The 70,805-nt window shown below is 52.0% G+C and overlaps 1 protein-coding gene across 2 annotated transcripts; it reads right to left on the bottom strand.

The window, feature by feature from the left end:
• Positions 1-41,387: 41,387 nt before the first annotated feature.
• OCRL (OCRL inositol polyphosphate-5-phosphatase) lies at positions 41,388-66,256 on the bottom strand. 2 transcript variants are annotated; one of them, XM_030574625.1, is made up of 19 exons: positions 66,175-66,256; positions 65,513-65,630; positions 65,263-65,424; positions 64,438-64,539; positions 63,793-63,907; positions 62,088-62,204; positions 61,654-61,841; positions 60,110-60,221; positions 58,953-59,062; positions 57,414-57,549; positions 56,322-56,432; positions 54,485-54,650; positions 54,010-54,245; positions 51,821-51,844; positions 46,479-46,598; positions 46,125-46,209; positions 44,001-44,128; positions 43,406-43,517; positions 41,388-43,308 (listed from the first exon to the last, which is right to left on the bottom strand). In XM_030574625.1, exons 2-19 carry the CDS (start codon positions 65,560-65,562, stop codon positions 43,184-43,186), a joined length of 2,199 nt encoding a protein of 732 aa, XP_030430485.1. In that variant the 5' UTR covers positions 65,563-65,630; positions 66,175-66,256; the 3' UTR covers positions 41,388-43,183. The 2 variants fall into 2 exon arrangements, with proteins under 2 accessions (XP_030430485.1, XP_030430486.1); XM_030574626.1 differs by lacking the exon at positions 51,821-51,844.
• Positions 66,257-70,805: the final 4,549 nt, after the last annotated feature.

The following is a 70,805-nucleotide window of genomic DNA, read 5'->3' as shown; positions in this document are numbered from 1 at the left end:
CTTCCTTGCCCGGAGGGTGCAGCCAGCCCATAGGGGCAGGGATGGGCAGAGTCCCAGCAGGAATTCTGAGCATTGCAGTCAGACAGGAGAAGGAGGGAGGTTGCCAAAGCAAACCCCTCCCAGCTACACTCTGCTCCCTCAACTCAACCCCCACTCCGCCCCTAGGAAATAGTCCCAGGGCGCTGCATGGGCCTGAGAAGGAAACTGAGCCAGTGCTGCTAGAGTGGGCACAGCTCTTGCAGCTCCACCCAGAGCCATGTGCCAAGGGGCTGATGGGCAATGGGGCTGGGGCTGCCACAGGGATGAGCAGTGGCTGGAAGGGTGGGTGGGCAATCTCATGGCCGGAGCCGGGCCGGAGCCGGAGGCATGGAGCTCAGGCTCTCGGGTTCCCATGGTGATGACACCACAGTGTAGTTACCTTGGGATGCACACAGATCCAGAACTGCCCTGATGCTGGCACCCCACAGCGAGACCCTCCCTCCAATACCAACACCCGTCCCCAAGCCCCCCTGTACCTGACTCACCCAACCCCCTGTGGCAAAGGCACCATCCTCAACCACCCCACGCCCCAGTGCAAATGCCCCTCAGCCTGCACTCTACTCCAGAGCAATGCCAGCCCCAGCCTTTCCCTGCTTCCAGCACTGCCCATGGCCACAGGGGGGAGGGGAGCAGGATAAGGTTCAGGGCAGGCCCACAGGACATCACTGGTGCCATGAGCAGTATTGTCAACCCCAAAATGGTCAAAAATCATGCGTCAGGCTCCCCCAAAATCATGAGATTGTGTAAAACTCACAGCTGTGGTGGGCTTGTATTTCCCTTCTGCTATTTGAGCCCTAGGGTGCCATGGGGTCACATCTGAAAGCTTTCTCCACAGCCACGAAGGCTAGAAACTTATTTTTTCTTTAAGAGTGAAGGCTGAAATCATCAGATCCACTTGGCTCCAGGAGCTGTGGCTTTAAGGAAAACAAGAATTATCATGAGACTCATGACACAATCATGAAAGTTGGCAACACTGAGGAAATTCATAAGAAAAGGCAGATGTGTACCAGGCCTTTCAGTCACAGGGCCAAGGCCCGTCTGCCCCACGGCTTCCGCCAGACCCCCCCAGGGTCTGCTCCCCTGGACCATGGCTCCTGCCAGATCCTCCAGGGTCTGCCCTTCTGCCCCACAGCTCTCCCCAGATCCTCCAGGGTCTGTTCCATCGCTCCCTCTGGGCACTCCGAGGGTCTGCCCCTCTGCCCCAAGGCTCCCGCCAGGCCCCCAGGGTCTGTCCCTCTGCCCCAAGGCTCCCACCAGGCCCCCCAGGGTCTGCACCTCTGCCCCATGGCTCCTGCCAGGTGCCCCAGGGGTCTGCCCCTCTGCCCCACAGCACCTGCTGGATCCCCCAGGGTCTGCCCATCTGCCCCACAGCTCCCCCCAGGCACTATCCCATGGCTCTTGCTGGGCCCCCAGGGCCTGCCCCTCTGCCAGTGAGAGGGCTGGAAATAGCAGCTCCAAGTCTGGCTAAGAGTCAGAGACCAGGCCCAGGGTTTTCCCTTTGCAGGGCCTTCTGGGCTCTGCCTTCCTGCTGAGCAGGATCAGCCTGCCTGATCCCCATTTGACCCACTCCCGTCTCTGCACTCCCACCTGCAGCTGGTCTGCCCCAAGCACCATGCAGCCGAGGGCCAGCCAGCAAGGCCTTGCCCTGCAGTGGAGGCTCAGCAGGAGGTGGGAGGCATTCACCCTGGAGGGAGCTTGCACCAGCTCTGCACTGGTGCTAGAACACTTCGCTGTCCCAGTCCCTGGCAGGGCCCTGGGTTTACAGGTGGCATGTTTCGGGGTGGTGGTGGCAGGGCTTGTATGCTTGGCACCCTGAAGGCTTAGACTGGGAGAGGCTGAAGGGAGCTGCTCTCAGCTCGCTGAGGTTTCTCTAGTCGGGAGCACTTGTGTTACAGTTGCCATAAGGTGGCAGCACAGTCTGGTGTTTAGAGCATGGGAGAGGAACGCAGGACCTCTGGCTCCTATTCCCAGCTCAGCTAGCAGCATCCTCTGAGATCTACTCCTGAGGGAATTCTGTGCCACTGCACAATGCAGAATTTTGCAGAAATTAACATTGTGTGTGAAGAATTTTCTGTCCCCCACACAAATAGATAGAAGACACTGCCAGGGGGGCGGCGAGGGGTGGGGGGGAGAGCGGGAAGTGGAGCTAGAGGGTTCCTGGCAGCTGCAGTTCCCCGCATGCCCTGAGGGAAGAAGACAGCGAGCAGGAAACTCCAAGGGGTAACTAGTGGTGTAGAGGGATAACTAGTGGTGTTCCCCAAGGGTCAGTCCTCGGACCAATCCTATTCAACTGATTCATAAATGATCTGGAGAAAGGGGTAAACAGTGAGGTGGCAAAGTTTGCAGATGATACTAAACTGCTCAAGATAGTTAAGACCAAAGCAGACTGTGACGAACTTCAAAAAGATCTCAAAAAACTAAGTGATTGGGCAACAAAATGGCAAATGAAATTTAATGTGGATAAATGTAAAGTAATTGCACATTGGAAAAAATAACCCCAACTATACATACAATATGATGGGGGCTAATTTAGCTACAACAAGTCAGGAAAAAAATCTTGGAGTCATCGTGGATAGTTCTCTGAAGGTGTCCATTCACTGTGCAGAGGCGGTCAAAAAAGCAAACAGGATGTTAGGAATCATTAAAAAAAGGATAGAGAATAAGACTGAGAATATATTATTGCCCTTATATAAATCGATGGTACACCCACATCTCGAATACTGTGTACAGATGTGGTCTCCTCATCTCAAAAAGATATACTGGCACTAGAAAAGGTTCAGAAAAGGGCAACTAAAATGATTAGGGGTTTGGAACGGGTCCCATATGAGAAGAGATTAAAGAAGCTAGGACTCTTCAGCTTGGAAAAGAGGAGACTAAGGGGGGATATGATAGAGCAGGGGCAGGCAACCTTTGGCACGGGTGCCGAAGGCGGCTCGTGAGCTGATTTTCAGTGGCACTCAGACTGCCCGGGTCCTGGCCACTGGTCCGGGGGGCTCTGCATTTTAATTTAATTTTAAATGAAGCTTTTTAAAAAATTTTTAAAACCTTATTTACATTACATACAACAATAATTTAGTTATATCTTATAGACATAGAAAGAAACCTTCTAAAACTATTAAAATGCATTACTGGCACGTGAAACCTTAAATCAGAGTGAATAAATGAAGATTCGGCACACCACTTCTGAAAGGTTGCCAACCCCTGTGATAGAGGTATATAAAATCATGAGTGATGTGGAGAAAGTGGATAAGGAAAAGTTATTTACTTATTCCCATAATACAAGAACTAGGGGTCACGAAATGAAATTAATAGGCAGCAGGTTTAAAACAAATAAAAAGAAGTTCTTCTTCACGCAGCGCACAGTCAACTTGTGGAACTCCTTACCTGAGGAGGTTGTGAAGGCTAGGACTGTAACAGTGTTTAAAAGAGAACTGGATAAATTCATGGTGGTTAAGTCCATTAGTGGCTATTAGCCAGGATGGGTAAGGAATGGTGTCCCTAGCCTCTGTTGATCAGAGGGTGGAGATGGATGGCAGGAGAGAAATCACTTGATCATTGCCTGTTAGGTCCACTCCCTCTGGGGCACCTGGCATTGGCCACTGTTGGTAGATAGGATACTGAGCTAGATGGACCTTAGGTCTGACCCGGTACAGCCGTTCTTATGTTCTAAGCTTGGGCCCCGGCATCAGGCTGTTTCTCCCTCTGGATCCCTGGGCTCTGAAGGGGGTGGGGGGCAGTGGCTGTCTGGGTGAGGGAGGGATAGTTCAGTGGTTTGAGCATTGGTCTACTAAACCCAGGGTTGTGAGCTCAGTCCTTGAGGAGGGCCACTTAGGGATGTGGGGCAAAAATCAATACTTGGTCCTGCTAGTGAAGGCAGGGGGCTGGACTCAATGACCTTTTGAGGTCCCTTCCAGTTCTAGGAGATTGGTATATCTCCCATTATCATTATATCATCATCATCATTAGGGGGAGCGTGGCTGAGCTCTGAGGTGTGTGTGTGTGTGTGTATCTGGGCCAGGAAGCCCCCATGGCTGGGCTCTGGGGAGGTAGGGGGGTGGATGGCTGAACGGGGGCAGGGGGCAAGGCTGGGCTCTGGAGGTTAGGGGGGCACGTGGCTGGGATGGGGGACCCCACAGCTGGGCTCTGGAGAGCGAGAGATTGTACATGTCTGATTCCCAGGGTGGGCTCTGAAGGCAGGGAACCACCTTCCCCAGCAATGGTGCGTCCATGCACCCTTCCCCAAACTTAACATGTCCAGCCACCCTCTCCAGATGATGGCGCCCCCTCCCCCAAACTAGACTTGTCCCACTCTCCTCCCCAGATGACAGCACCCCCACTCCCTCCCCCAGACTGGACCCATCCCTCTCCCCTACACAGAGAACTGTGCTCCCCGCCCCAAACAGGATCCATTCTGCCCCATCTCCAGGTGACGACACCCCCCACTCCCTCCCACAAAATTGGACCTGTCCTGCCCCGCTTCCCAAACTATGGTGCCTGCCCATCCCATCCCCCAAACAGGACCTGTCCGGCCTCCCTCCCCTGATGGTAAAACCCCTGACCCCAAACTGCTCCTGTCCTGCTCCCTCCCCAGACTACAGCCCCCCCATGCCCTCCCCCCATCCCAGATGATGGCCCCTGTCATTAACAAATAGTTAAGGGTTAATGTCTCTTTTACTTGTAAAGGGTTAAGAAGTTCAGTAAACCTGGCTGACACCTGACCAGAGGACCAATAGGGGGACAAGATACTTTCAAATCTTGGTGGAGGGAAGTCTTTGTTTGTGCTTTTTGTTTTTTGTTATTCGCTCTTGGGACTAAGAGGGACCAGACGTACATCCAGGCTCTCCAAATCTTTCTGAATCAGTCTTTCATGTATCAAAATTGTAAGTAATAGCCAGGCAAGGCGGATTAGTCTTATGTTTGTTTTCTCAACTTGTGAATGTTTCTTTTTGCTGGAAGGATTTTTACCTCTGTTTGCTGTAACTTTGAATCTAAGGCTGCGGGGGGGGGGGTCCCTCTGGTCTATATGAATCTGAGTACCCTGTAAAGCATTTTCCATCCTGATTTTATAGAGATAATTCTTACTTTTTTTCTTTCTTTAAATTAAAAGCTTTCTTTTTAAGAATCTGATTAATTTTCCTTGTTTTAAGATCCAAGGGGATTGGGTCTGAACTCACCAGGGATTGGTTGGGGGAAAGGGGAGGGATGGTTAATTCCTCCTTGTTTTAAGATCCAAGGAGTTTAAATCTGTTTTCACCAGGGAATTGGTGAAGCCTCCCAAGGCAACCCAGGGAGGGAAAAGTCTGGGAGGAGGGGACAGGGAGTGCACCAGACACTGAATTTCTGGCTGGTGGCAGTGTTACCAGATCTAAGCTAGTAATTAAGTTTAGAAGTGTTAATGCAGGTCCCCACCTTTGTACTCTAAAGTTCAAAGTGGGGAAAGAAACCTTGACACGGTGAGCAGCGGTGTGGGATTTTTAGGAACCAAAAGCCAGTAGGATTTTTTTTCTCTCCTTTCTAGCTGCTTGGAAAGCAGCCTGAGGGCAGAGGTGTTAAGTTTTTTAACAAGGGTCTTTGTTAAGAGGAGGCTTCACGCTGCGAGCAAACAGACAGCAAAAAGGAATTTACAAGTTGAATTGTTTTCTTTCTTTCTACCTTTCGGGTATAGCTAGTTAGAAAATCTCTGTTAACCAAGCAGCTCTGAGCGGAGTGCATCCCAGGTTTCAGTGAGCTGCAGAGGGGGGTGTGGCCAGCACAAGAAAGCAGGAAAATGAGTACCAATGCAACAGTTAACAAACTAGAAATGGCTAGGCTGGACGCAGAAGAGAAAGCCAAAGAGGCTGACCACAGGAGAGCTATGGAAATGAAACAAAAAGAGATAGAGATGAAACAAAAAGAGATAGAGATGAAAGAAAAAGAGATGGAGATGAAAGAAAGAGAAGAAAAAGCCAAAGAGGCTGACCACCAGAGGGCTTTGGAGCTCCAGAGGGAGGCCCACCAGCAGGCCCTGGAATTAGAAAAGGCTAAGCAGGATGGAACAGCCAACCCTAACAACCCTTCTCCAGGTACTGTTCCCCATCCCAGGAAATTCCCCACCAACAAGGCAGGTGATATACTGAGGCCTTCTTAGAAAATTTTGAAAGGCCTGACTTGGGTACAACATCTCTACAGACCAGTACATGATAGAGCTGAGGCCACAGCTCAGTGGACCCTTAGCAGAGGTGGCGGCTGAAATGCCTAAGAAACGCATGAACGATTATGATCTTTTTCAAACCAAGGCCAGAATCAGAATGGGGCTAACACTGAGCAGGCCCACCGGTGGTTCAGAGCCCTAAGATGGAAACCAGATGTGTCATTTACCCGACACGCCTACCACATTGGAAAGAATTGGGATGCCTGGATATCAGCAGCAAATGCTAAATCTCTGGAAGAGCTGTCCTTCCTAATGCAAATGGAGCAGTTCTTAGAGAGTGTTCCTGAGGAAATAGAAAGGTACATCCTACATGGGAAGCCCAAAATTGTAACCGAGGCGGGGGAGATTGGAGCCAGATGGGTGGAAGTGGCAGAAAAGAAAAAAGCTACTAGCAAGGGGAGCGAATATCAGAGGGGGCAAACCGAAAATAAACCCTATCACCGGGGACAACCCAAGACCCCACCTACAACCCAAGGAAAGCCCCAGACACCCTATTGTCCCATCTCACCAGTCTCCAGCAACCCACCTCGGCCCAGTGACCAGTCAGCTGGGCGATGTTTTAAATGTAATGAATTGGGACATATAAAGGCCAACTGCCCCAAGAACCCCAACTGAGTACAGTTTATTACACCACCATCACATCAAAGATCCCCAGGCCCAGATGCCTCTCAAATACCCTCGGAGAGAAGGGAAACCTTGAGAGTGGGCGGAAAGAAGTTTATTGCGTGGAGAGACACCGGGGCACAAGTGTCAGCTATCCACCAATCCTTAGTGAACCCCAAATTCATCAACCCAGAGGCCCAAGTGACAATTCACCCATTCATGTCAAAATCTTTAAACTTGCCTATGGCTGAATTGCCTGTCCAGTACAAGGGCTGGTCAGGAATGTGGACTTTTGCAGTCTATGACGATTATCCCATCCCCATGCTACTGGGGGAAGACTTGGCCAACCAGGTGAAGCTGGCCAAGAGGGTGGGGATGGTCACACGCAGCCAAGCCAAGCAAGCATCCACATCCACCATCCCTGTTCCTGAGCCGTCCACAAGGGCCCTGTCTATGTTACCAGAGACTCAGACAGAGGTGGAGGAACCGGATCCCCTGCCAACGACTGCAACGGCCATAGTGCATCCAGTCCCAGAACTGGAACTAGAAAAGCAACCAGCACCAGAACCGTTGCCAGCACTGACGCCAGCGCTTGCAAACCCATCTACCACTCCAACGCCAGAGGGCACCAGTGGGCCTGAACTGGCAGAAGCAGCAGACAACCTTACCCAAGAGGCTCAGCCAGAGCCTGAAATATCACCTAGTGCACCAGCGGACAGCGGTTCACAATCAACGAAAACAAACCCATCACCTACATCGCTTCCAGAGGGACCAAGCCCAAGTCCACAGTCTAAGGAGGAACTGACATCTCCAGCCTCAAGGGAACAGTTCCAGACTGAGCAGGAAGCAGATGACAGCCTTCAGAAAGCTTGGGCAGCGGCACGGAGCACCCCACCGCCTCTCAGCTCCTCTAACCGATCCTGGTTTGTTGTAGAACAAGGACTTTTATACAAGGAGACTCTTTCTGGTGGACACCAGGAAGACTGGAGTCCTCAAAAACAGTTGGTAGTTCCAACTAAGTACTGGGTAAAGCTCTTGAGCTTAGCTCATGATCATCCCAGTGGCCATTCTGGGGTGAAAAGAACCAAGGACCAGTTGGGGAAGTCTTTCAACTGGGAGGAAATAGGCAAGGACATTGCTAATTATGTCTGGTCTTGTGAGGTGTGCCAACGAGTGGGGAAGCCCCAAGACCAGGTCAAAGCCCCTCTCCAGCCACTCCCCATAACTGAGGTCCCATTTCAGCGAGTAGCTGTGGATATTCTGGGTCCTTTCCCAAAAAAGACCCCCAGGGGAAAGCAGTACATACTGACTTTCATGGATTTTGCTACCCGATGGCCGGAAGCAGTAGCTCTAAGCAACACCAGGGCTAAAACTGTGTGCCAGGCCGTAGCAGACATTTCTGCCAGGGTAGGTTGGCCCTCTGACATCCTTACAGATTCAGGAACTAATTTCCTGGCAGGGACCATGAAAAATCTGTGGGAAGCTCATGGGGTGAATCACTTGGTTGCTACCCCTTACCACCATCAAACCAATGGCCTGATGGAGAGGTTTAATGGAACTTTGGGGACCATGATATGTAAATTCGTAAATGAACACTCCAATGATTGGGATCTAGTGTTGCAGCAGTTGCTTTTTGCCTACAGGGCTGTACCACATCCCAGTTTGAGGTTTTCACCATTCAAACTTGTGTATGGCCACAAAGTTAAGGGGCCATTACAGTTGGTGAAGCAGCAATGGGAGGGGTTTACGCCTTCTCCAGGAACTAACATTCTGGACTTTGTAAGCAACCTACAAAGCACCCTCCGACACTCTTTAGCCCTTGCTAAAGAAGACCTAAAGGATGCTCAGGAAGAGCAAAAGGCCTGGTATGATAAACATACCAGACAGCTTTCCGTCAAAGTAGGGGACCAGGTTATGGTCTTGAAGGCGCAACAGGCCCATAAGATGGAAGCATCATGGGAAGGGCCATTCATGGTCCAAGAGCGCCTAGGAGCTGTTAATTATCTCATAGCCTTTCCCATCTCAACACTAAAGCCTAAAGTGTGCCATGTTAATTCTCTCAAGCTCTTTTATGCCAGAGACTTCAAGGTTTGTCAGTTTACAGCCCAGGAAGAAGATGACGCTGAGTGGCCTGAAGGTGTCTACTACGAAGGAAAAAGTGACGGTGGCGTAGAAGAGGTGAACCTCTCCACAGCCCTGGAACATCTGCAGTGGCAACGGATCAAGGAGCTGTGCACGAGCTTCGCCCCAATGTTCTCAACCACCCCAGGACAGACTGAACAGACATACACTCCATTGACACAGGTAATGCTCACCCAGTTAGAACCCCACCCTACTGGGCGTCTTCTCGTGCTCAAGCTGCTATAGAACGAGAGATCCAAAACATGCTACATATGGGTATAATCTGCCCCTCTAACAGTGCCTGGGCATCTCCAGTGGTTCTAGTTCCCAAACCAGATGGGGAAATACGCTTTTGCGTGGACTACCGTAAGCTAAATGCTGTAATTCATCCCGACAATTATCCAATGCCACGCACCGATGAGCTATTGGAGAAGTTGGGACAGGCCCAGTTCATCTCTACAATAGACTTAACCAAGGGGTACTGGCAAGTACTGCTAGATAAACCCACCAATGTACTTCTTTTCGGGCAGCGAAATGCACCCGCCACCTTCCAGAGACTTGTAGATGGTCTCCTAGCAGGATTGGGAGAATATGCAGTTGCCTACCTCGATGATGTGGCCATTTTTTCTGATTCATGGGCAGAACACCTGGAAAAAGTCTTTGAGCGCATCAGGCAGGCAGGACTAACTGTTAAGGCTAAAAAGTGTCAAATAGGCCAAAACAGAGTGACTTACCTTGGACACCAGGTAAGTCAAGGAACAATAAACCCCTACAGGCCAAGGTGGGTGCTATCCAAAAGTGGCCTGTCCCAAAGTCAAAGAAACAGGTCCAATCCTTCTTAGGCTTGGCTGGATATTATAGGCGATTTGTACCACACTACAGCCAAATCGCTGCCCCGCTAACAGACCTGACCAAAAAGACCCAGCCAAATGCAGTTAAGTGGACTGATGAGTGTCAGAAGGCCTTTACCCAGCTTAAGGCAACACTCATGTCTGACCCTGTGCTAAGGGCCCCAAACTTTGACAAACCATTCCTAGTAACCACAGATGCATCTGAGTGTGGTGTAGGAGCAGTTTTAATGCAGGAAGGACAGGATCAAGAATTTCATCCTGTCGCGTTTCTCAGCAAGAAACTGTCTGAGAGGGAAAGCCACTGGACAATCAGTGAAAAAGAATGCTAGGTCATTGTGTATGCCCTGGAAAAGCTACACCCATACGTTCGGGGACAGTGTTTCCAGCTACAAACCGACCATGCTGCGCTAAAGTGGCTTCATACTGCCAAGGGAAACAACAAAAAACTGCTTTGATGGAGTTTAGGTAGCCAAGATTTTGATTTTAAAATTCAACACATTTCAGGAGCTTCTAACAAAGTAGCTGATGCACTCTCCCGTGAAAGTTTCCCAGAATCAACTGGTTAAAAATTGTCCTTGAAATGTGAAAAGTCTTGTAGTTTTACATAATTAGTAGTATATGTAAAGGTGCATGTGTTTGATTAATCTGTTTATTCTAAAGTTCTAGGAAGAAATCACCGCCAGTGTGGTTCCACACTGTCTGAGATTTGGGGTGTGTGTCATAAACAGATAGTTAAGGGTTAATGTCTCTTCTACCTGTAAAGAGTTAAGAAGTTCAGTAAACCTGGCTGACACCTGACTAGAGGACCAATAGGGAGACAAGATACTTTCAAATCTTGGTGGAGGGAAGTCTTTGTTTGTGCTTTTTGTTTTTTTGTTGTTCACTCTTGGGACTAAGAGAGACCAGATGTACATCCAGGCTCTCCAAATCTTTCTGAATCAGTCTTTCATATGTCAAAATTGTAAGTAATAGCCAGGCAAGGCGGATTAGTCTTATGTTTGTTTTCTCAACTTGTGAATGTTTCTTTTTGCTGGGAGGATTTTTACCTCTGTTTGCTATAACTTTGAATCTAAGGCTGTGGGGGGGGGGGTCCCTCTGGTCAATATGAATCTGAGTACCCTGTAAAGCATTTTCCATCCTGATTTTATAGAGATAATTCTTACTTTTTTTCTTTCTTTAAATTAAAAGCTTTCTTTTTAAGAATCTGATTAATTTTCCTTGTTTTAAGATGCAAGGGGATTGGGTCTGAACTCACCAGGGATTGGTGGGGGAAAATGGGAGGGGGATGGTTAATTCCTCCTTGTTTTAAGATCCAAGGAGTTTAAATCTGTGCTCACCAGGGAACTGGTGAAGCCTCCCAAGGCAACCCAGGGAGGGAAAAGTCTTGGGGTCAGGGACAGGGAGTGCACCAGACACTGAATTTCTGGCTGGTGGCAGTGTTACCAGATCTAAGCTAGTAATTAAGCTTAGAAGTGTTCATGCAGGTCCCCACTTTTGTACTCTAAAGTTCAAAGTGGGGAAACCTTGACAGCCCCCCAGCCCCTCGCCCAAACTGGACAAGTCCAGCCCATCTCACCAAACAATGGCACCCACCTGCCCCCCTCCCCAGATGAAGACACCCCCCATGCCCTCCCTCAAATTGGACATGTTCTGCCCCACTCCCCAGATGGCGGCACCCCCTGGCCCCAAACAAGATACATCCCACCCCCCACCCCAGGCAACAGCGCTCCCCTGCCTCCCTCCCTAGAGGACGGCAACCTCCCTCACCCCAAACTGGATCCATCCCACCCCCTTCCCCAGCTAACAGCACCCCCTGCCAGCCCCCAAACTGGAGCCATCCCACCCCCCTTCCCAGATGATGCCCCCACCCCTCTCCCGAGATGACTACCCCTCACTCACCTCCCCCAAACTGGATTCATCCCACCCCCATCCCCTGTGCATGCAGCACCCCCTGCCAGCTCCCAAACTGGACCTATCCTGCCCCCTCCCCAGACAACTACTCCCCACCTTCCTCTCCCAAAGTGGATCCATCCCACCCCCCTCCCCAGACGATGACGCCCCCGCCCCCCGGCGTCACCTGGCGGGGGGACGGAGGCACTGAATCCCCTCTCCCCCCTGGGCACCCTTACCCTTGACCCAATCAGGGTGCCTGCCAGGGGAAGCTAGCGTATATGCTTCCTAGCTTCTGCATTAGAATAATGGTGGGGCCAGGGCAGGCATGTGGGGCGGGGGAGCTGCATGCACAGGACCCTCCCACCAGCACTGCTCCAGGCCCAGCAGGAGCCTGAGAGCCCAGGAAGGAGGTAGGGGCCGCATGATCTGTGCGCAGATGTGACGAAGTGGGGATTTTCCCTTGTTATGTTCTATTTGAGCCTATGTGAGTCTTACTCTTTTACCCTAGCAGACATTGATGATATTTGTGTCCTTAGCCAGACCTGGGAGCACCATGTGTCTCAGGTGAAGACGGGGCTGAGTCACCTCCAGGATTCAGGGCTGACTGCAAAATCTGGCAAGTGCAAGGTGAGGATGGCAGAGGTGTCGTACCTGGGCCACAAGGTGGGGAGCCACTGCCTAAAGCCAAAGCCGGCCAAGGGGGAGGCAATCAGAGATTGGCCTGCTCTCCAGACTAAGAAACAGGCCCAGTCCTTTACTGGGATGGCGGGGCACTAACCGAGGTTTGTGTCCCACTTTAACTCTGTGTCAGCTCCCATCACTGAGTTATGCAAGAAGGGTGAGCCAGACAAGCAGGTCTGGACTGGGCAGTGCCAGAGGGCACTCTGCAGACTGAAGGAGGATCTGGTCAAGAGCCTGGTGCTGGAAAACCCAGACTTTGACAAGCCTTTATGGTGTTTGTGATGTTATTGACATGAACTGGAACCGTATAGATCATTGTTGCAACCAAAGTCCTTTAGTGGCACCAAATCTTGTATAAAGGGGGTCAAATAAGGTGTCTAGATCAAGGTTATGGTTTGCTGGTTATGGTTATGCTGTCTGTATATGCGTATCATTTTTGTAGTTGAAGTTATTAATATTGGCTCTATATTGTCTGTATTTCAAACTTCTGCTGTGCTTCTGGGTGACACCCCAGACAAGTTGGTGTCAGCTCTGCCTAGCCTGCTTAATGGCCCTTTAAGGACTATCAGCTATACAGTTGACCCATTGAGAGAAGGAAGATATGCCTTGAGACTCACCAAAGTATGCAAGACTTGCCCATGTGACTCCAGACTCCATTTTGCTGTAATTTCCCACAGTAAGAACAAAGAGGTGTCCCTACACCTGGAAAAGACTATAAATGGCTGATGCCTCATCTCCATCTTGTCTTCAATCCTGCTTCTCACCTGTGGAGGGACTTTGCTACAAATGGAATCTCCAAACAAAGGACTGATGACCCATTCCAGCTGGGGATGTACACCAGAGACTTGATTTGAACCTGCAGTTTATTCTATCACTGCTACAAGCCTGTATGTAATTTATTCCATTTAACCAATTCTAGCTCTCATCTAGATCTTTTTCCTTTTATGAATAAACCTTTAGATTTTAGATTCTAAAGGACTGGCAACAGCGTGATTTGTGGGTAAGATCTGACTTGTATATTGACCTGGGTCTGGGGCTTGGTCCTTTGGGATCGAGAGAACCATTTTTCTTTTACTGGGGTATTGGTTTTCATAACCATTCATCCCCATAATGAGTGGCACTGGTGGTGATACTGAGAAACTGGAGTGTCTACGGGAATTGTGTGACTTGTGGTTAGCCAGTGGGGTAAAACCAAAGTCTTCTCTGGCTGGTTTGGTTTGCCTTAGAGGTGGAAAAACCCCAGCCTTGGGCTCTAACTGCCCTGCTTGAAGCAATTTGTCCTGAATTGGCACTCTCAGTTGGGTCCCACCAGAACCAGCATCGTTACAGTGTTCACCAATGCCCCAGACACAGGGCTGGGTGTGGTGCCGATGCACACTGATGCAACGGGGGAGAAACACCCATCATGTATCTGAGCAGGAAGCTGCTGCCTCGGAAGCAGAGCTATACAGCCATAGAGAAGGAATGCCTGGCCCTGGGGCAGGCTCTTAAAAGGCTGCAGATAGATCTCTTTGGGCACCACTTCATTGTGTACACTGACCACTCGCCCTGCCATGGCTGCACCAGATTAAAGGGGCAATACCAAGTTTCTGAGGTGGACTCCATCTCTCCAAGAGTATGACATGGAGGTGGCCCATGTTAAGGGGAGTGCAAATGTTATAGCTGATGCTTTGTCTCAACAGAGCTGATTAACTTTTTGTGGGCCTGGTGCCAAACATATTTGTGGGCCCCCCTGGGGAACGAAGGGGCCAGTGGCAAGAGCATAGCGGGCAGGGTGGATTTGATTTAAATCACTAGTCAGGAAGACTCGATTTAATCATGGTTTTCTACATAAAAGTGCATTCTTGTTGGTTGTTATAACCTTAATACATATTCTTCACAACTCAGAGATAGATGTGGGTTTCATTTTTAGAAGGTAAACACTATACATTTTTAGTGATTTATTTTGAAAACTTCAGATTCGTTTTACAGCTATATCAGAAAATGAATGATTGGTTATTTCATTTACCGAAAGTAATTTAAATTGTTTTATTTAACTAAAACAACAATGTTAAGTATTCTGGATTTTTTTCTTCAACAGCAAACATAATATTTTAACAAAAAAGCATATGTCCCTCACTCCTCACATTTATCTCCAGACTTCTTCTTCTTGTCCAGATCTATTCCGCCCCCAACAATCTTCTATTCATTGAACTTTTTGAAACTTTTCACTTTTAGAGAGAGAGGTAAGGGATTAACTCTGTGCACATACATTTGCAGAGGAACAATAGAGTTGAGGTCTGTTATTTCGCAACTCTCTCTATTATTTATTTATTTAAAAACATTTTTGCTGTTAACAAGCATGTTACCTCTGGAGACACAAATGCACAGTCTGAGAACTGCAAAACTAATCATCTCTGATGGTATCTTCTAGACTGAGCTCTGAGTCCCATTGGGCAGGTAGAAAGATTAACCTAAATAATCTATTCAGAAGCCTGTGGAACCCCAATAGACTGAGTCCCTAATCCATGAACTATTAGAACTCATTTACAAAATTTTTCTTAAACATTACATGAACATATTGTCTCATACTACAGAATTAGAATTTATAATCCCTATTCCATGATGAGATATCTTTGCGCTATAATGTATCTTAATTAAAACTATCTTTAGATAGGCTTTTCCTCAAAAAGCATTTTATCAAAAAAATCCAATTTAAATTAAAAAAAAATCATTGATTTTTATCCACCCTGACAGCAACGCATGAAGCCAGGGAAGGATTGGTCCTCAGCTGAAGCGAGGCAGGGGCAAGATGAGTACAGTGGGGCATGGGGGGAGGATTAGTCCCTGCTGGCTGGAGCAAGGCAGGGGCCGGGGGCAAAAGCACAGCAGGGCAAGAGTTAGGGTTGGTCCCTGGAACAAGGGAGAGGCCAGGGGTAAACTGCAAGCACAGCAGGGCGGGGGAGGGGGTAAACAAGATGCCCACTGCTCACATAGAGTGGGTACCTACCTTCTCCCTGGTTCTAGCGCATTCGCTTCATCTCTTTCTGCACTGAGCCACCCCTCCTCTAGTGTGACGAAGTGGGAATGTTCTTAATGTTTTCTCTGAATACTGTGTTTCTCCTATGTCTCAGTTTCCCCTATATATTTCTTAAGTATCTAGGTGGTGGGATAAGGGTGTGTGATTGTTGCAGAACCCTAGGCAGGTGTGATGTTGTTTGCACAGAGAATGCCTGACACCCTGTCTCCTAGCAACTGATGGCCTGGGACCCTCCCCTGCAAGGTGCGTGCTGAAGGTGTTGGAAACAAAGAGATCATTTCTGAAAGTGAGAGGGCTAAGCCTTAAGTGGTGGGAGGGGGGAAGCAAGTGGTGGGTGGGTTAAGGAGTGGAGAGGAACTAGTGGGCAGAGCCAGGTCTGCTGTACTGCCCAGGTAGGTTGGAGACTGGAGAATCAGTTGACACAGTATCCCCAGCCCAGGTGAGGTGATAATCAGTGGTGGATTTCAGCTTCATTTTTGGGGCCCCTCTTTGGGACCCAACCAAGAAAAAGAACATTCTCTCTTTTCTTTTTTTCTTCATCCTCCTCCTATAGGTAATAGCAAGTAAATGAAAATAAAGTGAGGTACCTTGATTGTTTTTGTAGTCTAACTTATTTTTCCACAGACCATCTGAAAATCGCAGAGGGTCACGACAGACCACTTAATGATCTTTCCAAATATTGTTTGTACCTTTAGCTAACTATTGTAAAGCACTTTGGATAAGAGTGCTTTGTAAAAAAAAATATAAAAAAATGTTGGGGAGGGGGGTCTGGCCAGGTCTTAGGATGTGGAAGGGGGCTCAGGGCTGGGAGTGCAGGGTCTTGGAGGGAGTTAGGGTGCAGGAGCAGGCTGGAGGTTGGGGTGCAGGGTCTGGCCAGGAGCTAGGGTGAGTGAGGGGGCTCAGGGGTTGGGGCAGGAGGTTGGGGTGTGGAGTGCTTACCTAGGGCAGCTCCCATTTTGTGTGAGGGGTGCAGGTGGGAATGTGGGGGGAGGGTTCAGGAGCTCCCATTTGGTGCTCAGAGTGGGGGTGGGGATGTGGACGGTGCAGGAGTCAGAGCTGGGGTCGTGGGGGTGTGTGGAGGGGTGCAGGAGTCAGGGATGGGGTTGTGGGCTGGGGTCATGGGGGTGCTCCCAGCCCCCTGCCCTGAGCGGCTCACGCCAGGGGGCTGGAGGGGGTATGCCCTGACTCCACCCCCTTCCCCAAGGCTCCCTGAGTGGCGAGCACACTGCAGCCCCGCTCCTCCCCATCCCTGTGCTGGCAAACAGCTGTTCAATGGCAGGGGAAGCACTGGGAGGGGGATGGAGGTGCAGGAACATGGCATACTCGGGGGAAGAGGCGGAGGAGATGGGAACTTGGCTGCCGGCAAAGCCTGCCCTGCAGCAGGAGCCCCAGGAGCTGGAGCAATGGGTGGAGAAGAGTGGGCCGTCCGGGGCCCCTTTAGAGCATGGGCCCAGTGCCATGGTAAGCCCGGTTCTGGTCCCGGAGAGTGGGGCCTGAACTTCCCCATGCCACTGGCTAAAGTGACCCCACTCAGTTCAGTCTTAAAGTGGGCATTTTCCCTTGTTACGTTGTATGTGAGTCTTACTGTCGAGCTTATGTGAGTTTTACTGTTTTGCATGAATAGTGTGTGTGCCTCAGTTTTCCTATGTGCTTCACCAATACCTCGGTGGTGGGAATAGGGTGCGTGACTTTGGCTGAGACCTCTGGGGCAGATGAGGCTGTTCCAGCTGCCTGCACCTATGCTATGATCGGTGCCCTTTTTAACCTGGGAGGGGGATGCCACCAGTTGACGACCAGGTAACTCTTTGCCCAGGAGGCGAGACAAAGACAAGGAGGAGGAGCAACAGGGTTGTCTGAGGTCGGGTCGGCTCGCTGGAAGCCTGTGGTGTGGCCCAGGACTCCCCAAGATGGACTTGGCTGAAAGTCACTGATTTCTGTGCTAACAAGCTCTGTTCTATGCTGTGTTTCTGTAAACTAATAAACCTTCTGTTCTACATGGTGGCTGAGAGTCACCGTTCACTGTAGGAGTTGGAATGCAGGGCCCTCTGGCTTCCCCAGGATCTGCCTGCCGTGCTTGGGGCGGCAAAATACCTAAAGCCGCCCCTGCCTAGACCCCATTACCCAGCAGGAGCTCGAGGGCTAGACTAAAAATCTGAATTGCTGGATGTGGTCCCCCTATAGTTTGCCCACCCTGGTCCAAGCATTTCCGAGCTCAAGTCTGCATCCCAGAGGTGATGCGCGGGGGGGGGAGGGGGCAGCATGGGGAGGTCAAGTGCCCCCCTAGATTGGCCTGCTGGGAGCAGGGAGGGAGAGAGGCTCTACCTTCTCTCCCTGTGCCTCCCCTCTGTACCTTTGGATACATTGGCTGCTCTTCCTGGCAGCTGGATTGGGAGCCAGACTCTAGCGCACTCAGCCTCAATCTCCGCAGCATGGCCCAGCCCACTTGCCAGGGACAGGGGCCTGAGCTAGCCAGAAACATGCGGGGCGGGGGGCGGGGGGGACTCTGGCTCACTTAACCCTGTTCCTGGCAATGGGGCGGCAGCGGGTTGCCCCCCATCCGGGCCCTGCTGCAGATACAGGGGCTGAGCAAGCCGGAGCCCCACTTCCTCCTGCTGGCAGCTGAGCCCAGCCTGCCTCCCAGCCAGGCTCTCTCAGGCAGAAGTGGCTCTTTCCCGCTCCCTGCCCGGCTTCCAGGGAGAGTGGGTCGAACTTGCTGGGGGAGGGGGGAGACACAGGGAGAGAAAGACAGAAACCCCAGGCCCCTTCCTGCAGGTAACATGGGGCAGGGAGAATGTGGCAGCCCAGGGCTGGGCGGGGCAGGGTGTGACTCAGCAGGGGAAACGTGGGGCGGTCACATGTCCTCCCCTTTAGCTTGTGCCCTCTCAAGTCATACCTTATGAGTGGGTGTGGGAGGTGGAGAGGGACAGTAGTGGGCATGCAGGGATTGCATTTAGCCCTCTGAGTTGGAGATGGAGAGGTCACTGGCACTAAACAGAGGTGCTGGTGTCTTAATAGGGGATGTCAACTCCCCTCACAGTAGTGTGACCAGATGTCCCAATTTTATAGGGACAGTCCTGATATTTGGGGCTTTTTTTAGGATGGGATCCTATTACCCCCCACCCTCTCTCCCAATTTTTCACACTTGCTGTCTGGTCACCCTACCTCACAGACACTTTGCCTCCCCAAAAGGCTTCCGTGGTATTTCCCCAGCTGTGCAGATCCCACATCCTTGTGAGCATGGGAAGGGTGGCTGGGGTTAAAATAATGGAACAATAAATGCTGAGACATTTGGCAGGCTGGGACCTTACCTGTTGACTTTCCCATGAGCAGAGATTCCCATTCACAAGCCTGAAATCATCTCCTGCCTGGAGCGAGGAGCATGAGCGGCAGGTTTGTAGAAATGTTGGTGGTGCCCAGAACCTGCCCCCCCAAACTCCGCCCCCTCAAACTCCACCTCCCACCTGCCCAAGGCTCTGGGATGGAGTTTGGGGATGGGAGGGCATGCAGGGGTGGGGCTGGATTTGGGGTGGGGCTGGGAATGAGAGGTTTTGGGTGTGGGAGGGGGCTCAGGGCTATGGCAGAGGGGTGGGGGTGGGGTGAGGGCTGTAGGGTGGTGCTGGGGATGAGGGGTTCATGATGCAGGAGGAGGCTTAGGGTTGGGGCAGATGGTTAGGGTGTGGGCAGATGAGGGCTCTGTCTGGGGCTGGGGATGAGGGGTTTAGGGTGTTGGAGAGGCTTGGGGTGTGGGGAGGATGAGGGCTCTGGCTGGGGCTGGAGATGAGGGGTTTGTGGTGCTGGAGGGGCTCAGGGCTGGGGTAGAGGGTTGAGGATGCGGTGAGGGTGAAAGCTCTGACTAGGGGTGTGGGCTCTGGGGTGGGGAAGAGCTGGGGATGAGTTTGGGGTGCAGGCAGGCTGCTCCGGGACAGGGGCCAGAGAGGAGGACTCTCCCCAGCCCTTTCCCTGGCGGCTGCAGCAAGCTCTGGGGGAGGAGCCCCCTCCCCCCGCCTCCAGCAGCACACTCACCCCCACCACTGTCACCGCATGTGCTCCTAGGGGCCCCTCTCAGGTCCAGGAATCTCCTCGCCTCCCCCGTGGTGCGTGCCGGGGGGGGTGCTGTGTGCTTCCTCCCCTGACTGTAACCTCACTGGGCATGGGGGATGGGGTTGCCTCCTTGCCCAGCATGGGGCAGGAGTGGTGACTGCAGGTGGGAGGGGGCAGGGGGGCTGTGCTGGTGGAGGGTCCCGATGGAAAAGGAAGGGTCTGAGGTGGAAGAGCAGGTTCAGGCAGTCGATATGGGGGGCACTAGGACCCTGCGGCACCATGGAAAAGGGAAGGGTCTGAGGTGGAAGAGCAGGTTCAGGCAGTCGATATGGGGGGCACTAGGACCCTGCGGCACCATGGAAAAGGGAAGGTTCTGAGGTGGAAGAGCAGGCTCAGGCAGTCAATATGGGGGGCACTAGGACCCTGCGGCACCAGTTGCAGGGAGGCAGCATGGAGCTGCACGGAAGAGGTAGGGATGCTCTGCTCCAGGGCCCGGGGACATGCATGGGACCAGCAAGGAGGGGCCGGAGGACAGTTGGGGAGGAGCAGAGGGGTGGCAGGTGAGGCCAGAGGGGGAACCCAGCCCCAAACATTCGTGGAGCTAGGCCCCAGGCTCTGAATATTGCTGGTGTCCAGGCACCACATGGGTATATAACTTGCCGCCCATGGCGAGGAGAGGAGCCCTTTGTCTCAGCTGCCCCGGGCTTTGAGGAACCAGAGCTCCTGAGAGGCATTTACACAGGTGAGCAATGGGATAAATCACCTCCGAACCCATCGAGTGAAATGAAATGTTGGGACCCTGGGAAAGCGGCATGAACACTCCCAGCTCTGCCTCTTCTTGTGAGCTCTGCAAAGGCAGGTCTCTGCTGGAGATGTGCAGTGTTTGCCTTGGCTCTGAGCAGCCCCTTTCTGCCTGGGGGGCCCTTAACCATAGACAGAATAGGCAGCTGCCTAGGGCCAGGGCTGGCGCTTCCATTAGGTAACCCTAGGCAGTAGCCAGGATTCGGGGGGTGGCATTTTGTGCACAGCCCATGGGGCGCACAGGAGGTTCCGGTTCCACTCCCATCGTGCCGCTGAAGAAGGACCTTCTGCCAATGTGCTGTGGTAAACAGCAGCAGGCAATTGAGCAGCTGAATGACTGCCGCCATCGCCTGCGGCATTTCAGCGGAGGGTCCTTCTTCAGCAGCACAATGGGAGTGGAACCGGAAGCTCCCACGCGCCCCGTGGGGAGCGCACAAAATGCTGCTGGCTGGCTGGCTGCATGCCGAGGAAGTGAAACTGAAAGTGGCTCACTTCCTCAGCAGCCAGCCCATGCAATAGGGGCTAGCTGGAATTATCACACACAGATGGCTGGGCTGGGGATAGGGTGACCAGGTAGCATGTGTGAAAAATCAGAACGGGGGTTGGGGTAGGGTGACCAGATGTCCCGCTTTTATAGGGACAGTCCCAATTTTGGGGTCTTTTTCTTATATGGGCTCCTATTACCCCCCACCGCCTGTCCTAATTTTTCACACTTGCTGTCTGGTCACCCTAAGTGGGGGATAACTGATCTTATATAAGACAATGCCCCAAATATCGGGACTGGCCCTATAAAATCAGGACATCTGGTCACCCTTGCTGGGGAACGTGTCTCTCCCCCGAGCTGGCAGTAATCCATCTCATCTCGGGGGAGCTGCGCAGGGCAGGATGAGCTGCTGTGGCCCCATGGGTGCCCTGTCCCTGAGATCAGATGCTGTGCTAACTTCACCATGGTCTGTGGTGCTGGCAGTGGCGCCTAGTTGTGATCGGACCTGAGGGTTTGCTGCTGCTGCCACTCTGCACCCCAAGAAGTGGATTTTGGGGTCCTGTAGCTTTCCACCTATCTCCTCCTCTACTGCAGCTGTTGGACCAGCAAGCTGAGGAGCCGGGGTGAGCCAAGCATGGAAGCACTAGTGTGTTTCCATTTAGATGGTCATTTAACAACTTTGTTTGCCAAAAATGCTTGCTAACAATCCTGAATCCAATTTCAGTGTTTTTTAATAAAAAAATCAGTATCTTAGCCAAAAACAGAAAATTAAGTTGTTGACAATTATTTGTGACAAGTTTGGTTTGGGGCAAGGAGTGGGCCAGTTTTCATCAGAGAAACAAAAAGTGTTGACTGACTTTCCTATAGCCCTGTTACTGCTATCACGGACTCACAGATTGCGCCCAATCGTGACTCCGTGCAGTCCGTGGGGGGTGCCCCTTTCAGTGCGACAGCCCTTCTCCGGGGTCCACTGTCTCTTGGGGTCAGGCACCTCCATCTCCTAGAGCCGCACCTCTCTGAGCCTTAGCACATCTGTCTCTTACCATGGGCCCCTCAGGGACCCCACATGCTCTGGACCCCCCGGGTCTCGTCACCCCCAAAGGGGTTGATGCAACCCTGTTCTCTAGACCAGAGCGACTCTCAGCCAGCATAAAACAGGAGGGTTTATTGAGAGTTGAACACAGCACAGGAAACTCTCAGGGCCTCAAGCCTGGCCTCCCTCAGCCCAGCATATCCCAGTCTCCTGCATCCAGGTGGGCTCTGCTTGCTCCCCCTCTCCCCGAGCCTCCCTCCTTCCCAGCTGGGCCTCCGATATCCCCGGCCCCAAGCCCTGCCTCTGTCCATTGTCTTCTCTCCAGGTAAACAAGGTCATAAACAGGAAGGCCTGGGTCTCCTCTCCTCTCAGTCCTCCTCTGGCTGGAACCGGCTGGTCAGGTCACTGGGGTCCTCTCTTCACAGCCCATTGTCCTCCCACTGGCCAGAACCGGCTGTGTCTCCTGAGCCGGGTCACCAGGTCACCAGTCGCTGGGGTCTCCATCCTCCAGGCCATCGGCCGGGGTCCCGAGTTCCCTCTCCGGTCCTCTGTAACAACAAACTCCCTCTCCCCTCACCTCGTTAAACCAGTAACGCTCGGGGACACTGAGTCCCACCCCCTCTGCATGCAACCCACTGAAAAACACAGAAAACCCCAAGAAAACTCCACACTTCGTCACAACTGATAAATAGAGCCCTCCAACAACTGTCATATGCTCATCTCCTTACTAGTGAGTAGAGTGACCATATGTTGTACTAAGATTCTCTTGCTTTTTTCCCAGTGAGTCAGTATAGCGTTTGCCAGCCCAGAGGTTGGGCAGTCAATGTCTTATGTTTTCACAATGTTTTGTCCAACTTTCATAAAGTAAATACGTGGTTAATATGAGTTAAAGAGGCCAGGGACATTTCCTTGTGAAGAATCTGTGCAGCAGATCATGCTGGAGCTGTGAAAATATCAGTTTTGATGGAACTTTAGAGGCAGTGATTTATCATGTATTTCTGGCAGTGCCCAAAATGTGCTGTTATTGCTAACGTCTTTCCAAACAAAAATAAGGCACAATAAGACTTCTGTAACATTTCTGTGCTACCTTAATCTAGATGAGATGATTCTGTGCTGACTTCATTTTGGTCACTTTGTGCTTTACCTAGAAATAAAACTGGTTCTATTTTCCTGCTGCTTGGAAACCCAGCTTATTAAACTGGAAGTCATTGATCTACTTACAGTGTAAGGTTGATATAGAGTTGTAACTAACATTAAGACCGATGCCCACTATAATTTTAAAACTAAAAAGTGGCTTTGAAAAAATGACATGGGTTTCCAACTCTAGTGTCTCAGTCAGGGTGGAGCACCTTGTGAGGCGTCTTCACACTAGCTCAAGTTCACAGGCTCATGGCTATCCTACAGTAGTTATTTTAAATAATATTTCTGATAATCTGACAATAATTTAAACAGTTATTTCTTTAAAAAACGCCTTTATATGTTATGTTGCATCAAAAACAACTTTCTGGGTCACAAAAAAGAAAACGGAAAGATGAAATAGGATTAGCTATACAAGCACTGAAGGTTTCTGTACTTAAGTTTGTACATCATGAAAACAACGAAGTTGATCAAGATCATCAAGTAAATACCGAAGAAAATTTTTATGCAGACGAAGCTCAAGAACTGCAACAACACACAGAACAATGATTTGAAACAGATGGAGACACAAAACAAGTATTAACGATTGGAAAAATCTTAGTCACATATTACTGCAACATGAAAAGGCACAACACCACACTGAAAGTATGCACGAATGGTGTGAGCTGAGTGTAAGGTTAAAAAAATCAGACAACTCTTGCTGCCCAAAATCAAAGATTGCTGGAGTCAGAGAAGCTGCATTGGTGTTGTGTTCTTGAACGTCTACTATCTATTGTTGAATATCAACAAACAATCTTGCTTTTAGAGGAAGCGTTGAAAAATTATTCCAGCCCAAAAATGGCAATTTTGGGGGCCTTGTACAACTGCAGGGAAAATCTGACACAGTGATGAGTGAACATCTCTGAAGAGTAACTGAAAATAAAATACATGGCCACTATTTGGGACCAAGAATTCAAAATGAACTGATCGTGCTAATGAGTGATAAAGTGAGAGACAAAATTGTTTCATTGGTTACTTTGGCAAAATATTTTGACGTAATTCTAGATTGCACTCCGGACATAAGCCATCAAGAACAGATGTCGTTAGTAGTGAGATTTGTTGACATTAGTGATTCAGCACAGATTACAGTTAAGGAATCATTTGTCACATTTTTAGAAGTAGAGGACACTACAGATTTTGGACTTCTTCAAGCTCTCCTTGATGAACTAAAATGAATGGGATTGTCCATAATGAACATTAGAGGACAAGGCTATGATAATGGTGCCAATATGAGAGGATGCATTTCTGGCATGCAAGCTAGATTGCTGGCAGAAAATCCACAAGCCTTCTTTGTTCTGTGTGCATGCTTTTGTGCACACGGATTTTGTGTGATTTTGATTTTGTGTGATATGGCCAAGTCTTCTGAAGAAGCTGTATCTTTTTTTGGTTTGCTGCAATGCATTTACGTGCTCTTTTCAGCTTCCACTCAACGATGGCAAATATTCAAAGCACAAGTGGATGGTATTACCATTAAGCCTCTATCTGAGACACACTGGGAAAGCGAGTAGAAAGTGCAAAAACATTGAGATATCAATCTGAGGAAGTTTACGAAGCACTGGCTGCTACTTCGGAAGAAGCCAGAGATCAAAAGCTAAAAGTGAAGCACAGTCAATTGGCCTCTGAAATACGCAGCTTCAAGTTTCTAACATCTGTAATAATCTGGTATGACATTCCTGTTAAAATCTCAAGTGTAAGCAGAATAATGCAGAGTCCAATGATGCAGCTTGATTCAACATTTACCTTACTAAACAACACACGAGACTTTTTAGTGAAATACAGAGAAAATGGATTCCAAAAAGCACAGTTTACAGCAAGAGAGCTTGCACAGGCACTTGGTGTAAAACCAAAATTTCCATGTCTGAATGTGACATGAGTTTCAAGGAAAAAACGGCAAGCGGACTATGAAGGAGCAGATGAGCCCATAGATGATCCAGAGAAGAAATCTGAGGTTGAATTTTTTAATATTGTGATGGATAAAGCAATATCTGGTTTCAGAGTAGCAGCCGTGTTAGTCTATATCCGCAAAAAGAACAGGAGTACTTGTGGCACCTTAGAGACTAACAAATGTATGTGAGCATAAGCTTTCGTGGGCTACAGCCTACTTCTTCGGATGCATATGTAACCCTTCTGTCCTCTGACTTGGCAGCAACAAGGGCCGGGTTCAGTATCCAGGGGTTCCATTTTAATAACACTATGCATAACCGGCTCGAGCCCCCACCCAGTGACCTGGGACACTTACATACCACACCTTCCTGGGCGCCTCTAGGAGGCCATACTTCCCCTCTCGCAAGCACAGAGTCTGAGTGTAGCAAAATCCTTTTAATAAAGGAAGGAAACAATGCGGCATCCCATTGGAGAAACACCACAAACAGGATTATAACACAAACCATAGACAAAAACCCACCTCCAAGTACATTTGGCAAAGTCCTTTTCCCTTTAGGGTCTTAAGTCCAATTACCCCAAAGTCCAACAAACCAAAAGTCTCTGGTCAGTGCCACCCCAGAATTCAAGAGTTTATCTGCAGAGTTCCCCCCCCCCAGCCTGGGTGAAAATGGGGAGGAGTCCACACAGGATGTTAAGGGGCACCTTACATGGACCAGTGCCAACTGCTCTGCCTCTCCATGGAGTTCTGCTGCAGCCTTCACCACAACCTGCTCCACCACACCAGATGTGCCACTCCTCCAACTGTTCCTACAAACCACTTCACTCCACTCACTGTTCCATGGGCTGCTCCAACACACTGCAAACTGCTCTGCTCTGCCAGCCACTTAACAATAGGTCTTCAGGCTCCCCTACTGGTTAACACAGCACTCAGTGATTTCAGCTCTTAGTTGGGAAGCCCTGGTGCTGGTATACCATTGCCCCAGCATGAATTCAGCTCAGCAGTCTCTCTAGATGGACTCCTAATAGAATCAAAATTAACTCTACTCTTTAACATTAGAGAAAAAATGATATACAATTGGCATTTCCTCCCCCATCCTTAACCCCTCTCAATTCATGGGGTTTTGGAACTCATGTCCCATGCTTAGCAAGTACCACCCAACTGAGGTTGAGTTATCTCTGTCACAAAGCAGTCCCACAGCTACCCATTCACACAATCAGGGTGACAAACTTTTTTTTTCCTCCTGCCCCAATAACAAAGAAATTGGGGATCCCAGAGCTGTTAAAATAACCATCCCAGTCTGCTGTGGGCTTATGCTAAGTGGGGGGTGGGTGCCAATGCAAAAACTCAAAATCTCTTTCCACACTCTTTGAAATTCTTGAAATTCTTTCCACACTCCCTACAATTCACCACCAGATGTCAGGGTAGCGCTCATCCTGACTCTACTTACACATAGAATGGTACATATAGTGAGGAGATATATATATACACATACAGAGAGCATGAAAAGGTGGGAGCGAGACAGAGCCACTTCTGCCTGAGACAGCCTGGCTGGGAGGCAGCCTGGGCTCAGCTGCTAGTGGGAGAGAGCAGGGCTCCAGCTCGCTCAGCCCCTGTATCTGCAGCAGGGCCCGGGTCTGGGACAGCCTGCTGCCACCCCACTTGCCAGGAACAGGGTTGAGTTAGCCAGAGTCCCCCAACCCCAGCATGTTTCTGGCTCGCTCAGCACCTGTCCCTGGCAAGTGGGCTGGGCCATGCTACACGGATTGGGGCCAAGTGAGCTAGAGTGCCCGCTTCTCCCCCACACCCAGCCAAGCCCAGATAGGGAGTGGCCCCAGCTCTCAAGCAGATGCGGCTCTGCCCTGCTTCCTGTCCGGCTGCCAGGGAGAGCAGCCAATGTAGCCAAAAGTACGGGGGTGGAGTGAGGCACAGGGAGAAAGGTAGAGTCCCTCTCCCTCCCTGCCCCCAGCAGGCCAATCTGTGGGGACACAAGCCCCCCATGCCACCCCTCCATCCCTGTGTCACCTCTGGGATGCAGACTTGAGCTGGGAAATGCTTGGACAATGGAATCGAGAGGCAACCTGGCTGCACAGCAACCAGACATGATAGTGTTAACCCCAAGTGATCAGCTGTGTTAGCGCTGCAGTATGTACACTGACTCCCTGTAGCAGGGACACTCATTTTCTCCATGTAAAGAGACACAAGCCAGGAGTGCAGGGACCCCCCAATCACTAGACTGGATTCTGAAACCATCCATCCATCCATGCATCCCAGAGTGAGCACTTACCCTTATGCCCAAATAAATTTGTTAGTCTATAAGGTGCCACAAGGACTCCTCATTGTTTTCACTTCCCCTCTGACTCACAGCTTTACACTGCAACCCTAAATATTCTCTTTGGTTTCCATGGCAGCCACTGTTCATCGAGATGTTCAGAAACCCCGGTCCCAGGATACAGGGCACTTTTCCATGTGACTGGCCCCTGTCCAAGGGCCAGGGTAGCCCCAGCGCATCCTGAGAGGCTTTAGGACTCCGGCCAGGGCCGCCTGAGGGGTGGGGGACAAATTGCCCTGGGTCCCTCAGGGGCCCCCACGAGAATGTCAGAGGCTCCCCCCGCCTCCGCCTTCCCCCAACCCCTGGCGCCTCAGCACACTGTGTCCAGGAGTGGCCCTGTACAAAGCTAAAGCAGCGTGGCTCCAGCGGGGCCTGACCTCCTCCCGCTCAGAGCTGTGTGGTAAGGGGGCAGGGCTGTGAGCTGCGGCCGAGTGGCAGGAGCTCAGGTCCCGCTGGAGCCATGCTGCTGCAATGCTGTCCAGGGCTGCTCCTGGATGCGGCGTGCTGAGGCTCTGGAAGAGGGGGGAGGTGGGGGTAAGCAGCATGGTAAGGGGGCTGGGGCCAGGAAGTCCTGGGGACAGTCAGGGGACAGGGAGGAGGCAGAGGTTCGGGGGGGGCAGTCAGGGGATGGGGAACGGGCGGTTGGATTGTGGGCCTTCTGGGGGGTCTGTCAGGACTCAGGGGGGTGAATAGAGGTCAGGGTAGTCAGGTGACAGGGAGCAGGGAGATTCATGGGGGGTGGGGTCCCGGGGTGGCGGTTGGGGGAGTCTCGGGGGGACGGTCAGGGGACAAGGAGCAGGATGGGTCAGGGATTCTGATGGGGGCAGTCAGGGGGCAGGAAGTGAGTGGGGGTCAGATAGGGGGCAGGGCCAGGCTGTTTGGGGAGGCACAGCCTTCCCTACCCTAAAGCTTGTTCATCAGTTTGAGGCTTGCAGACAGCTATTTAACACTCAGAGCCAAGCTGTTATCTTTTCCCTTAGGGCTACCATCCCTTTCACTTCTCAAATGCCAAATTATAGTCTACATTTAATTTCAGTGCCATAGGGAGATTCATGTCAGGGGACGGTAGCTTCATTTAAAATTAGCCACTTTAGATTAACAGTGATAGAACCAAGAGAGCCATGGGGGAAGGATCACATGAGAAGAGCAATATCCTACACCACCCACCTCATTCCCAACCCTACCAATGAAGACCCCCCTCCCCTGCATTCCCTGAGGCTCCAGAGGGGTTAATTCAGTGGTTCTCAAACTTTTGTACTGGTGACCCCTTTCACATAGCAAACCTCTGAGTGCAACCCAGTCCTTATAAATTAAAAACACTTTTTTATATATTTAACACTATTATAAATGCTGGAGGCAAAGCAGGGTTTGAAGTGGAGGCTGACAGCTCATGACCCCCCAGTAATAACCTTGTGACCCCCCTGAGGGGTCCCGACCCCCAGTTTGAGAACCCCTCAGTTAATTTAATTTTAGCACCCTGTGTCCATTCACATGCATGTGCTATTTTGAGCATTTCAGTTTTCACAACATAGGCTCATCCCAGACTCTGGAACAAGCTCAAATGCTCAGTTCGTGGAGTATGTATATAAGCTATCAAGACAAACCCACAGTAACCGTCTCCAGTTTGTGAGGGACCCCAGGGAGCCAGTCTCTAGGAAACAGATAAATTCATGGAGGTTAAGTCCATTAATGGCTATTAGCCAGGATGGGTAAGGAATGGTGTCCCTAGCCTCTGTTTGTTGGAGGGTGGAGATGGATGGCAGGAGAGAGATCACTTGATCATTACCTGTTAGGTTCACTCCCTCTGTGGTGCTTGGCAGTGGCCACTGTCGGTAGACAGGATACTGGGCTGAATGGACCTTTGGTCTGATCCAGTATGGCCATTCTTATGTTATGTTTTACCTAAATGAAACCAAAGTTATGGAGACAGATATGAGTCAAGGAAGCCAGCAGAGTATCAGAAACCTGGAAAAATCTCTGACTGGATGGGCTCAGGCATTTGGTCACAAGCTGAGATGGTTCAAAAGTTTTGGATTTTTTTGAAGCAGAATTTTTTTATTGTTTCTTTAAACAATCAAACACAGCAAGCAGCAAATATTTGGCCACACACTCCTGAACCCCCAAACCATGTTCAGGTTTTGGCAAACTAATTTCAGTTTTTCAATTAAAAAAAACACAACAAATTTTGAAGGAAAGCAAACATTGTCTGTGATTTTTTCTGCTTTACCCCTAGTTCTCAATCCAAAAAAAGTTTTGATGAAAAATATTTGTCCAACCCTTTTAATGAGCTTTAGTGCCTTTTAGCACTAGCTGATGCTGAGAACCAGTGATACCTTGTAAAGGTAACTTGAAAAGAAGTTTTCTCAAAACTGGGTTTGTGCCGAGATGTGGAAGGTTTTTAAATGTTTATTTTTTCCCAGGGCCGCCCACGGGAGACAAGTGGGGCAATTTGTCCTGGGCCCCACAGGAGCCCCCACAAGAATATAGTATTCTATAGTATTGCAACTTTTTTTTTATGGAAGGGGCCCCTGAAATTGCTTTGCCCCAGTGCCCAATGAATCCTCTGGGCAACCCTGGCTCTGGCACAGAGCAAGTGTTTATTCCCTAGTTCCCCACCCCACCCAAAAACACAGCTAGAGACTTTCTGAATACGGGCAGTAGACAAGAAACCTAGAAGCCTCCTCTTTTAAGCAGAGTGCTGTGCTTTGGGGACACTAATGATTATAATCCACCCTCCAGCTGCAGGTGAAAGGGGCAGGAAGGATTTTTTCCCCCACTGCTGCTCAACTGTAATCTAGGGAATTTTTCCATCTTCCTCTGAAGCATCAGAGATCTGCCCACAGCTAGAGATGGGATCTTGGTTGGGCTGGGCTGGAGGGTTGAGGCAGTCCAGAGAATCCTCTCTCTAGATGCCCCGCTGGTCCCTCACTCACAAGCTCAGGGTCATACCAATACTGGATTTGGGGTTGGGAAGGAATCTTCCCCTTGGTCAGAGTGGCAGGAACCATTGAGGTTTTTCACCTTCCGCTGCAGCATGGGGCAAGGGTTGCCTGCTCAGATCACCCGTAACCAATTCCCTGCCATTGCAGGGGCCTTGAGTGCTGGTGATGCGTGGTTTGCTCCTGTTCTGTCTGTCATTCACAATAGTGTAATATCTCAAGGGCTTTAGTTTAACTGAAGTCACAGGGTTCAAAAAAGAGGTATTGGGGTGACATATCAGGGTCTGTGACACACAGGAAGCCAGACTGGATGATCTAATGATCCCATCTGCCCGTAAATGCTATGAAACTAGGAAAGCTGGCCTGTCCCATCTCCTGTTGGTTTGGTTCTGGGAGTGGGGGGATGACAGCCTCTCACACAGATTCTGGGGACTACAGAGGCTGAGCCCTAAGAAGTCTAAAGGATGATGAGAAAACTTGAGGCAAGACCTGGACTCTCAGCCCTCGCAGCTTCTAATACACTTGGCCCGGGGGTTCCCCCCACCAGTTGCCCCTGAAGTGGGAGGGGATAGCTCAGTGGTTTGAGCATTGGCCTGCTAAACCCAGAGTTAGGAGTTCAATCCTCGCGGGGGCCACTTAGGAGCCTGGGGCAAAAATCAGTACTTGGTCCTGCTAGTGAAGGCAGGGGGCTGAACTTGATGACCTTTCAAAGTACCTTCCAGTTCTAGGAGATAGATAGGTACCCTGGGGTGGGACCCAGGGGCCCAGCACCTCTGGTCCCCCACAGGTTGCCCATGGGGGGGGAGAGGGGACCTGTCAGATGAGGGGACCCACCATCCCCATGCCCCCCTTCACTAGGTGCCCCAGTGGGAGGGGAGGGAACCCAGTGCCCTCATCCCCCTGCTAAGTACCTTGATGGGGGGAGAAGGGGACCCAGTGCCCCTGTCCCTGTGTGCCACACAGGGGGAAGAAGGGACGCGGTGCCTCAGGCCGAGAGGAGACCTGAGGGGGTGGTGCTGGTGCTGGTGCTGGTTGGGCCAGGCTGGGCCCAGTTGTGGGAGAAGGGGTACAGTCTGGACTCAGTTTCAGAGCTGTGGGGTGGGACATGCCCAGTTTGGGGGTTGCAGTCTAGAGGGCTGTAGGATACATCCAGTTTGGGGGCCAGTGGGGCACCATTGTCATGGTTGGGGGTGGGATGGGTCCAGTTTTCAGGCTAGGGTGGCGGCACGGGATGGTTCCAGTTTGGGGGCTGGGGTGGGGTGGGGAGGGGCTGCAGTTGTATGGGGACGGGCATGGGATGGGTCTGGGGTGGGAGCGCTGTCATCTGAGGTGGGGTGTTGGGATGGGTCCAGTTTGGGGCGAGAGTGGGGGGGGGTGCTGTTGTCCCAGGAGGGCAGACCTCCCCCCCCCCCCAGCCAAAGGAAGGTGGGACACTGAGGCCTCCCTTCCACACAGGGTGAGGGGCTGTGCCACTCAATCCTCTCTCAGAGCTGGGGAAAGGCCTGGAGGGATGGGGCTGGAGCAGAGTGTGAACCCCACCTTGCAAGGGCCTCCTCCCCCAGACTGACCCTTAAGACAGCCAGTCCTAAAGCATCATAGAGAGGCTGGGTCACAGCACCCCCTACAGGCTGACACCAGCACAGGTTAGTTTCTTGCCACAGCATTGCCCCTCAGTCACCCAGCACCTCCCCTGCTGCTAACAGCCAGCGTCACTGCACTGGGGCGGGCTGGAGGCAGCACGTGGAGGCTGGCGACCCAGGCAGGCTGTCTCTTGCTGGAGGGCTCGCTCTAGATGACACACAGGCTGGCTGGAGGCACGAGTCCCTGGTCCAACTTGCCTGGAGCAGAGAGTCCCCTGGGGCCTTCACAACTAACCTCTGCACCATGCAGCTGCTGCTCGAAGCCCCATTGGCTGGAGCACATCACTCAGTGCTCCCAGACTATCAGCCTTCCACAAGGAGGGGCAGGGCTCCGCAGTTCTGACACTCCCTGGCCTGAGAGCTGGCAGGGCAGGCCCTGGTCCCTGGTGCCCACCCTGCTCTAGGGGAAAGGTAGCTGGTGAGGCAGGCCCTGGTCTGTGCCCTGCTCTGGGGGAAAGGGGCAGGACCTTGACCTGACCCCTCTGAAGCTGCCTTAAAGCAGTGGTGTCCCCACTCCTATCTGCATGTTCTGGGGCACCCCTCAGTTCCCACCAAGCCCAGTGGCCTGGCCAGGGCTGTCTGTGCTGCAGCCAGGTTGCTGTGCTCTCACTTGGCAGCCTGTACAGACAGTGTGAGCCTAGCAGGCATATACAGCCCCCCGCCATCCGGGGGCAGGCCACAAGGGGTTCCTGCGGTCTGGATTGTAGAATACATGGGAGCAACCAGGGGTCAGCCTGGTAGGGTGTCCCATAGCACTGAACTTCATGTGGCCTTGGTCTCTGTCCACCAGACACATAGCTGGGCTCTGACTTGAGCCTTGCTGTGTTTGTCTGTACTCAGGCGGAGCGCAGGAGGATGCAAGGCTGGGATTGTCCAGCAGGAGTGGGGCAGAAAAGGTTCCCCATGCAGGAAGCCCAGAAAGGAGCTCTGGAATCTCTGGCCTTTCCTGGCCTGGCTGTCTGCCCACAGCCCTGCTCCACTGCCTCTCCAAGGCCGAGCAGATGGGTCCGGCTCCTGGCAGGGCTCTTCTGAAGCCCTTGGCTTCTGCACTGTGCTTAAAAGCAGCTGAGCTCCACTTTTCCCTCTCCTCATGGCTTCCTGTCTGCAGGGGCTAAGGAGCCACATCCCATCATGGCGGGGGGGGGGGGGGGAAGGCTCAGTGCCAGTGCCCCGAGATGGTGAAAAGCTTCCTATTCAGAGCATGTGGGGCACTGCCTGGCAACGGGGCTGGCACCAGACAGCAGCACCCTTACTAGGCATCACTGGTATAGGCCTGTCAGTAGAGGCACACAGTGTCAGGCAGGTGCTTGGCCTGAGGGCACCCACAGAGACCAGCAAGGCCCAGCCAAGGAAGACAGAGAAGTTGGTACATGCTGGAGGAGAGGAGACTGGCGTGGATAGCACATGTAGACCAGGAAGAGGAGTGGGCCATGCTGTGGGAGGCAGAGCCAGAGGTCTGTGGAAGGGAAGAGGAGCGGCTCGAACCCAGTGCAGATGGATGCCCACAGAGACATGGCCAGAGAAGTGGGCAGGAGGGAGACCAGGCAGCTGTGGTTTGGGGTGGCTAGCGATAGGCTCGAGAAATGGGGCCCAGCAGGATGGTCGTCCAGAGCAGAGAGGGGAATCTGAGGAGTCAGCCCAGAGTTGATGGCTGAGCCCAGGAGCTAATGGAGTGGGAAAAGGGCAGAGTGCAGGAGAACAGAGCCCTGTGGGCACTGAACGAGCCCCTGGGCACTGGTGCCCCTGCCAGGAGAGCACAGTGAGTCACATTCCTAAGGGGAGTGTCAGTGTCAGCAGAGACCCAGAGAAGGAGGCTTTCGGCATAGCCAGGACACCAGCAGGGCTGGTGAACCAGCCGGAGTGACGCCAGGAAAGGGCAAGGCAGATGGCAGGGGGCTGGGGAGAGACAGAGGGAAGCCATGCCCGGCTGCAGGGAGTGGGATGGATTGTCACAGTGGAATCCCCTGCTAAGGGGCAGCATAATGTGGGTGCTGCGCCCAGGGGGGCAGGTTTAAATGACTCACTGCAGCAGAATGCAGATTAGTGGGACCGGTTCCATGCTGGGAGGTGGGGCTGATCAGATGAGATGGGCGCTTGTCTCTGAGGATTGTAGAGCAAAGAGGGATTAACACAGGAAACAGATCCAGGCTGTTCTCAGAGCTGGCAGCTTCCACACCATGTACTCACACACCCTGTGAACACACACACACACATACAGGTGCATACCAAGAAGTGTGCACACACATGCCATGAGCACACATACACACACTGCTTTGTGAGAACATGTGCACACACAGGCACACACGCACACCTCTGTGAGCACACATGCCCACACACACATGCACGCCCCCATGAGCAAGTGCATGTACACACCCATACCCTGTGAGCATAGGCGCACGCACACAAACACACACATACACCTCTGTGAGTGCACATGTCCACACACACCTTGTGAGTGGATGTGAGCACAGACATACCCTATGATCGCGCACACACCCTGCAAGCGTGGGCACACACACACACGTGCATGCCCCTGTGAGCATGTGCATGCCCCACGCCCTGTGAGCACGCACACAGACACACACACACACACAGTGAGTGCACAAGCCCCATCCCTACTCCCAGCTCATGAGCCGACATGCACACACATACACTCTCTGAACACACACACAAATACATCCTGTGAGCAGACAGACCCACACAGACCTTGTGAGCACATGTACAGTCCCACCCTGAGGGCACATGCACACACTTACACACATACACACCCTTGTGAGCAAGTGCACACACACCTCCCCTCATTACACACACACTTACACATGAGCTGGTCCCATGGCCCCAGGGCAGGCATGCAGCCACAGCTTCCCAATGCTGGTGGGCCTCCCCAGAGGAATCATTCCCTGCTTTGCACTAGCCCTGCCTGAATCAGACTGTGAGCAACGTGGCTCCAATTCTCATTCCATTTCCTCCCGGCCTGTGCCAGGGCCAGGTGTTGGGGGGCAGAGCAAAAATCCAGGATGGGCTGAGGCCTGAGGGCTCCTGGAGTGGCATGTGCCCCAGCTCTGTCATACTGTCAGCAGCTTGCCAGGAGCCCAGGGCAACCTCGCGTTAGCTGTGAAATGCCCTTTCAGCCACACAGAGGTGGTGGCCTGAGACCTGGCTCCTCCCTGAGAGGGGGCACTGCATGCTGGCTGGATCAGCAGCAATGAAAGCAAAGTGCCCACTGCACCATCAGAGGGGATGGGCCTACCTTGGGCTCAGTCAGAGACCCAAACACGGTGTGGGGGACACATCTTGACTCTGGAACTGTCCTGGAGCATCCCTGGATTAGTACAATACAGGAGAGAGATGTCAGAGGGAGCTGGTCCCAACGCCCGAGAGACTGGGTTACAGCACCACCTACGGACCGGAAGCAGGGCAGAGAGACTGCATCACAATGCTACCGATGGGCCAGAACCAGCTCCCAAGTGACTGGGTGCAACACCCCCCTGTGGGCCGGAACCAGCGCCCGAGAGACTGGGTCACAGCATCACCTACGGGCCGGAACCAGCACCCGAGAGACTGGGTCACAGCACCACCTACTGCTCCCCACAACTCTGATGCCACAGCCCGCCTGCATCCCAGAATGCCCCATAGATTCAGCCCTTTGCAGCCACCAACACTCCCCTACCCCTTGGTACCAGGACACCTTATGCCGGAGCCAGCCCTGCGCAACCTGTGCTCCAGCCAGGCCAAGGCCCTTGTCCTGATTCCCTGCCACAGTGATGGCTGGAGGTGTCAGGATGAGTCCGTGACTGGCCGCTGCCTGACTCCCACTGGGGCCTCTACTGGGAAGACTGGTTGTTCTGAGGTCATGAAGTCTTGGTCGGATTCGCTGGTACAGAACCGAGAGGATGCAGCCCCATAGAGGAACCAGGACCAGGCTGCCATCTGCCTGCTCCCTTGCTGAGGCTGTGCACCGCCCTGCGGCCCCTCTGGTGCTTCCCGCCTGCTCTGGCATTTCCTCTCCTCAGCCCAAGGAATGCGGCTGGTGTGCAGAACAATGCCTGGGTTCCAGGATGCTGGCCAGGGCACCCAGCTGCTGCGAGGGGGGGGGGGGAGCGGCCCTGCAAGACCCCTGCAAGGAGGTGGCAGGAAGCAGCTGGAGATGACACTGCTTGAGGCTTCCTGTGGCAGGACGCACTCGGCTTTCTCCACTGCCGCCCCAGCTGCTCTCCCTCCCACAGAGGGGGTGCCTGGGGAGCAGAGCGGGGCAAGGCTGAGGAGCGCACTGACCTTATGCTCCAGGCTTTGGGGGCCAGCTGGGGCCTAGCCAATGGGCAAGGCCCCTTGAGGGTTGGCTGACTCCCCCAAGGACCCAAATCTTTAGCTGGGACCTCCTGGCCAGTCAGGCTCCCAGCTCCAATGTGCAACTCTGTTCTCTGCAGCAGGGGCTTAGCCAGTGTCCATCACCGCAGTGTCTGGGTGCCTTCCACCATGACTAATTTTCCAGGCTCATGTGCCCTGGGGCCCAGTGCAGCCCCACAAGTGGCTGGCAGGACATTGCACAGGCAGGGCTGTGCTCGGCGGGGACAGGCACATGGAACCAGAGTTTTCCAAGAGCTCTTCTCCCATGAAGGCAGTAAAACAGGGCCAGACACCCCAAAGCACCCAGCTCACTGGGCCCCTCGTGTGTAGCTTCTAGCCCTTACATGATGGCTGTCATTTTGGGCTACTCCAGAGGTTGAACTAGGGTGTGTGGCCCTGGCAGTGGGTCATGGCTGGGGCAGGGGGCTCTCTAGCAGGGGTCACAGCTAAGGCGAGGTGCTATGAGGGGTGGGGGCTCCCAACTAGGGTAGGGGCTACGTGTGGGGGGCGGGCAAGCTGGGGGAGGATGCTGTGGGCAGTGGGAGTTCCCAGCTGGGGCAGGGGGCTATGGGGTCCCATCTGGGGCAGGAGGCTATGGAGTGTGGGGTCCCAGCTGGGGTAGGTGCTAAGTGTGTGTGGGGACCCTAGCTGGGACAGGGTGCTGTGGCGATGTGAGGTCCCGGCTAGGGTAGAGGGCTGGGGGGTCCCAGCTGGGGCGCTGCTCTGAGCGCAATGCTGAGGCTAGCGTGGGTTTGTCTTTATCACCAAGGCTTGTTCACATGGGCCGTTTGCCTGGGACAAGCTGAGGGTGGATTCAACCCTCTGGCCTCACCTGCCCTTGTGCTGGCTAGCCACAGCTCCCCAGGGTTTTAGTTTCGCTTGTAGCTTGCCAAAGGGTTAAACATGGGCATGGAAGCTGCTCAAGGCCCCTGGGGTCACGGGTCTTACATGAGTTCAGGCCTCAGCCCAGCTGGTGGGGTCCAGGCGTGTTCTAGGCCCCTGGCTCTTCAGCCCATTTGCAGGGGACGTCTGCCATCCCCAGACCTGACAACTGAAGCTAGCTGCAGAGATGCTCCTGGCAGGGCAGGCCCTGGCCCAGGCTGGCCCCCACCTGGGAGCCACACAGCAGTGGCCTTTGTGGGCAGCGCCAGGTGAAGGCTGAGTGATGAGCAATGCTGCCCCCGAAGCTCTGCGCAACTCCTGAAAGCAGCAGCATGTTCTCCCTCCAGCTCCTATGCATAGGGGCAGCCAGGGGACTCTACATGCTGTTCCCACCGCAAGAGACAGTTCGGCAGCTCCTGTTGGCCAGAAACCATGGCCAATGGGAGCTGTGGGGGCAGCGCCTGTGGACGGAGCAGCGTGCAGATCCACGTGGCCATGCCCCCAACTAGGAGCTGGATGGGGAACATGCCACTGCTTTCTGGAGCTGCTTTCAGGAAGCACCACCCGGAGTCTGCATCCCTGATCCCCTCCTGCCCTCCAAACCACTCAGTCCCAGCACAGAGCACTCTCCTACACCCTAAACTCCTCATCCCCAGCCCCACTCGAGAGTCTACACCCCCAGCCAGAGCCCTCACACCCCAACTCCCTGCCTCAGCTCAAAGCCCCCTCCCATATTCCATACTCCTCAGCACTAGCCTGGAGCCCTCTCCTGCACCCCAAATCCCTCATCTCCAGCCCCACACCAGAGCCAGCAATCTCAGCCAGAGCCACACCCCCAACCCCCTGAGCCAGCTCAGTAACAATGAGTGAGAATGGGGAGAGCGAGCTATAAAGGGAGGGGGATGGAGTGAGCGGGGGGGTAGGGTCTTGAAGAAGAGGCAGGGTAAGGGCAGAGCCTTGCAGAAGGGGTGGGGCAAGAGTGTTCAGCTTTGTGTGAGTAGAGGGTTGGAAACTGTTATCACCATGGGGCCTGCAGCTTGGCCTCAGGGTTTGCTAGGAAGGGGAGCAGGGGATTGACTCAGCCCACAGATCAGCAGGAGTCACTCAGCCGGGGTCTATTGCCTCCCACCCCGGCACAGCCCCTGGGCTTCAGGTCTGGCCTGTGCTGCTGCTCCAGCCGCTGCCTGCCAGGGCACAGGCACATGCCACGGCTAGTATCTGCCCAGGCGCTCCCGCTGTGAGGGGGCAGGCGCAGCTCTGCAGCCCAGACTCCCCGGGGAGCTCGGAGCGGCCTGGCTCTCGGAGAGCCAAAGAGAGGAGAGATGGATGCCCCGCTAGCCCAGGCTCCTGTCAGTGCTGGATTGGCCACCCCCAGTATCAGGGTCCTCCTTACACTGGGGGGCACTCGACAGGGCACTGTGCTTGACCTGGCTGAACCCAGCTGCTCCAGGGCTCCACTCCCAGCCTTTCAGCCAGGGGAGTGTTCTGGGAAGGGTGGATGAGGCCTGCCCAGGGTGCTCTGCAACTGCTTCTCTCAAACCTCAGCAGGCTCAGGGCATGCAGCCAAGGAGCTGCTGGGGGCAGGGCCGGTTTGCTGGCAGCTTTCCCTGCTCGACAGAGAGAGACAGGGGCTGGATCATCCAGTGACATGGAACAATTATACAGAGCCTTGACCAGGGGAGAACCCTACTGTGCTGGGCACTCACAGTCTAACGCAGCTGGGCTGCTCCAAATGCCAGTCACACCATTGTAAGAGCAGCCAGCACCAGGGTAGACTAGCGTGGTGCAAGGGGCAGGCAGTGGGTGCACTGAGGGAGTGACGCTGCCCTGCTGAGCACATATGGACCCTACCTGTGGGGGTTGCATTGAGGCGTGGTGTTCAAGAGATCCATCCAGATGATCCCGGTGGGACCCTCTGGCCTGTGCCTCAAGGGGCCATTGCCAGGCCCCATGCCGTCTCCAGCTCAGTGCCAGACCAAGAGCTGGTGCCAGCTGTGAGTGACCATGTCTGTTGTGTTCTTCCCCTGGGGCTGAGAGCACAGGTGGGGCTGGGGAGGAGAGCCAAGAGCACAAATCCCGTGTCTGGGTGCTGAGACCCAGCGTGTGGACCTGTGCAATGTCCCGGGGGCTGCAATAGGGCTTTAGCTCAGACGGATTGGGGAAAGGAGGCAACTGAGCTGTGAAGCTGCTGCCTAGCAGCAGGGGAAAAGGGACCAGGCAAGCTGGGAATATGCACTCGCTTTCCACTGAATCGGGGCCTTACCTTTGGCTGGGTGTAGGGCAGGGGTAGGCAACCTATGGCACGTGTGCCGAAGGCGGCTCATGAGCTGATTTTCAGTGGCACTCACGCTGCCCAGGTCCTGGCCACCAGTACGGGGGGGCTCGGCCTTTTAATTTAATTTTAAATGAAGCTTCCTACATTTTGAAACCTTATTTACTTTACATACAACAATAGTTTATATATTTTAGACTTATGGAAAGAGACCTTCTAAAAACGCTAAAATGCATTACTGGCATGCGAAAGCTTAAATCAGAGTGAATAAATGAAGACCCGGCACACCACTTCTGAAAGGTTGCAGACCCCTGGTATTGGGGGGAGGGAAAGTAGTGCTCTTATGCCATCTGCTGGCTGCGCGTGGAATTGCCTCTTCTCCAAGTCATATCCCCCAGCCACCCCCAAGGCCTCAGCTTCAACATCTCACCCCTGTGCCCTGAGGTCTCGTCCTCAACGCCCCCCCCACACATGTACCTACAGCCTCCCATTCTGCTGTGGGGGGAGGGGTAGTAATTTAAATCTGTAAATTGACAGAGATTTGCAATGCGGGGGAGAGGAAAGGGGCAGTTGACTTAAGTCAGATTTCAGGAGCCTTTGAAGTGCCCTGGCCGGGTGCCCGCCGCAGCTGGGGAGAGGGCAGAACAAGCCCTGTCTCTCCAGCAATGGCCCAGCCTCTCTTGCTGGCCAGATCTCACAGGGGAGGGTGCTCACATGATGGGCACCATGCACAAAGGAGCAGCCTCATGCATGAGCCTCCTGGCCACAGTCCTGCAATGTGGCACATCAGCCATGGACCAGCAGCTCCTCTTGCAGCAACAGCGGCTCAGTTCTCTCTGTAACATGCTGCTGGGTGTGATACGGCATGTGCTTTGCCACTAACCTCAGCACAAATTGAGCAGACAAAGGGAAGCTGAACGAGAGAAGGAAGGTTCCCCAGTGCAGGGCTGGGGGCCCCATTGCTAGGGCTGGTATGAACTCAGCAACTAGCGAAAAACCTCCATGGCACCATGCCCACCTCCCACACCGATAAAATCCATCAGCTGGGCCCATGGTGCTGGCAGCACTTGAGGAGACACTGTGGAATATGCTGCCACTTGTGTCTCCAAAGCAGGTGCTCTTTTGAAACATTCTAGCTTACAAAGCGGGGTCCCAGGGATCTCTGAGGTGAGCCCCAACCCCCCCACAGCTTAGCTTAGCAGCTGAGCAGCCTTTCCCACAGATCTGGAGGTGCATAGGCTCCGTGAAGGCAGTGGGGACTACACGCATGTAAGCAATGGCCTGAGGGGCAGCAGGCAGTCAAGTGGAGTACTGAGGCTGCTGCCACTTTGGGCCATGCCCTGTGGCACTTTGCAGGGGTACCCAGGGCTGTGGGGCACCTTGCTACCACCTGCCCTTTGTGCAAGGGAACCTCTTCTGTGCCTGCTGGGGATCAGCTCCCTGCCACCAACCATGGGCAGCACCCTGCTCCTGCTCCACTGGACACTTGCCCAATTCCATGCTCTTCTGTCACTAAAGAACAGCACACCACAGCTCAGCAGTGACACACCATGAAACTTACACTTACTTGCTTTCTCAATAAACAGACCTAAGTGTATTTAACAATGCCCAGAGATTCAAATGCCAGCCAGCAGAAACCAAGGGTTACATATAAACTAAAGTCACAACAGACCGACTAGAGCCTAAACTTAACTAACCAGTTCCCCTCCTGGCCAATTAATTCATTTCACCGCAAGTTTTTCTTGCAGTTCATTGGCTGAGACTTTTTTGGTGAAGAAACTAACTGCCTAGGGGAAGGATGCAGCATAAGTTTCTGGCCCTACAGTTACAGTCCAAAACTCCACTGTTTGCACTTATGAACAGGCTAGCCCCTGCCCTGCCACTTGGGTTTCCCTGGCTGGAATCTCCCCTGAAGACTGGGCAGCCATATGATGAGCCCGGGGCTCAGAACGTACCTTGGTGCTCACTAGGAAGCATGTAACACTCAGTGTATGTGCAAACAACCTGAAAGAAGGAAAGTTAACCAAGTTTCCTTCTTTTATCAACTTCCAAGGATGACGTGGAGCTCCAAGCTGCTGCCTTAGGAGCACCCAAAGCACTTACTGCCCTCCTGGGCAGCACAGGGGACAGGAAGGGCTGGCGGCTTGTAACACCACTTCACTCATTGCACAACGGAGGTTTATTTAGAACAGTTTTCTAATAAATTATATAATAAAAAAGAAACAGCCCAAGGTACAGGAGCCCTGGGCAGCTCCGAGCAACAGGACAACACACAGAGCAGCACAGGAAATGGAGGGGAGAGGCCCACGCGACAGCCTGAGTGCAGAGCCGGGGCGGGGGGGGGGGGCGCTTCCCCTCTCCTGGCATTGTGTGTGTGTGTGAGGTCGGGAGTAGGATCTTCCTCCACACACTTACCAGAGCCACTGAACCCCCAGGGTCTGCTGCTGACCAGGACTCATTCCCTTCCCCCAAACTACTGAGCTGCCTGGGCACTGAGGTTCCTTTCTCCTGTGGCTCTGGCCCACACCTCAGCTCCTGGTGCTGGAGCTGCCCGGGCTGGGCCTGTGGCCAAAGCTGGTAGGTCTTAGTGTTCTGGTGACCCCCTCCCACCTCAGACACAGACAGGAGGTGCACAGCTGGGAAAACCCCACCAGCACTGGTACTGGGAGCAGCACCCCGCCTCTCTCCCACCCAACATCTCAGCTCTTCCTCCCTGCCCCAGGGGAAATGGAGCAGCAGAGGGGTGAATGATGCAGGCCCCCAACTAGTCTCTTCCCCAGGCACTGGGCAGGGCACATGGCACATCCCCACTCCCCTCCTAGGGCTCAGCTTTAGGTGAACCTCAGCACAAAAAGGGGAACAAGTGCCAAAGAGCCTGGGATCTTCCATCTCCTTGGAGAGCAGGGCAAGGGCTCTGCACTGACAGCAGGGGGCCCAGAATGCAGAGGCAGGAGCAAGGTGCCGGGCTTAGCTGTAGCAGAAAGCACAGGGCTGGGGGTGCTGCCAGAACCACACACAGGAAGGGGGATCCCCTCCTTGGTGGCTGACAGCAGAGGGCTGGAGCATACCATGGGCGAGCACTGAGGAGGCTGCATTCTGACCTGCCAGAGAATCGGCAGCCCTGCCAAATGCCCACGCAGCCCCACTGAGCTACCCCAGCACACCCCCAGGAGGCTGAGCCCTCGCCCCGCTCTCACAGGAGACTAAACTGTCCCCTCACAACACAACTACTCAGATGCCTCCCCCCTTCCCCAGTGAGGCTGCAACATCACCCCATTATTCCACCAGCAACCCCACCGGCACCCCAGAAGGAAGCTGGGCCAGGGCCACCCTGATCACTGCCCCAGCACTGGGCCAGGTGCCAACAAGCCAGAGTAAGGCTACCCTGCTTGGGGGAGGGGGCGAGGTGAGCAATGCAGGGGCAGGAGTCGCATCACACAAACCACAGAGCAGAGAGAGGAAAAGCCATGCAGCGCTGAAGGGACTGGAGAGGCCTTCAGTGCTGCTGCTGGCACACACTGGGTCCAAAACAAGGGATGCACACTCAGGGAAGCCCCTTTGTGCAGCTGGCAAGACACACAAGTGTCAGTGTGTACACATACATATACACACAGAGCAGCAGAGTCCAGCCAGGGGACACCCTGGCCAACCTCCAGGCCCTCAGGGAGCTCCTGGTCTGCCCTTCCCATAAATAACTCCACTGGCAGGGAAGGGATGATGGGGGATGAACCAGCACAGTCCCCGTCCCCTGGAGAGCTCTGGCTTGGGTGGCAGTGTGATGCGCGTACAAGTCCTCTGCAGTGTAGGTACAGCAGGGGCAAGAATGGGAGGTCACTTCCTTCCTGATGATAAACACAAACTGTAGCATAGCTTCCCCCTTCCAGGGCTATGGGGTGGGGTGGGCCTGGCCCACACCAAACCACAGGCAGTGGGTCCCACACATCGAGGACAGGGAGGTCACTCCTCGTCCCCCCCAAGCAGAAAGCCGAGGAGGAAGCTGATGGCACGCTGGCGGTCTTGTGGAGTCTGTTTCGACATCAAGTTGGGTGGAGGCCGCAGGAGGAGGCTGGTGAACAGGGTGGCTGCAAAGAGAGGCAAAATCCTGCATTAGACACACGGGCAAGGGCATGTGTGGATGCTGCATGGACAGCAGCAAGTGGGGGCAGGGTGGGCTCTTACCAATCATATTGGCACTGACGTTGTTGTCCTCTGAGTATTTCAGGAGCTCCCGCAGGAACGCCATCAGGTAACGGAACACATTGCGGTGACACCGGGGCAGGTGAGAAATCACCTGCAAGGGAGGAAAGGTAAGCTCCCCCAGCAGCACGCGTTCCTCCTTCCCCCAAGCCCACACAGTCTGCTACGGCCTCTCCTGCCAGTCCAGATCAGGATGTATGCCTCCCCCGGACTGCCACAGCTCCAAGATGCCCAGCACCACCTACCAAGCCTCACTGGCCTTCCTCAGCAGCAGAACTCCTGTGAGGAGGAGCCCTCCAGCCTCAGTCTCTGCCTCAGGCCCATATCAGAGGAGACGCATGTGCCTGCAGCTGCTGGACCAAAACCTCTCCAGCCAGTTTCCCTAGCCCCCACGGCAGGCGTGTGCCACCACAGAACACTGGCCACCCACCCCACTCACCTTGGGCCAGAGGGTCCCTAACTGCAGCCATGTGGCCTGGGTGGGCGCGGGGGCAGTGGCACAGCCCCCGAGGCCAGTGCTGCTAACTGCAGCAGGGGGGAGCCCGAGCGGCCCTGTGACGGGGAGGGAGGCACACACCTGTCGACACAGCCGACTGTCGTGGGAACAGTCCAGGCATCGCTGATACAGCTCATAACAAATGACCGGCTCCGGCAGAGCCTCCAGGAAGATGAGGAGTGCCTCAGCCACCGAGTGGTTGCTGCCCGCTGTGCCACAGCCAGTCAAGGAGCAATCTCCTCCAGCACAGCCCTGCACAGTGCCCAGCCGCCCCCATGACTGGTGTCTCTCTGCCACCCCTCCTTCAGCCTCCTCCCCCACCCTTCTCTGGATTTGGGCTCCTCCTTTCCTCAGGCAGCCTCCTCAACTGTGCTTCCCTCTATCCCCTTCTATTCAAACAGCCAGGGACAGGCTTTTTTGGGGGGCAGGGGAGGGGAATAATTATCTCCACGCTACGCACCCCCCCGACTTCCTGCCATATGCACCCCTCTCCCCTCCGATGCCCCCCACCATGCACCCTCTTACACCCATCATGCATCCCCTCGACATTCATGCACTTGATCGCCCCACAATCTGCCGTACACACCCCCTCACATCCCCTGCTGTATACACCTCCATCCCCTTCGACACTCCCGCTGTGCACACCCCACTGCTGCCGTATTCACCCAAACACCCTTGCCATACGCACCCCCACCCCATCCTGCACCCCTGCTGTGTACCCCCCACAGCCTGCCGTACTCACCACCACCCTCTCTGACTCCCCACCTCTAGGGCGACCAGATGTCCTGATATTATCGGGATAGTCCCAATTTTAACATATTTGTCCCACATCCCAACCACACATCGGTCGGGACTCCCTTTGTCCTGATATTGGGGACTGCTCCCCATCACTGCCAAATATAAGACACAGCCTCTAATATTGGGACCTTTGGTCACTCTAAGCCCAGGGCTCCCTAACACAGCTCAGCTGACTCAAGTCCCACTAACTCTGCACTTAAACTGTGGTGCAGACTCACCCAAAGTGGCCACTGACTCTCCCACCTGGCTTTATAACCATCCCACCCATGCTGAGAGAGATAATGGGGGGCAGGAGCACACATGGGAAACTGCCCCACATCGAGGCACCACCTGTCCCTGCTCTCTGCCGCGGATCCCTTGGTGCCCTCCCCCCCTCCAGCCGCTGCAGGCTGCAATCCCCGGCCAAATGCCCTTGTTGGGTCATGGCTGCTGGCAGGAAGTGTGTGCGCGTGGGGTGACAGAGGGGGTGGGTACGGCAGGGGTGGCGGGTTGGAGTGTCGAGGGATGTACGGCGGGGTGGTGCACAGCAGGCATGTGTACAGCAGGGGACGTGAGTGGGGCACGGTTACCACATAGCAAGTGTAAAAAATCAGGACACTTTTTTCGGGGTAGGGGAGGGGAATAATTGTCCCTTATGACACCTTTGCCTTGCACTCTCCGTGTGCGTGTGCACCCCCCACCTCTCCGACACCCCTTGCTGTGCACCCCTCAACACTCCTGTCGTGCACTCCAACCACACACACCCTGCCTGCCGTACCCATCCTTGCCCCCTCTGCTATGCACTCCCTCATGTGCACACCAACCCTCCCTCCAACACCACCTGCTGTGCACACCTCCTGGATGTCTCATCACAAACAGACCATTTCCAAAACTGAGCTCGTCCCCATCTGGCCCCTTCATCTCCCTCACTGTTAACAGTTCCACTATCCTCCTCACTTCCCACTCCCAGCATGCATCCTCAGCGTGGGCTTTAGCGTCTCCCCAGATCACTGCTGCAGCCCTGCTCCATGCTGGAGCCCTCCCTCCCCCCAAATAATCCAAAATGCTGCTGCTAAAGGCTCCAGCCAACCCCTGCCCTGCGTCCTCTAGCCCTTCCTCCTCCACTCTCATGCCCACGCCTGCATCTATGCTCTCTCATCAGGCTCCTCCCAGAGCTCCCTGCAGGTATCGCTCAGCACCTCCTGTGCAGAGTACAGCCATCTCCTGTACATGGTCCCCTTCTTCTGACCCAGGGCCCTGTGGTGGCTTTGGTGTTTTCGAGTCACTCCTGGCAGAGGGGTGAGATGGAGGCAGCTCCCCCAGCAGGAAGCCTACCCCTGGGAAGGTGAGACCGCAGGGTCTCTACGGTGAGTTGAGTCCTGGGAGGTGCAGGGAGTCAGACTCCATTCTCAGCACTGTGAAGGATACGGATTATCTCAGGGATACTGGTGTCCAGGCAGTCAATGATCTGCTGCAGCTCCTCCTGCATGCCAGGCGTCTGGAACAGGTCCTCCTGCCAATGACAGTGCAGTCAGGGCACCCTCCTGAGAGCTGCAGGGCAGAAAGTGCAGCCGAGGGAGGCTGCACGGGCTCCAGGACAGCCTGGGCTGAGGCTGAGCATAGGCGCGATGGCCAAGCCCTTGGGGAGCAAGCCTCAGCCTTGCAAACACCCAGCCTCAGTTGTGGCTGGAGTACTACCGACTCACTGAGCCAGGGTGTCTCCCCTGGTCACCAACCACAGGGAGTGCTCTCTGTGTGCAGGCACGGTCCCTTTCTGTTCACCTGGTGGCAAGCGTGCTTGAACAGGTGGTCCACCAGTAGCCAGATCTCCTTAGGCACCTGCAGGGGTCTCTCGCTGGCATCCTCGCTGTCAGAGGGGCCCATCTGCAGAAGTGATTTCTCCTGGTGGGAGAGAGCAGACCCAGGGTAAAGGAGCCCTAGTCCCTCTACAGCAAAGACACCAACACCACCACCAGAACCTGCAAGAGCATGTGCGCCCTACCGGCACTCACCCAAGCCAGCCAGCTCCCACCTGCCTTCCCAGCACCCAGCCACCCCAGCCCCGCTTTGGGCCACTGCGCCCCAGCCAAGCTGCCACTCCAATAGGCTCCGCTCTTCCCCCCCACCCCCCGCTCACCTAGGTGACAACCCTGTTAGGACCCCATACAGCACAGCCTTCCCCTCACATGAGATCTGCACCATGCAGATTCCCCTAGACCCTAACCCTCCTCCAAACCCACCCTCTTAGCCCCCTTCAGACCAGGCTGACTTGCATGGATCACCTGATCCACTATTAGCGAGGGTGGGAATGCAAAAGGCTCCTGGGCTAGGCAGGAAAATAACCCTTTAAAGAGACCAATACAAACCCGCCCCACTTCCAGGCCACCTGTCTCCAGCAGAATGCAAAAGGCTTCAGTGCAATATTTCCAGGTCAGAGCCCACAAACCCCAGCTGTGACAGGCACAGGTCTCTGCTGCTCTGGCAGGTATCCATGCTGAGGATTCCCTGTTGGCAGGCAGCACATGGCCAAAGCACTACCATAAGGCTGCTCCAGTGGCCGTGGGGCAGAACAGCCTGGCCCCAGGATCAGGAAGCTTTAGCCAACTCCTGCACAGTATGCTGACCTTTAGCTCTAGAGCTCTCACCCAAACCACCTAGTGCCAAATGCTGTCCCCAGCCTCTGAGTGAGCCTGGCAAGCCGGCTGACACTCAGCATGCCAGGAGATGCTGGAAGATGAGACAATGGCCTAGATTCCCCTCTGCACTGGAGAAGGGGTAACACCCACAAACAGCTCCTTCTTTTGGGGGCACTTTTCTATCCCCCCAAAAGAACACTCCTCAACTTCTTCACCCCACCCCCACCGAAGACAAGAGCCAAATTTAACTTCCTGCCCAGCTCCACCTTCAGGCAAGGAGACCCACAGCACTCTGGGCTGGAAACATGCTGCCTCCTCCTACATTCAGCCTGCTTCTGCAGAGAGCTAGTCACCCGCTGCCTCAGGAGCTGCTCACGCTCTCACATCAGCCATCCTTAGAAAGGAAACCGGCAAACTGCAGTTAGCCAGCCCTGAGAAGAGCTCTGTGTAGCTCGAAAGCTTCTCTCTCGCACCAACAGAGGCTGAATAAGAATCACCTCCCACACCCTGTCTCTTTCATATCCTGGGAAGTGGGACTGACACAGCTATGCCATCACTGCAAGCTAGGGAGTTAGCATTCCCCTGCCCCAGAGAATGCTGAAAGGGGCACAGCAATACACACTAGGCAGGTATTGCCGACGTGGTGATGGGATTTCCTGTGCATCTCCAAGCCTCTGTCAGGCGAAACATCTCAGCAGCAGAGAACCTGCCCATTGTTCCTTTGGGCAATGCCATTCCCTTAGTTACACCCCTTGGGATTTGTAGATGGCTCCAGCTCCCCCACTGTAGCTGCAAGTCCCAGTGAATATCTCCTTTTAATCCAGCCCCTGCTGCTCTTCTCTTCATTCTAATAGGCCGACATCCCAAACCGTCCAGAACAGGACGCCAGCTCCCTGCCATCTGGGGGCTCAAGCACTGTGTGGTGAGACTTCGCCTGGCCTGCCACGTGGTGTTTCTGCACATTCAGCCCCAAGGTCCCACTGGCTGCTACCAAACTGGCTGTTTCCTAGCAGCCCTAGCGCACCCTCATACTACGGGCATCTTTTGCTCTATAGCTGAATCCCTGGTTAGATCACATGTTTTCCCCCATCCCCTCAGACATACTGGCTTTCATTTGTCCAGGTTCAATCCCATTGCTGTTTCCTTCCCGCCCAGCTAGCTGCCCATGACTGCAGGTTTAGCACAGTCATTCACTAACGCCCTTAGCACTCTGACATGCCTGTTCTCAAGCCTGCTGAACTGCCTCTGTTCACTGCCCCCAATGCCCACCCTGCTGGTGGTGAATAGCTATATTCAGGCTCCACTCTGTATAGAGTGCCCACACCTCCCTTTACCTCATTTTCCTTGCTACTCATGTGAAGCAGCTAAGACACTACATTCCTTTGGACTCTCCATTCACTTCCCAAGGGACAGGGCTTCACCCATAGTGTGTGTTCCCGGTTTTAGATCACCCTGGAGAAGTCCCGCTAGAAATCACGTGCAGGGGAAGGCACTCTCTCTCTCACGGCTCTAAACACACAGGGCCACAGATCTAGAGCAGCACGTTTACTGCAACGAGCATTCTCCAGCTACAACTTTTATCCTGCAAAGCAAGGGCCAGAGCTTGAAATCCTTATCCCAGGGCTGAATCTACCACAGGCTGCTATGAAATATCCCATCTAAGGGCTCATCTACACTTAGCAAGCAGGTGCGTCACTGTAGCGCTTCCGTGTAGTAGACACTACCAAAGCTGACAGGAGGGCTTCTTCTGTTGGCATTGATACTCCACCTCCCTGACAGGATTCTCCCATCAACTAGTGCTGTCTACAGCAGGAGTTAGGGCAGTTTAACTGTGTTGCTTGGGGGGAGAGGGTTTGATTTTTCACACCCCTGAGCGACAATTGTAACAACCTAATTTCCCATTGTAGACCAGGGCTAAGGAATTACATGGATGTGATGGCTGCATAACACTGGCAGATGCCAACTCATGCCAAGACCCAGGCCTCACTGAACACTGAAAAATGCATAGCTGGACTCTAGCTCGCCTGTGGATTAGTACAGTTAAAACAGATAGTAGTGTTACAAGAATGTGTTGAGTGTTTGTGGAACAAGAATGTGTTTAGTGTTTGTGGTTTGCTTGTAGGATGCTGCATGTATTAATCTTACTTAGAACAGCTCCGCCCACGGTACAAGGTAATGTTTAAACATTTGCTCAGACTGTAAATCCCCCCAGGCAGAGGAGAAGCATTGCCCAGTGCGAATTTCTCATTCACCACAAGAGGTGTTATCCCCTGCCCATCAGGAAGGACTACTGCGTCCAAATGTGTCATTGTGGAATAAGGACTTCGTTGATTGCTTCCCCCACAGCTCTGAGGAGGGGACATGCCCAAGCCCCCATCCCATGGCAGCTTGAACACTGGGGAAAGGGAACAAAAAGGCCTGTTAAGGAGAACTGATTATTCCTTTGCTGCTTGAACTCAGAGGGGCGAGGATTTCTAAGGGCTTGTCCGCACTGTCACTTTACAGCACTGCAACTTTCTCGTTCAGGGGTGTGAAAAAACATGCCGCTGAGCTCTCCAAGTTTCACCGCTGTAAGTGCCAGTGTAGACAGTGCACCAGCGCTGGTAGCTATTCCCCTCGTGGAGGTGATTTTTTCACAGCGCTGGGAGAGCTCTTGGGTGCTGCGACAGCACGGCCACATTGAAGTGCTGCCACGGTAGCGCTTTAACATTGCTACTGAAGACATGCCCATAGGCTAAGCAAGGAGTCCCCAATGACTGAGCTTGGTTTAGCCCTAAAGGACATACAGAGTCTGCTTACTATAGAAGTTGCTTTTGATACCTGACTTTAACCCATTTGTGCATGTATACAAGGTTAAAGCAGGTAAGCAAACTCATTTCTTTTTCCTAGTTGTTAAATCCTTAGTTAGTTAATACAAGTATTGTCTTTGGTGTGAGATCAATGGTGCAAATAGCCCTGGGGCAAGTAACTGGTCCTTTGGGACTCTATCTTTGGTGTAAAGTGACTCTCTATCAAAGAGGCAATGCTTGCTGGGGGTGGTATGATAGAGCAGAGTGCTAAGGGGACTGTCTGTGACTCCATGAAAAGGCTTTGGGAGTTCACACTTATTATTTGGCTAGTGAATCTATCTGTAGAACACACAACCAATGGGGGCTTGTGCCCTGTCCCTGAACAGTCTGCCCTGGGGTTGGCACTCAAGCTTGTGAGCTCTCCAGACAGCATGACAGGCTGCACTCAAAACAGGCAGAAGGCAAGCCCCTGGGCTGACTCAGAGCAGCAGCCTGTTGAAAAAGCTGGCAGAGTCCACCCCTAGCTGCTGGGAATGGTGATAGGCTGCACTGGATTCCTACCAGGGCACTCTTCACTTTGGCTTGTAAATGTCTGACTAACTTGGAGTGCGCTCTTCTCTTGTGCTGGCAGGGAGGAGGGAGTTTCTTCTTTCCTCCCTTGCTTTACCACATTAGCCAGCTGCTCCAAAAGCAGCAACCCTGGGAGACAGGTCGCCCTGCTGTTCCCCTCCTCCCTGCTGGATGAGAGGCAGAAGCTTTCTTGTCTCATAAGATCACTCCCTGACTCCCCACCTCCTCTCCTGGTTCGCTCTGCTCCATGAGCACAGCCTAGGGCAGCAGCACAAGTTCTCATATTAGCAAGCCTCTGAGCAGCTGCAGGAGGAAACAAGAGACTGGGGCAATCCTCTGAGGATGAGTTGGAAGAATGGGGGAGAGGGAAGGACAGTGGCTCCTTGCCTCATCTTCCCCAGGCAGCAGTGGGATTTGAGTCCCTGACTCTGCAGTACAATCAGCGCACGCAGAATGACCGTTCCTAGCACTACCCTGCCTTTGCTGCAGCTGCTCAGATGGTGGGAGTTGCAAGAATTACTCGATTGCTTCATTCTGCTACTGTGGCAAGTGTCATGGCAAGTGTCAGGCAGAAAGCATGCCTAAGGACTTTCCTCAAGCTGTGGCAAGGCCCTCCCTATCCCCAGGCCTCACTCACATGCCGAGATGGAAGCCATCACACCAAACTCTTTTTGCAGCTAACAGAGACCTCTCCCCCAGCAAAAATATAACCTTCAGAAAGCCTTCCTCAATTCTGAAGCCCATTTCCCATGCACTGATTCAACTCACTCATGAGGGGTAAATCTAAGTCAGATTTTGCAGACAGATTCACCTTGGGCACCGGGATCCGTCAGGAGAATTTCTTACCCAATAGAAAACGTCCTAAGGAAATTAGACACACCTGAAAGGTGCCATCTCCACCTTAACTAGAGTCACTATGAGGCACACAAGGGCTAATTCAGTACTGTAGAGTGTACCTGTCTGTTCTAGGCCCACAGCAGGGCTTTCTGGCACGTCTGGAGCCAACACTCCCTCAGCAGCAGTCTCCCCCTGCCCTCGTCAGGAAAATGGGAAAAGTCTGAGTGCTCATTTTTTACAGCAAATACAAACAAAAACCACTGAGAAAGCCCCTCAGCACTGGCTTGATTACCTTCTCTAGGAAGCTGTCTTCTCCCTGAGAGGAGAGCAGGAAACGAGAGAGAGAGGGGAGGAGAGCATCATTAACAGAGAGAACCTGATTTATGATTAAGCAGAAAAGAAACAGACTCAGCAGCCTGAGACCCCACCAGCACTGACTGGCAGCTACTTCTCACATGTTTTGCTGACACCACTGCTGTTAAAACTGCAGCAGGAGATTTAGATCCCAATTAGCAGGAATGCTGCTCACATGATGTAAAGGCCTGTTGGGACTCCAGTGAGCACCCTTAGTGACCTTGTAGCACTGCTCAGCACACAGCAGACACCCACGGCCAGAGGTGGAAACAGGCGCCTACCTGGAAGATTTCTCTGCCCACTCGCCGAGTCTTCACAATCAGCATCAAGTGTCCTGGTAAAATCTGACCTGCTCAGTTTCTCCTGTGACTATCTCTGTGTGCATGGCAATGGGTGAGTTAAAGACGGCCATCAGGAACTTTGTGCAGTTAGGGGCAGGAAAACGCACGCTCCAAAGGCCCAGAGCAAGTCAGTCTCAACTTAACAGTACTACATGATAATGCCTCCTCTTTCAGCTAGCAGGGTTCAACATCTTCCAGCCTGTGTACATAGGGACCCCACAGCCACCATGGAAAGGCAGCAAAGCCCAAGGGGGTCTGGGGTCAGGAACCCCCAAAACCTAGACAAAGTGGGCTCCCCTTCCAAAGCACTAGGTGACCGGAAGCAGAGATAGGCAACATAATCGTAGGCTCTGGTGACACCCGACAGCCATGTATTTATACCTGCTCCTGTATCTTTTACTTCTTACATCTGATGAAGTGGGTTCTAGCCCACGAAAGCTTATGCCCAAATAAATTTGTTAGTCTCTAAGGTGCTACAAGGACTCCTTGTTTTTTAATCGCAGAGAGAAGCTCACTTAACTGCCTGTCCCACCAGGGGACTACCCTTCTGTTTGCCTGTCCCCTTTCTGTAATCAATACAGTTACATTTTTTTATTTTTTCAATTTTGCTGTGTGAACACTATCTGCTCCTGTGGATGCAAACCCTCCAACAGGCTGCTCTGGGTCCTGGACTGGCATTCCAGCTGACAGCAGAAATGGTGCTGGTTCTTAAACCACAACAAATCATTATCACCTGGCCCTTGCAAGCACATTCAGAACTGGAGAGAACCACGCACAAACCTGTCTCCAGATACACTCGCTATTCCACACCAATCCAATTTCCAGACTCTCCTTCAACCATTCTGTCCTGTTTTCTTTTAGAGATTATCTCCGTTCCAGGTCACAGTCCAAGTCAAGCTGGCCTTAATTTGAGCAGAGCTTTTGACGCAGTAGGCTAGTTTCACTATCTAAACCCAACAACACTGTAGAGATAACAGATCTCCTCTCATGACTTCCTGCAGCTCAATCTCTGAACCTACAGGAGGAACTTAAAGATCACTCTGCTCATACATAGAACAAGCACATCTGCCAAATGTGCATGCTTGGTGTGAAGCCATCATGTGTGTTGAGGGTGCTATCGATACTGTCTGTTGCTATCACTCTCTCTGAGCTTGTCTCTTAGCCTCGGGACAAGCTCCATAAGTCCAGAGCCAGAATAAATATGGGGAATTGATTTTGGCTTTAGAAGAGCCCAACAGTTTGTTCAGGTAAGTCACTGGCAGCATTTGGAAAGGATCTGTATTTCCTTGTGCACCCAAAACAGGGCCAGCCTCTGGCATTTTCTGACAGCCTCTCTGACAGCTACTCACAAGACTTCTTGGAGACAATGTCTGGAAATGGCAGACTCCTCTTAGGCTGTGCCCTGAGCTCACCACAATCAGCATCCCCTAAAATAAAAAGTTTCCACAAGGAAACTCAGGCAATTCTAAAGATGCAGTAGGAGCATGACCATGAGGGTTTGGGTTAGCTTTTCAGCCCATTAAATATTAGAAGCAAAGCCATCAAGAGAGGATGGGATTGAAAGCACAGAGCAGTGAATAGTCCTTAGGGGAATGTGAGGAAAGCCAGGGTGCAGCATGTGGAGAGGAAGCAGTGGCGAGCCAGGACCATTACCCAAGTGAGGGAGGTTAGCCCTTGGGAAGTGTGGCCATTTTTAGGAGGGGGAATGTTCAGTGTCTGGTTAATAAATCAAAGTGCAAATCTCAGGGAGCAAGCTCCCCGGAGCTTCAGGACCACTGCTCCTTACCAGATCAACAAGTTTGGTGACAGGAACTTCGCGGATTGGTCGTCTCATTCGGCACAGAGCCTCCAGGGAGGTGCCGAAGCAGCTAGGCAGGTAGCTCCCACTGATGGTGAGGAAATAATCCTTGCCTCGGTCCAGGTGAAGGACAAGGATATCCTCAATTCTGTCCTCACCCGAGTTTAGAAGGGTCACAGAGTCCTTACTGACATATACATCCAGGGAGATGTCCACAGTCTCATCTGAAACAGGCAAGGGGCACACATGGACTCGCAGAACCCCACAGCGGAAAAGTAATGGAGACCTCATGGAAAGACACACAGCACATGAAAAAGGTGGGCAGAGTGGCAGAAATCCAAAGGGGAAAGGGAGACAGATGGCACGTGAGGGTAGGAATGGTGACAAACAGCAGGAGAGGGGGAAAGGACAGAATGGTGGTTGCCTTAGCCAAGACACTACAGAGACAGTGCATAAAACTCACTCGGCTCCAGGTACCCCTCACAGGGCTCGGCTCGAAGCCATGGTTTAGAGTACTGGCTATCATTGAGTTTGGGGATGAAGGAGAAGTGACAGGTGACCTGCCCGTTGTTGGTGATCTGGAACTTCTCCTTCTGTAGCTGCCGGAACTTCACCTTCTCAAACACAAACTGCAGAGCAAAGAGAAAACAACTCTTCTTATTACCTACAGGGAACCATAATTATGTATAAGGACTCCGCATCACCCTCAACAATGGGAAGTACAGTAACTCCTCACTTAAAGTTCTCCCAGTTAACGTTGTTACGTCACTGGTTACGTCACTGGTCAATTAGGGAACATGCTCATTTAAAGTTGCGTGATGCTCCCTTATAACATCTTTGGCAGCTGCCTGCTTTGTCCAGTGCAGGATTCTCTGGAAGAGCAGCCCCTCCTTGTGGGGATTAAAACCGGGGGGTGGGGGGGCAGCCTTCCCCCTCACATCAGCTTCCCTGTAAGGTATGTGGCTCAGCAGCTGCCCAGCAGAGTTGAGATGGCCCTCCGCCGAATGCTGTCCTGCTCCTGACCTGCCTCTGCCTTGGAGCTGCTCCTGGGAGTTTCCTGCTTGCTGGGGTGGGGTGGGGGGAAGAGGAATGCTGATGTTCCCACTCCGTACCCCCTCTCCACAAAGCGGAGGAGGGGGACAGGGCTCAGGGACGGAAAGGAGGGAGCTTGCTGGAAACTGTTGCTTCCTGTCTGATCTGCTTAAAGGGCAATGTACTTGAAGTGGGCTCAGCGGACTTAAAGGGGCAATGCACGTCTCTCTCTCTCACTCATGCATGCACCCCCAGCACTTTGGAAAATCAGCACCTGTGCAGCCGTGCATGTGCTGTCAGGAGGAGGGGATTGGTGTGCTCTAGCTGGATAACGCGGGCTCATCATCATGTTCAGTTTTTGCAGGGAAGTATTTGCAGCTACTGCCCTGCATCTATTGTGTTTCCTCCTTGCTGCCTCAGCCCATGCTGCCTTGTAGAGTGTGAGGCTACATTAACAACAATGTATTAACCCTTGAGTGCTCAGCCGAGTGCTAGTTCATCATTTAGCAGCAAGGCATGCCCTGGGAAACAGTCCACCCTCTGACTCCACCATCGCATCCAAGCTTCACAATCATTCATTGCTGTGTACAATATTAAACTGTTTGTTTTAAATTGTTTAAAACTTATACTGCATATGTATATAATGTCTTTTGTCTGTCGAAAAAAATTTCCCTGGAACCTAACGCCCCTATTTACATTAATTCTTATGAGGAAATTGAATTCGCTTAACATAGTTTTGCATAAAGTTGCAGTTTTCAGGAACATAACCACAACTTTAAGTGAGGAGTTACTGTAAGTGCACCCTACCAGCGTGCTAGCTGAGAGGTCAGGGCAATGCACAATTTCTAACCCAATACCTGGTTGTAGGGAGGTAACTGAAGTTATTTTTTGGCACATTTGTCTACATTGTAGTTTAATAGAACAGTATCAGGCCATGTCTACACTATAGCTGCTATAGGCCGTGCACCTATGCCACTGCAGCACTGTAACATAGATGCTTCCTACACTGACAGAAGGAGTTTTTCCATAGGTGATAACTAGGTTGACAGAAGAATCTTTCTGTTGACCTAGCGATGTCTACACTGGGGTTAGAGCAACCTAATGGTGGTACTCACAGCGTGAAATTTTTCACAGACCTGAGCGACACAGCTAGGTCAGCCTATGTTTTGTGTGTAGACCAGGGCCTCAGAGTCCTTTAGAGAAATTCTAGCCCTTCTGCAAGCTGCTGGTCTTCGGGAAGCAGACAAGGAATCCATTTCTGTTCTCACCTCTCTCCGGCTAAGCTCCAGTGAAGGAAGGAAGTCATTCTCCATTCTGTCCATCATGCGAACAATATCCTCAAACAACCTCCGGTACCTCTGCTCATCCACAACTTTCACCTGCAGGAGATCAGATTATACTCACTGAAGATGTAGGCCTCAATAGTGTAAACTCCCTTAGTGGTTTTTAAATAACTGCAGCAGAAGCTGAGGAGATTCTTGGGCATTTCGCATGTGCAGCTTTGAAGGATGAAGATTGGCCCAGTTGCTCCTCCAAGTTTCATGGGTAATTTCATGCAAGCTATTATACCTACAGTAATGGTGTCTTTTTCTGGCCAACGGGCACCAGGAAGGACCTGCTATTTGCAGGAAATGCTCTAAGGGCGGCCTGCAACTAGTAGCACAAGCACTCTGCAGTCTTACCCAAAATTCCTCAGGATTTCAGCCTGCTTGATTGGGCAAGAGGAGAAAGCAATGAGTTGTCTAGGAGACCACCCTAGTCAAGAAGTAGGGGACAGGAATACTGGACACACATGCTGGCTCCACCCAACAGGCCAGGGATCTCAAATCTCTTCCCTCCCACAGCTTATATTTAGCCTTTCACAGTCCCCCCAGACCAGAATCACCCCAGCAGAGCAAAAGCTCCAAGCAGAGCAAAAGCAGCATCATGGGAATAGGTGCAATTGTTTACTGGTAGCTTGTGGCCCCAAGGAGAAGCCAGCTGCAAACAACTCAGCGCACCTATCCCGGTGGCAGACATGTTGGGTCACACCTCAGAGCCTAAGAAAATCTGTTAAAGCAATCAAAGGGCTGGAGCCTTCCTGCTGAATACTCTGCATGTCTGCTGTGTAAACTCCAAGCATTGTCTGTCAGCATGGCACAAAGCTGCTCTGGTTGCACAGCCAACCTGTGCTGCATATGAGAACAGCAGCTCTTGTGAGTCCCTTGCTTCAGATACTGAGGTAAGTGAGGCTGCCCAGCAGCTATTACTCATTTCTGCTCACCCCCCTCCTTTTAATATCAATATAAACATGGCTGATGGATCCTTTAACTTGGAACTTCAACCAAGCGTTCTCCCCCAGCACATCAAGTGACAATTACCCCAATAAGGAACAGCGAGCTGACTGGCTTGTGGTCGCTGGTTTTCAAGTCCATGTGACTGCGGTACCGGAGCTGATTAATATTCCCTCCTCTCCAGAGGATTCGATCACACCAGGCTGGCACGCGACACTTCCCACTGCAGATATACAAGTTACCAGGAAATCAGACAGTCCTCCTGTCCATCTGGCCATTCCCCTCCTCAGCCAGATTGGTCCCTGCAGGACACACTTCCTAGGGCAGCATCTCGAGTGATGGGGCTCTCATCACTTTCCTCATCCGAAATGTTACCCTTCTGAAATCGCATCCCCTTACTTCTGTTCTCCTCTCTCTGCCCCCTACCAGGGCTACAGTCCAACGCTGGGGGTGGCACCCTTCTAATACCTACTTAGGCTCCCTGCCCCAGTTGTCAACTAGCCACATGGATTTAGTGCCCCAGATCTATTCATTGTCCCCGCAATCACTGGGGTTGCTCTTCTCAGTGCCTGTTAACATCTTGCTGGTACTGCAGTGCTAAGAAGTGGAATGGGCTCAGCAGGGGCTAGCACCATAACCAGAGGCTTCTGCATATGTGGCCCCAAGCTGCATTAGCTTCTTTTGCTGCCACACTCCAGTGCAAGCTACAGTTTAAATTACTGCTCACTGCCCTGACTGCTGAAGGTCTAGTCAGCTGTTCCTGCTTTCCAGGGTCCTTGAGTCTCTGTGTTTTGAATTATCTTTCCCCAGATGAGTTTGCATGGGCAAGAGTAGCAGGGCAGACTTCCCCTTTAAGGACCTGCAGAGCGAGGGAGGAGCAAGCCCTGACCTAAGAAGAAGCCTAATGGACAGGTGTTGGGATCCAGCTCAGCAGCAGCTAATGATTAGCTCTGATTCCCAGCTGGAAGATATGAGGACTGAGTTCTGTAAGGGAGGAAGCAGAGAGAGAGAGACTTTCCTGAGCAGCACAGAAGGCTGCAATGGGGCAGGTAGGCCCCATGTTGCCCCTGAGGCTAAGGGAGGTCCATGATCCTTGAGCTACTGGAGGAAGAGGACCCTGCAGTGCCAGCCCAGGTCAGGACTATCATTTTTGTTTTCTGTCAATATTTCTTGCCTTTGTGTGGCTGAGAAATCAAAGAGCCTCTGCTGAAGGCTAAACCAGAGTTCGGCATGGCTGACTCTTCTGTCCCCAGGCTCACCAGACTACAGCAAAGCAGACTCAGAAAGAGACAATCTGCCCTTACTCCTAATCCTTCAAGTGCCTTTTGTGTTGTTTCTCTGTCCTCAGAGGTATTCCCCACACCTCTCAGAGGAATATCAACTGTATGTTTCATTCAATAGCCTCACTGACATTCTGCGTCAGGAAAGAGCTCCGTCCCAGGTAATGTCTAGTCCATTTGTGAGGGATCCGCTAGGCTATTCAATGTCATGTTGAGGGCTCCAGAGAGTGTTGAGTGTTTCCAGGAGAAGGAAGGATCAGAGCCTAATAATTAAGCCAGGGAAATAAGCTGTGTGGCAAGATGCTGTTGGTATTACAGGTTAACAGGCCACCATCAACAGACTTACCTGGAATCCCAGCGGTCTGTTTTAGAGTCAAATTTGTACGTGGGGATGAATTTAATCTCGCCCTCTGTGAAGTCAGCAAAAGCTCTCTTATGAGTCCGCTGAATATTCAACTAGAGGCAAAAAGGAACGGCCTATTAGCACAACAGCAAAGTCTTCACAACTCTGCAGAGCAGAGTTACAGGCAGGGCCTTTTTACTCCACAGCCATGGATTCTGTCACAGAACCCACCCCTTTCGATAGAACCATGCCCCCAGACAGACACTTTCATTACAAAACAGACCTGCTCTGGGTGCAAAGAAAACCTTCGAAAGACAGGTGCAAACTGACATAATGCTGCCTGCCTGAGTCTGTAGACAGCATGAACCAATAGCCAAGAGAGATAAGAACTGCTCCGTTCATTTCAACCAAGTGTTAACTTTGAAACCTAATGATGACAGTTAAGCAACTCCATTGCTAACTACTTCACTGGTGATCATTTTAGCAGACCCTACAGCTGGTGCACTTGGCTGACAACACCAAATCAGCTCTCATAAGTCTCCTACTCAGTTGCAAAGCTCCTAAGTTCACCTAACAGCATCAAAAATTCAGTTTGTTATTTTCAATACAAAATTCTGCGGCATCCTGGAAATTACAAAGTAAGAGGCAGCATGAAGTCAATTTACTATCACCATAAATGCTCTGAGGGACACTGCACTGAGCGTATTGTTCCTTTCGTGTTTCACTGGATAACCTTCCTTTTTTTTAAATGTATCTAACGCTGCCCCGGAATTTCCAATGTGCTGCAGAGACATACTGCACAGAACTCAGGTCCAACTTTCTGAGGAGTACACAAGGCCTCAGTTACAGGCAGGAAACCCTAGCGCTCCTGCAACATACTTTCCAGGGTCCCTCTGAGCTGTGACTGACCTCTGTCATTGTTCCTCCTCTGCCCTCAAGAGCTGGTGAGAGGAGCTGTTGAGCATGGAGGGTGTATCTCTTAGCTTTAATACACGTTCCTACAGCCTAAACATCACATCCTAAACTAAAACGGCAAGAAACAAAAACGTCCTAGAGCCATGTCTAGATCTCATCACCACAGAGCACATGCCAGACCTCCCAAGCGCAGGGATATATTAAAACAGGATGACCCAATACCCACATGGCTGAAGTTCACTCACCTGGTCATACGTCAACAGCTTCTGAAGCTCATTCTTACTGATCAGAGTTTTCACCTCACTGGCATCAGGGAGGCACAGCCTGTAGTTTAGGTCTCCCAGCCAGATGACAACACTACACACAAAGGCAAACATGGAAAAGAAAAGCCCACAGTTCATATCAGAACTCCCTTGGGAGAGAGCGATGGCGATGTCAGGTTGGAAAAGGGGTCTCTCGCGATAGCTAGAGCACAAGAGAACAGATAAGAGAAGCAAAATATGATAGCAGCTGCCACTCCTGTGTCTACAGAGATAGCATCCCAAAGGTGGGTGATCTATATGGAATCAAGCAGTTAGCTAGCTAACAGCTCAGAGATTCCAAGGACAGAAGGGTCCATTGTGACCATCCAGTCTGACCCCCTGGACAGCACAGGCCAGAGAACTGCCCCACAATAATTTTTGTGCGAACTAGAGCAGATCTTTTAGAAAAACAGCCAATCCTGATTTTAAAATGCCAGTGATGGAGAATCCACCACAATCCTCGGTAAGGGCTGCTGATGTTTTCCTCAGCCTGAAAACAATGTGGAAAAACCCACCAATGTTTTCATGAAATGAAACAAGTAAGAGGTACAACACAATTCACTGCACAGTGGCATTTATCCCTCCAACACAAAGGCGCACACATCACCCACAAGGTAAAGCTTGCACTTCTGTAAGGCATACATAAGAACAGTTAGGCCTTTTGCTTCTGCCCTTGGATCCCATACAAGTCTACCAGTTTGTTTGCTTTTCCAGTACCTAGTACATTACTGAAATCTGACCAACCCAATGCACCTATGCTGAGCACACAGACTGAAGCTGAGCTGGTAGGACGCGTATGCAGGTCTCTTAAAAATCCACAAAGATCTAAATGCAGTTGTCCTCTCTTACTGTTTCACCCGCTAATCACACCCCTCTCTACAATAGCCACACCAATGACTCTTCCTGTTCCCCTTTCAGACAGTCCTATAGCATTCTCATCACTTCCCAACAGGTATATCAGAAACTTTGACACACTTATAATTTTCTTAGCCTTTTACAACAACAGTTATAGTCACAGACTGAAATCTGAGCCCATTTCTAGATTCAAAAACTTTGAAGACTGTGAGAGTTGTTCAAGTAAATCCTTCCAAGTAACAAGAGCTCAAAAATGAACAAACCAGAAAAACCTGGAATAAAACCCCTGGTTTGTCTGTTGTTCTAGAAACGCCCCAGGTTTTCCACAACTATGTAATAATCAGCCTTTGAGTCAAGAGTGCCAGCTGCTGAGATGAGCACATTACAGACTTCTTGCAAGGGAAGGGTACTAGAGACAGGCTGGCCCTGTGAGCCACTACAAGAACGCTGCCCACTAGTGCAATCACTGGTTCAACTGCACCAACAAGAGTGTTAGTGTAGACAAGGCTCTGGCATTCTCCTCACCTTGTCAATTAATCTGCAGGTTTGTCTACACTTGGGCTCTTGCTGGTAGCAATTTCTAGCTAAGATTTCCCAGACCTTGGAGAAGGTATGTGGAGTTGGAGACTCACTCGTGTTTCATGATGCTCAGCTGAGGCAGGCCCTGGTCAGGGGGCAGGAAGCTTAACCGGGCACAGATATCCTTGTAATCCTGGTTCCGCCGCTCAAAGTCCTCCACATGAGCAGCAAGGTGGGAATTGACAATGCAGAAAGTGGTGTTGTGGAATACAAACCTCACGGCCACACCGCCCTTGTTACCCTGGGGACAGAGTTACCGGTGAGACTGTTACACAAACACACACAGAAGAAGTTGGGTAACAGATTGAACAGGAGAGAGCTGGGGAAAGGCACAGAGACAATGAAAACAAGAGGCATACTGACATGAAAAGCAGCAGCAGGGATGAGAGAGTAAGGCAAGACACTGTAGGACAGACCACATTACACACAAACATACACCAGAGTCAGCTATTCAGAGGCCATGCACCCATTGACCAACAGCACTCACCATTTTCCCCATGATTCCAGTCCCCACAGTCTCTGCCATGATATCTGTGATATAACTCAGTTGATCCTTCCTGGCAAACACAACCAGCATCATCCCAACCAGACGGACCACCTGCACCTGCAAAATAAATAAAAATGCCATGAGTTTCCAGATCAGCCGTAATGCAATCCCCAATTTCTCACCCCCTGTGCTTATACAGAAATACAGAAAACTGGCAGTGGAGCTCACTGTTTAAATTCCCAACTCTGCATGAGTGGTTTCAATGTAGGAGAAAGAGCCAGCAAGTGAAGCATCCACAGAGTCAGATATGCCTGACCTGCAGGCACCACAAAGCAGCATCTCTGGGATCCTATACACTGCCTACCTCCCAGAGAGCATTTGCTCCTTCTGCAGGACAGAAGGAAGGAAGGACATTCTCCACTGTTCAACTCGTCCTACAACCATTAACATGGCACCTATGTGCACCGTCTCTTGCTGAATGGATCCTGACTCTGCCATGGTCTCTTCTGGGTGACTCTGGGCAAGTCAGTTCACCTCCCGGTCCAGCATTTCCCCATCTTCTAAATGGGGGTGTTACTTTCCCCAGCTCAGCGGGTTGTGAGGCATAACTGACCAGCGTGAAGTGCTTTGAAATGTTCACTAGAGAAGTGCAAAGTGTTATTAATGTTAATGGGAAGGAAATCTCCACATCAAGAAGGTGCACAGAAATGCCTCATCAGCAGGTGTCACTGGAGGAGGAGCTAGAGACATTGTAATATTTTGCAGGATTCTGAACTCTGCATTTTTAACCATGCACCTTATCTATGATTTCAGTCACTTCCACTTTTCCCATAGCTACCTCCCGTGTGATCAGCCTTATACATGTGATGGAGATCACGGTTTAAAAATGTAAATAATGCAAGATGGGGGGAGACCAGGCCTCCTTTATCAATTCCCCAAGTGCTCAACTTGCCTGCTTTCAGCACCTGTAACTTGTGTCACTGGGTTCTACATAAAATAGCAGTGCATGGAAGTCACAGCAAAACATAGTGGGGCAGGAGAAAGGGGAAATTAACTGATGTCTTAAGACAGAGCCATCTGCCAGAAGGCCTGCTATTCCAGCAAGAAAAGCTGTAGTGACTCAGTCCTGACACGTCAGGAAGGAGCCAGCTAGCAACATTACAACTAAAGTTACTCTTTCCCAAGGCAGTCTCCTAGCTAACTTCCCCTATACAAACAGTGTTGTTCCTCCAAGGAAAAGCTATTCACTTGGCTCCTTAGAACAAGACACACCCGGTTTTTATAGCTGCAGCATTACCAGAACAAGGCAAAAATGGAATTTGACCCGCCTCTGCCTTGTATTGCCTGCCTGTAGGAGGGCACATATCTCACATTGAGTATATGTCCTGTCAGCAGTCTGGAGACATTTTTTGGTGATTGCTGCCCCACTCATGAGGCACCCACCAAACAGCCAGGGAGATGTTACTGGAGGACTTTTCGGCCCTACAACTATCTCCAGATTTATTCTAGTCCCACAGTGACTCTTCCTGCCCCAGAAACTATTCCATTAGCGGTGTCAGGTACGCATCCATGGGGACTCTGCTCTTGGCCATTTTGGTTGGGTGACATATGGACGATCTGAGTTGGGAAAGTGTGAGCTTCATTCCTGCCCCATTCCCAGTCCCACCAACTTGGATGCCAGAGGAGATGGTTGTGTAGGACTCACTTTCTTATACTTCGCCTTGGGGTGCAAGGCCTTCTCCACAGCAGCCAGCCACTCTTGCTCCTTCATTGAGTCAAAGTAGAAAAAAGCCTCTGTGCTGAGGTCCAACTCCTGGAACCTAAAAACAAGTCTATTTAGGACACTACCCCTCTCCCCCAAACCAGTCTCCCCTCTGTACCCCCATCAGAAGATGGCACTGCAGGAGGCCCAGTCTGAATCTCTCTGTGGTCATTCATCCTGGAGGAAGGTCAACTGGGCCTAGCTCAAACGAAAGCACCCTGGCTCTCTTGCAGTGTCTTACAGCCTCTTGCAGAGACCATTTCCCTGAGGGGCATTAGTCTGACCTGCTTTGCTAATGCCAAGGATGCGCTGAGTCTCAGCTGGTGCCTCACTATAGGAAAGCTGCTCTGTTAGCTCAAGAAATTACTTGACTTTTGGCTGCTTCTTTGCATCGTTCTGACTACTCTATCCCTGTGAAGGAGATTCCCCTCCCTTCTGAGTCCCAAGGTACATACTAGGCACCAGTATAAAGTTTGGAGTTCACTAGGAAGCCTGGGAATTTGAAATAAATAAAATCCATCAGTGTCCAAAGGAAGGGAGCGAGACCAAAGACGTGTATGTGTAAGTGAACAGGAGTTCACGCCTCACCCAATACAGTAGACATCTGGGGGGTCTGAGTCACAGACTAGCCAGGGTTCCAATCCACTGTCAGGAGACTGGCCGTTCACATTCCACGTTCCCACAAAAAACCTGCAATACACACAAGAGCAGCCATGCTGCTGGGGCAGGGCTTTACTGAATAGGTCCAGACTCTCTAATGCACATATCATCAAGACAGGGAGTGTCTGAATTGCATGAGGGTCCTGTGTAAAAAGGCCCATAAACTAGCTAAGGAGTGTGAACTACACATAACATGAAGAGCTCTATCCAAGACTGCAAAACACAGAGAATTCTGCGCATGCCACATTTCTAACGTACCAGGGATGTCACAGAGCTCTGCAAAGCAAGGGAAACCTCACTGGGGGCCTAGCTACATGACACACACCATGCTTTCTACATGTTGGAAGTGAATGCCATGTTGGCAAAAAAGCATCAGATTGGCAACCATGAAGCCCTTTGTATTCATAGGACAATGCAGCATGGGCAACAGCAGTGCAAGCTCCTGTTACTGCACCTCTGCCAACATGCCTCAGTTCTGCTTGGGGGAGTTCAACTCCCAGCCCCTGGGCTGAGATTACCCATAAGGTAACCGGAAAGTGGCAATATGATGGCTGTAGGGTTGTACTGTGGCCATCTATGAACTAGACTGAAACCCTATTACTTGTTTCACATAGGCCATCCATCAGCAGGAGCTGATTTTGAGACCTGGGCTGGGTTCAAGGCAGTAGCCCACAGAAGCTGGGAAAATCTCTGCTTCTCACTACCCCTACATACACTGTGCCTCGTGGCTATGGCTCTGGGGGCAGCACTGACCTGAAGCTCTGGATGTTGACGTATTCCTTCTCTCTTTTGGCAAGCAAGTGTTTGATGAGACCCTCTCTTTGCCCAGACTGTGTGTTGGGCACAAACAGCTTGCGCATGGTGTTGGTTACTTTTGGCTGGTCTCTGGCCACACCTTCCCTCTCTCGATGAAATCTAGACAGGAGACAACCATAGACTTCAAACTGGGGTTACTGCCTAGGATACTGGAGGGTAAAGGCAACAGCTCTGGGATGCTACTTACTGCCTATTTTGCGGAGGAGGGGGGGGCGGGGGCTCCCGGCGAGATCCCATTTGCTGGTTTTGTAAGTTTTTCTTCTCCAAACTTATGGCATTGAAATGATCTTCAAAGCCTAGAACCCCTGTAAAGACAAAAGCCTGGCTGTTAAGATTGAGGCCCAGGCGGATGTTCTTCAGAAAACAGCTTAACAAGAACCTAGAGGGGGCAACCTAACTCCAGGAGGGGGAAGAGAGATCCCCACAGAAATGTCCGAGTGGCAAGGGGTAGCAGTGTTTTACCAACCCTGATGGTGCCAAGAGGGTATGGGGAAGAGATGCTGACAGAGGCGAGGGGGAGCAGAGAGTAAGAAGATGGACAGACCAAGGGGTGGAGAGACAATTATGAACCAAGAGGGACTTTGGCAGAGAGAGATACAGTATGTCAATAAGACATCAATCCATGGTAACACCACAGTAGGAGCAGGAGGTGGGATTTTTTGTGGGAGTTAGTGGGCGGATGGGGGAAAAGCACTAACCAGGCTCCTACCCGACAGGATCAATGAAAATCAAAGCTCCTGCAGAGGCCATAGTTTTGTATGTATCTCACTCAAACATTCAAAACAAGGGCTCTATGACTGTGCCCTGAACACAGAGTAGCAACTGCAGAGGTGGGACTCACTCCAGTACCTGAAACAGATGATTGCGGAGGAGCTGGGAGGTTTTTCTCCACCTGATACCAGCTGGCTGGCTCCCTGTGCTCAGGAAGAGGCGCTTTCGATTGGGCTGGAGAAGGAAACATTGCTGTCAGAAACTGCTCTTGAGCCCCAGACACACACACATGGTTTAAGTGTGCTTACCTTCTTGTACATTCAGCACTTCGGTGAGGAACCCCAGGCAGCGTTCCTCATTGGGGATCTCAAAGAGGCGCTCTGGTGTGCAGTCTCCCTGTATTCTGATCTTGCAGCCAGCTTCAGACATACAAAACACACACACCAAGACATAGACAGGTTTGGCTTCTTGACCTTTAAACCCCTTCTATAAACAAGCCACTAGCTGCCATTTGCTCCTCTGGACTCATGATCGAATTCCTCATTTATCTGCTATCTTGACATTTAGTCTATTTTAAAAAGTGAGTTTGAGGCAGTGTCGGGTCCTCTCTGTGCCCCTGAGACTCCCACCAATTTGTGGGTGTTAGGGGGTTCCAGTGCCTTTTTCCTGATTTTTAAAACTACTTCTTTCCTCTGCTGCTATGTGAAAGACACTCACAAATAACAGGGGACACTGCCTTCACAAAGGAAACAGTGACACTGCAAGCACCAAATGCAGTATCAAATGGGGACAGGGATCCAAGGTGCTATTTGTAGCAGTAGACACACATTTTCAGACAGTTACAGTGACAGGACCAATACCAACTAAATCATCCCAGCCAGGGCTTTGTCAAGCCTGACCTTAAAAACCTCTAAGGATGGAGATTCCACCACCTCCGTAGGTAACCCATTCCAGTGCTTCACCACCCTCCTAGTGAAATAGTGTTTCCTAATATCCACCTCCCTCTCTGCAAAGGAAAGACAAGACTACTTATACCTGTCTATGCTGCATACAAAGCACCGTGGGACCCTGCAGGGGATGAAAACCTCCTAAGAGGCCCTCATCAGGTTACACCTCCAATGGGGGCATCATCTACTGCCCCTGCACTCCAACCATGGGGCTGCTTCTGTGGCAGCAAGGAGTAGAGCAATAATATAGGACAGAAGCAGGAAAGCGAGGGGCTGGCAAGTTAAGTTCCAGAAAAAGTCAAACAGGCTCACAGAGAAGGGTTTTGGGAGAAGCATTAAGAGAGAAGTCAAAACTCAGTGACACCTTTTGATCTAAGTATTTAGATCATGCTCCCTGTGGTAATGAGCATTTTCCAAAAGAGTAACAAAGCCAGCCAACCCCCCTACAGCCTTTCAATCCATAACTAGCACAGAGACAGTAAGCAGCGGTAGAGCAGAGGGCACCAGGGGAAGAGACAAGAGTGGGAGGCAGAGTGGGCGAAACAGGAAGGAATGTATGTCAATAATGGAGAGATGATATATTTGTTGAAGAAAGCTCTCATCATAACAGACTCACTGTTTGTCGCTATATCAATCAACAGCGTTTCTTCAGCCTCTGGGAAACAAGAGAGAAGGATCAGGATAGTTCACCCTGTCCAGGAGCAGAGACTCAGCACATACAACACAAGCACAAAGCCTGCCCTAAACACAAGGAGATCCAAGGCTCCAGCAAAGGAACAAACACTTTCCATGTCTCTCACCACTAGCAGTGGCACTACTGGAGAGAGTTACAACCCCTCAGGCTGGGCCAGACTGGACAGAGGTCCCCCTGCAAATGGGTCTCCAAATTCAGGGAAGTTATACAGCAGTGTGTTTAAAATGAGAGGTACCAGCCTGCCAGTCCTGGAGACTGACTCCTCAAATGCAGCATGAGCAGTAACAGCAGTGCTAGCTCCTCACATACACAGGTCCACCACTGAGTCTCATGGCTTGTCTACATGGAGAAATTTACCAGCAGAAACATACCATAACTATACTGGTATAATGCCCCTTGTGAACACTTACTACAGAAAAAGTGTTCTCTTACCCCCACCCCCAAGAAGTGTCATAGGAAAATTATAAGGTATAGTTCTGCTGGTAAATTTCCTTATGTAGACATAAGTCCGTCCATTCAGACCCAATTTCCCATACTATCTTTGGCCTCTGTGAAGCTGCCAGTAGAGAGGGCCATTTGATGCCATTCCAGGCAGTGGTTTTTGACACCAACACCGAGGCTCCCCAACCCACACTATGTCACAAAAGGGGACAAACAGCCACTGATTTTCAATCACTACTGACTTGTGCTGGATATCGGGGTGCTCACAGCACAGAAAAAGGCAAGCACACGTGGTATGGGTTTTAACCAGGTCACAACTTTATTAGTCAAATTACATAAGGTTCCCACTGAGGGACAGCCCAGGGCAGTCACTGGCACCCCATTGATCCTTTGCCTATTCTTGGGGGCTCTCAGCATAGTGAGAGCCAATCATCACACTACAAGGGTCTCTGGGCACCTCCACTCACCCACTAGCAGCCCGCCCCCTTTCAGAGGTTGAAACAAGAGGGAACCTCAACCCCAGGCAGCACTGCAGTCAAGCACATTGAAATAGTTCCCCCGCTCCTGCTGCCTACAGGGGGCTAGACACGATGCCCCCCTCTCATAAGGAGATGCCCTCGGGATGCCCACTATGTTACCTGTTTGGATCTGGACCTTAAATTAGTGAGTTCCTGCACTGGGCACCTGCCAAATATGCAACAACTAAGCGACTCTCACATAGGTCCAAACTGTGCCCTCTAGCTGCCCAACCCCAACCCCTAGATTTCACTGTGAGGAAAGTGAAAAAAGCCGGCCAGCCTTGGCAAATCTGGTGGCATGGGGAAAAATTCCTTCCCCACCCCAAAGCAGTGACTAACATAAGACTGCAGATAGATGGATAAGAGAGCGAGGGAGGGCTGACTGCCGGAAACCAGCACACAGGAAGCGGTTCTGAACACATAGCTCTTTTCATGGCTCCAAATCTTGTGCAAAATCCAGCGAGCTCTTGTCATAGAGTGGGAATTTTCTGTAATCTTTTGTAGGAATACTGTGCCTCAGTTTCCCCTTTATGTGGCATTGTTCTCTAGGTGGGGGAAAAGAGCTGTTTGCTCTTTGGGGAGGCCCAGTGAGGCAACTGTGACTGATCCCTAGCTATCTGGGGTTGGGGCCCCAAATCCACGAAGACAATAGCAACGCCAAACACTGGGACATTTGGCACATAGCAACTAATGACCTTGGATGGCCCACCTCCCCTATAGGAAGCCAGCCATGTTTGACTAGCTGGACAACAAAGGCCTGAGGAGGGTCCAGGTGGGACTGGCCTGGGAACTTCAACAAGGAGGGACACAGCAGGAGCCAAGGGAAGGGACACGGCTTGGCTGGGGTCCTGGGCTAACCCAGACAGACAATGCTGTAACTTTCTTCTCTATATCCTTGCCAAGGACTTTTTATACTGCATTCCAGTTGACTAACAAACCCTTCTGTTTTTGACAACGCTGGCTGGATGTCACTACAGATGCTGTTGGAGGTGTGTTGCTCCCTAAGATTGTACAGGGGTCTGCCTCAGTGGGACTCACTGAACAGAGCTCATGATGGGAAGCAGGAGTGCTGAAGGATCAGAGAACCAGCCCAGGGAGGCAGTGAAGCTGCGGTGTTTACCCCCAAGAAAGTATGAGACCCCTAGGAGGTCTCGCTCACTGATGGGGTCCTCCCAGAGGCTGTTCCAAAGCTGGGGTCATAGAACCAAACCTGTGGATCCGTGAAAAATCTTCTGGCTCCAAATCTCACGCCAAATCCCACAAGAACTCAAGTCTACCCTGAAAGTCCTGTGAGGGCTTGAAATCTCATGATAACCAGCCTGTTCTGTGCTTTTTGCCCTCTTCCATCATGGGAGCTACCAAAACTCACCCCTGTAAGTGCTCCATATGACATCCTTCATACTGATAGATGAACTAGCCAAGTATCCACACATCAATATTTACATCAAGATGGACCAAATCCCCACACCAGTTTGGGAGAAGAAAGAAGTAGGAAGCTGTAATTGTAAGCTCTGACTTTTAGTTCCATAGGAAAGTCCCCATCTGTACAGCTAGGAAAAAAACAGCAGTGGATTTCTGGCTGAGGGGCAGGTGTAGGAGGGTCAGTACCTTGCACACATCTAAAACGGCTGTTGATGGGAATGTTATCCTGGTCAGATGGGTCCTTCCTCTGTGAATGGATAATCAACCTGGAAACAGAGAGAAGCCTCATAACAGCACAAAACCTAAAAGATTCTAGAGCAAAAGGTGTTGCTGACCTCATGGCTGTATTTCTCCTGGAACCAAAGACACCACAGGCCCTGCTCTCTATCTCTACGTTGCTGGGGACAGTGAGGAGGAGCATTTATCACATGACATACAGGGTGATGCATGCAAAAATATGCATATGGAGGAACTGCTCCCAAAGATGCTCCCTGATCTGCACATGATAAAGGAAGCATGCTAAACTCCCTGGCCATGGGTCCACAGACTATACCAGAGGAGCTGGGGAGTTGACTGGGCACCCAGCTCCAGGAAGCAGGGCCACTTTTCTGTCTGTTTAGAGCAGCAGGTCTCAGTCTGTGGGTCGGGACCCTGTTTTAATGGGGTTGCCAGGACTGGCATTAGACTTGCTGGGGCCTGGGGCCAAAGCCTTAGCCTTGGGTGGCAGGGTTCAGGTTAGAGGCCCTC

This window comes from Gopherus evgoodei, chromosome 9 (genome assembly GCF_007399415.2).
Source record: "Gopherus evgoodei ecotype Sinaloan lineage chromosome 9, rGopEvg1_v1.p, whole genome shotgun sequence".
Taxonomy (NCBI): domain Eukaryota; kingdom Metazoa; phylum Chordata; order Testudines; family Testudinidae; genus Gopherus; species Gopherus evgoodei.
This window is presented reverse-complemented; position numbering and strand designations above follow the sequence as displayed.

What these genes read in the sequence shown, in the direction of transcription:
- OCRL (XM_030574625.1), bottom strand. Translation starts at nt 65,562, where the DNA reads ATGGGATCTCGCCGGGAGCCCCCGCCCCCCCCTCCTCCGCAAAATAGG. An exon ending in TGGAGCTTAGCCGGAGAGAG is followed by an intron (nt 54,651 to 56,321) that starts GTGAGAACAGAA and finishes TTTGCTCTGCAG; the next exon opens with TTTGTGTTTGAGAAGGTGAA. An exon ending in TGAGGGGTACCTGGAGCCGA is followed by an intron (nt 54,246 to 54,484) that starts GTGAGTTTTATG and finishes TGCCTGTTTCAG; the next exon opens with ATGAGACTGTGGACATCTCC.